The sequence below is a fragment of the Myxine glutinosa genome, chromosome 5, assembly GCF_964187855.1.
Source record: "Myxine glutinosa chromosome 5, kmMyxGlut1.1, whole genome shotgun sequence".
NCBI classification, from domain to species: Eukaryota; Metazoa; Chordata; class Myxini; order Myxiniformes; family Myxinidae; genus Myxine; species Myxine glutinosa.
In genome coordinates, this window is record NC_136265.1 from 70,407,389 (window position 1) to 70,479,477 (window position 72,089).

Consider the following 72,089-nt stretch of genomic DNA (forward strand, 5'->3'; position numbering starts at 1 on the left):
GGCTCTGCGCCCCACAGGGGTTTTCTTCTTTGATGTTCTTGTGTTCTTTCCCTGTGGGGCTTTGCCCAGAGGAGCTTTTCCTTTGTCCTGGCCCCTCCTCCGACGCTTCTTCTCGGTCCATTGTCCCGGGTCACTTTGCTCATAGCCGGAGGAGGAGCCATCACTTCCAGCCTCCGGCAGCGGGGTTTCTGGCACCGAGGATGTTTCTTCTGACCCCGCCACCGGAGCCACCATTCCTCGTGCATCCTCCCCTCCCACCGCAGTGGGCCCGACACCCGGCGAAGCCACATCCAGGTCCTGATCTAACCCATCCTCCTCCATGTTCTCCTTTCCCTCCACCTCCCTCCCTTTACTTTCTACGGGGCGGGGGGCTGACACACACACAAACACATTAGGCGCCCCCCCCCGACCCCATATGCAATACCCTCCCCTGTCCCTTGGGCAAACCCCTCCCCCACCCCTTGGGCAACCCCCTTCCCCACCCCTTGGGCAACCCCCTCTCCCACCCCCTGGGCAACCCCCTCCCCCACCCCTTGGGCAACCCCCTCCCCCACCCCTTGGGCAACCCCCTCCCCAACCCCTTGGACAACCCCCTCCCCAGCCCCCTGGGCAACCCCCTCCCCAGCCCCTTGGACAACCCCCTCCCCAGCCCCCTGGGCAACCCCCTCCCCCACCCCTTGGGCAACCCCTTCCCCTATCCCTTGGGCAACCCCCTCCCCAGCCCCTTGAGCAACCCCCTCCCCAGCCCCTGGGGCAAACCCCTCCCCCACCCCTTGGGCAACCCCCTCCCCCACCCCTTGAGCAACCCCCTCCCCCACCCCTTGGGCAACACCCCCCCTAGTCCCTGGAGGCACACCGTCCCCTTTTCCTGTCCCTGGGGGCACACCGTCCCCTGTCCCTTGGGCAACACCCCCACTCCCGCCCGCAGCAGCACGCATCTTGCTCGCGTAACTCTGCGGGCAGGAGCGGAAAGTGTGCCCCGGCGCACCACAGAGGTTGCACCGCACCGCTTGGGTGCAGCGCTCCCTCAAATGTCCCAACTCGCCACACTGGGTGCAGATACTCGCTGTACACCCAGTAATCAAGTGGCCAAGTTGACCGCATCGGCGGCACAATTTCGGCTGTCCCGCGTAAAAGACTTGGCCTCGGTCCATCCCAACCATTATTCCATTAGGGATATGGGTGGCCGTGCCGTCCTGCCTCGTCCGCAGCTTTACCCGGAACTGCCGAGAACCGGTCCAAATACCGAGGCTGTTCCGGACGAGCCGTACTGGGCCTCGGATGTCCGCGTATCGACTGAGCCAAACCTTGACATCATAGTCACTCACGCCTTCGTTGTACAGGTGGACGGTCACGACTCTCTCCTGTGTTTCTGAGAGAGCCTCGACCGCCCAGTCTGCCAGTTTCCCAGCAGACCGAGCGGTAGCCCACCGGCGCCAGAACTCGGCAAGTCCCTGCCCTGTTTGGAAGGACACGTCGAAGCCACGGGCGAGGGAGATCAGGCAGAAAAAGTCAACAGCCTTGAACCCCAGCACACCCAACAATACATCTCTACCAAATCTATCTCCGGCCGGCACACTGCAATCCACATTAACCAACCGAAACCGGACACAATTATGGCGCCTGCTCGCCATGCCGGGGTTCTAGGAGGGGCGGAGGACAACACTCGGGGTGGGGGGGGGGGGGGGAGGGAGGGACGGGGGATGAAGGGGGGCACAAGACTCCCCCCTGTCTGGTGGGCAACGCCCCCCAAACAGGAGGAAGATGGGGGAAAGCAGGGAGGGAAAAGACTAACGAAAATGCAGGACAAACAAGCAATAATCTAAGCAATAATCAAAGCAATAAATAAATAATAAGAAATAAATGCAAACACAGTAAAATACAGGAAACGAAAACACCGGCAGAGAAACAGAGCTCGTTCACTCGTGACGGCGCCTCGCATCCGAAACCAGGCACAGACAAGTGAATGACGAAACGAATAAATTTCTCACCTTTTTATACAATAAAAAGGAACACCTGCTCCTCTGACGTCACACCGGTGCACGACTCCAATTATAATTTTGTAATTACTAGGGCATGCCCGTACGTGGGTGCCCGTTCCTTGCCAAAAAAAACAAAAAACGCTACCCGTACGCTCTACCCCGCCCGTACGCCCGTACGCCCGTAAACAAAAAAAACAACGCTCTTCGCTTCCGCCCTTCGCTCTGACTGAATTGGGAGAAATAATGCGCATAAGAAATCGAGAAATTATTATTTTCTCCGGAAGAAATCGAATTACGAACCGTAATGGCGCACGCGCTCGGCTCGGCTCGCTCTCACATCGGCCACGCCTACGCAACAACGCGTTCTGTGATTGGCTGCCGGAAGTGCAGTCTTCACTGTCCGGAAGGTCGCAAATCGCAGTTACGATGAATCGCAAATTAGTTTTAATTAGTTTTAAAACATAGTTTAACGGCAACATAGTTTTCCAACGTGAAATAAATGAATACGCTCTCAAATGTGCCGTCCGAGGCAGAGTCTGTTCGCCACGTTCAGCACACGTGATAGCTCGCTGCTCTCTGATTGGTTGAATCGTTTTTTGGACATAGCTCGGTAACTACTTCTCCGATTAATATGAAACCTTGAAAGAAACAGCGGTCACAGACATACAGACATACAAACATACAAACATACAAACATACAAACATACAAACATACAAACATACACACAGAGATTACTGGAATTATAGATAGATAACGGACGAGCCCGAATGCATTAACCCCATTTTCGGACTAAGTCCAACGGGGGCAAATAAAATACTTCAAATGGAAATCGATCCGCCATCGACAAAAATGGCAGGGACAAGATTGTTAAAAAATGGACCCAGGTTGCTCCTGTTTAAAATCATTGGAGAGGTGGGGGATGGTGTGTCTGATCTTCCGGTCATTGTTGGTCATCGTAACCAGAAGCATCATAGACTTGCAAGGCGGGCCGAAACTTTTTAAAAGCGAGCGGGACATCCGTATAGTTTTATGGATCTCCCATAGGCTTCTTATTGTTATTTTTACGTTTTCTTTTCAACACAGGTATGTTCAGGTGCGTGGCGTGTGTAGAGTATCGCGGCTCTGAAAACACCATATAAAAATGTAATGGAAGAAGAAGAAGAACATTGAAAATTTAGCTATTACCTTTGATCGGGGAAAAATACAACTTCTTTTTTTCTGACATTTTTGTTCATGGCGGATTAGTTACCATTATTTGTCATGGAGACGTGACGTCATCGAGTGGAAAAAAATGACGACTTCATTCCGATATTCATATTGACCAAATACCGAAACATTCTTAGGTTCAGAATTTAGATGACATGACAGAATTTTTATAAATCATTGATAGTAATTGTCGTCAAAAATTAAATGTATATTAAAACTTTATCACAAAATTATATATAGATTAAAACTTGAACGCAAAATTATATAGAGATTAAAACTTTAATACAAAATTAGATATAGATGAAAACTTTAATACAAAATTATATGTAGATTAAAACTTTAATACAAAATTAGATATAGATTAAAACTTTAATACAAAATTAGATATAGATTAAAACTTTAATACAAAATTAGATATAGATGAAAACTTTAATACAAAATTATATATAGATTAAAACTTTAATACAAAATTAGATATAGATGAAAACTTTAATACAAAATTATATATAGATTAAAACTTGAACGCAAAATTATATAGAGATTAAAACTTTAATACAAAATTAGATATAGATGAAAACTTTAATACAAAATTATATGTAGATTAAAACTTTAATACAAAATTAGATATAGATTAAAACTTTAATACAAAATTAGATATAGATTAAAACTTTAATACAAAATTAGATATAGATGAAAACTTTAATACAAAATTATATATAGATTAAAACTTTAATACAAAATTATATATAGATTAAAACTTTAATACAAAATTAGATATAGATTAAAACTTTAATACAAAATTAGATATAGATGAAAACTTTAATACAAAATTATATATAGATTAAAACTTGAACGCAAAATTATATAGAGATTAAAACTTTAATACAAAATTAGATATAGATGAAAACTTTAATACAAAATTATATGTAGATTAAAACTTTAATACAAAATTAGATATAGATTAAAACTTTAATACAAAATTAGATATAGATTAAAACTTTAATACAAAATTAGATATAGATGAAAACTTTAATACAAAATTATATATAGATTAAAACTTTAATACAAAATTATATATAGATTAAAACTTTAATACAAAATTAGATATAGATTAAAACTTTAATACAAAATTATATATCGATGAAAACTTCAATACAAAATTATATATAGATTAAAACTTTAATACAAAATTAGATATAGATTAAAACTTTAATACAAAATTAGATATAGATTAAAACTTTAATACAAAATTATATGTAGATTAAAACTTCAATACAAAATTATATGTAGATTAAAACTTCAATACAAAATTTTATATATAGATCTTGGTCTTGCTGCCCCAGCTCTCTCTGTGCTCTGTCCCCCAAATATTCCTACAGGTCGCACAAGATCTGCCTGCAACCCTCTGATGGTTAAACTGCCGAAATCTCTGCTCTCTGCTCACCTTCACTCTTTCATTCCTCTTTTCTCCCGCCTCTGGAACAAACTCCCACACTCCCTTCAATCCCACTCCACCCTCCAGGTCTTTAAAACAGCTGTTCACCACCATCTCTTATCTTCCCCCATCCAAAACCTTGATCTTTTCTACCCCCGCTAATTCACCCCAGATCCACCTTGTTTGAAATTCCAACTTCTTTCCTGGAAGTCCTGGCAGTGTCCATATGTTTTATACCTCTCCCACCGCCCCCTTCCCATGCCTCTCCCCAGAAAGCCCTCTCCCTCCCACAGATCTCTCGATGTCTCCATGTCTCTCGGTCCCTGCTCTCAAATGTTGTGTTTGTGTCCTTCCCCCTCTCTCCCCATCTTGTCTACCGCTCCCGATGTTATATGTTTTATGTGTCGGTTTTTCTATCTGTGTGATTAATGTTCGCTCTTTCACGAGCCTCGATCTTGTATACAAAAAAAAACATAATAATAATAAAAAAATAATTATATATACATTAAAACTTCAATACAAAATTATATATAGATTAAAACTTTAATACAAAATTATATATAGTTTAAAACTTTAGTGCAAAATTATATATAGATTAAAACTTCAATACAAAATTATATATAGATTAAAACTTTTGTACAAAATTATATATAGATTAAAACTTTAATACAAAATTATATATAGATGAAAAATTTAATCCAAAATTATATGTAGATGAAAACTTTAATACAAAATTATATATAGTTTAAAACTTTAAGACAAAATTATATATCGATGAAAACTTCAATACAAAATTATATGTAGATGAAAACTTTCATACAAAATGATATATAGATGAAAAATTTAATACAAAATTATATGTAGATGAAAACTTCAATACAAAATTATTAGTTTAAAACTTTACCACAAAATTATATATCGATGAAAACTTTAATACAAAATTATATGTAGATTAAAACTTCACGACAAAATTATATGTAGATTAAAACTTTAATACAAAATTATATGTAGATGAAAACTTTAATACAAAATTATATATAGATTAAAATTTTACTACAAAATTATATATACTGGACATTAAAACTTTAATACAAAATTATATACAGATGAAAATTTTCATACAAAATTATATATAGATTAAAACTTTATGACAAAATTGTATATAGATTAAAACTTCAATGCAAAATTATGTCTGTGGAAGGGAGAGGGCTGGAGTGCAGTACACGGGATAAACAAGGACACTACAGGGGGTTTCGAGAAAGAAAACAATTTGAAAAAGGTGCATTTGTGATGTATTAACTGGGGTAGAAAAGATCAAGGTTTTGAATAGGGGAAAACATATGGTGGTGAACAGCTGTTTTGAAGACCTGGAGGGAAGAGTGGGGTTGAAGAGTTTATTCCAGAGGTAGAAAAAGAGGAATGAAGGTGAGCAGAGTCTTTGTTTTGGCAGTTTCACCAGAAGAGGGTTGCTGACAGATCTTGTGTGTCCTGAAGGAATATTTGGGGGACAGAGCTGGGGGAGCTAGGCTGGAGAGGAGTCTGTAGAAGACAAAAACCACCAACCTACCTGTGGTGAGTGAGTGTAAGGCCCTCAGAATCAGCTTCATCATGGGAGATACCAATGATCCTGAAAGCCTTGGTTTCTACAGTGTGAAGCCGAGCTAGGTGAGAGGCAGGAGCACCAGCCCGCGTGGATAGCAGTATTCCATTGAACTACGGATGAAAGCCTTGTACGTGGTGAGGAGCTCAGGTGTGCCAAGAAAGGACTTCATGATGGAGGATGCCGAGTCGGCGACTTGCTTTGGAGGCCATCTTGGAAATTTGGTTTTCCCAGGAAAGATCCTGGCAGATCGTGAGACCCAAAAGCTTGAGTGATAGAATTTCTTGGAGAGGATTGTTTAGAAAGTAGATGGGAGGGTTTTTCCAGATCGTCTTTTCAGAGAGACATTGTGAGAGTGTAGGATTTGTCAGGATTGAAAGACATGTTCCACTTGTTTGACCATTTTGTGATATTGACCAGGTCTGCAGAGTGAAGAGGCTGCTGCTTGCTGATCTGAGGGTTGAGAAATGTAGCGGCAGAGAAGGTTGTCATCAGCAAAGAGGTAAAGAGGATTTTCCAGAGAGTCGGAGAGATCATTAATAAAGCCCAAAAACTCACAGGGCCCAGACAGAACACTGTCTTGAGGAGCTCCAGCCTGGACAGGAAGGGGAGATGGGAGAATTCCATTTTGAGCCACATGTTGATTTCCACAGGAAAGGAAGTCCTCGAGCTATGCGTGGATTTCCATGGATACTTTAAGAAAAGTGAAACTCATGAGAAATCAATGGTGCGCCATCACAAATCCCCGTGCGTCCCACCAAAAGCAAAGTTAAATGATGGCAAAAGGTTCCACCAGGAACGACCCAATATCAAATTTTGAGTTGAAAGTTATTTTCCATTTTTACCCTCTGACCCCAAGTCCCCACCCTCTGAGGCATGAACCTGCGGTTAAATCCAAAAAATCGTTCCCTGTAACGGACTCATATAATATTTAATAATTGTGCTTTGGCAAAAGTTATGTTGGATGGTGTTACGGTCTGTGGCCTTTTTCTTCTTCCTTCCCACCCACCCCCCTGGGAGTTTGACCAAGTGGTTTGGTCCATGTGTATAAAGTCTAAGATTGGCTGTGATTCAGAGGAGTGAGTGGCCATTTTGGAGGAGGGCTTATGGCAGAGTGCTTTTTCGGCGGTTGTAGTGTCCGGCTGCAATCTCTCCACCTGAAGGGTGACGTTGATCGAACTCTTGCTGCCAACCACTGAGGCCTGCCTTGGGGCCTACTTGTGGACTTGCCTACTCCTACCCTCTACCACTGGGCTGGCCCTGGGGCCTACTGTTGGGCCTGCCTTGGGGCCTACTACTGGGCCTGCCCTGGGGCCTACTCTTGGACCGGCCTACTCTTGGACCGGCCTACTCTTGGACCGGCCTACTCTTGGACCGGCCTGCTCTTGGACCGGCCTGCTCTTGCACCGGCCTGCTCTTGGACCGGCCTGCTCTTGGACCGGCCTGCTCTTGGACTGACTTGCTCTTGGACCTGCCTACTCTTGGACTGGCCTACTCTTGGACCGGCCTACTCTTGGACCGGCCTACTCTTGGACCTGTCTACTCTTGGACCGGCCTACTCTTGGACCGGCCTTCTCTTGGACCGGCCTACTCTTGGACCGGCCTACTCTTGGACTGGCCTGCTCTTGGACCGGCCTGTTCTTGGACCGGCCTGCTCTTGGACCGACTTGCTCTTGGACCTGCCTACTCTTGGACCGGCCTACTATTGGACCGGCCGACTCTTGGACCGGCCTACTCTTGGACCTGCCTACTCTTGGACCGGCCTTCTCTTGGACCGGCCTTCTCTTGGACCGGCCTTCTCTTGGACCGGCCTACTCTTGGACCGGCCTACTCTTGGACCGGCCTACTCTTGCACCGGCCTACTCTTGCACCGGCCTACTCTTGGACCGGCCTACTCTTGGACCAGCCTACTCTTGGACCGGCCTACTCTTGGACCGGCCTACTCTTGGACCGGCCTACTCTTGGACTGGCCTACTCTTGGACCGGCCTACTCTTGGACCGGCCTATTCGGGTTTTTCCCTCTTTTCTCCCTTCTTGGTTTTATGTGTCGGAAGAGATTTTCGTGTGATAATCCATAAATAAAGACAGTGTGATTGAAGGCTTGGCTTGGTGTGCTTCAGGCCGTAACAAATTGGGGGCTCTTCCAGGAGCTGGATTACATGATACCTGTGTTGGATTTTTGTTTCTTTTTGCAGTAGTAAGTTTTCTCATTGGCAGATAATTTGACTTTTGTTTACAGTGCTGATACTTCTATATTTACTGCAGTCATACACCATGGCTGAGGAGATGGATTTTGAAGTGAAGGAATTTGTGGAGAAGAAGGGGGCTATCGGTGAAAGATGTAGAACTGTTACGTAAGGTAGAGTTACGAGCTGTAGCTGATCATCTTGGGGTTGGTGGGACATCTCGTATGAAAAAGGCGGAGATTGTATCGTCTATTGTCAGTCACATGGGTTTAGAACCTTGGGTAAGATTGAGGAATGACGCCTTGGAATTGGCCCGGATAGAATCAGAAGAAAGACAGCTAAGACTAAAGTTAGAAGACAAAGAATGGCAAAGAGAGTTTGAAAGAGAAAAGGAAGAAAAGCAAAGAGACTTTGAAAGAGAAAAGGAAGAACAGCAAAGAGAAAAGGAAGAAAAGCAAAGAGTTTGAAAGAGAAAAGGAAGAAAAGCAAAGAGACTTAAGGAAGAAAAGCAAAGAGAGTTTGAAAGAGAAAAAGAAGAATGGCAACGAGAGTTTGAGGTAAGAAAATTAGAAATTCAGGTGGGACAGGCCCAACCGGTTTCCATCGATTCAGGTGGGGGTCAAAATGATCTCCCCCGTTCCTTTGATGTGGCTCGGAACATTAGGCTTGTTCCCAAGTTTAACGAGGAGGAGGTGGAAACGTTTTTCTGTCTTTTGAAAAGATAGCAAAACGTCTTCAGTGGCCCGTACAATACTGGACCCTGCTACTACAAAGTGGGTTCATAGGGAGAGCCCAGGAAGTGTATTCAGCTCTGTCGGAGGATCAGTCAGATAATTATGAGGCCGTTAAAAAGGCTGTGTTGTCAGCCGATGAGCAAGTTCCGGAAGCATACCAGCAGAAGTTCCGAACCTTAAAAAGACAGGCTGGGCAGACATTTGTTGAATTTGCGAAAGAGAAGGAAATGAGTTTTGATCGGTGGCATCATTCTCGATAAGTGGATCGGACCTATGGTAATCTAAGGGAGGTTATCTTGATGGAAGAGTTTAGGAACAGTATCCCCTTGGACATTAGGACACACCTTACGGATCATACGGTTGGTGAGTTGAAAAAAGTTGCTGTTGGTGCAGATGATTATGAACTTACCCATAAGAGAGGCCTTGATTTTCCTCATTACGGTACTACCTGGGATAACAAGAATGGGGTTAGAGAGGACCGGTCAGAGGGGAAGTGGACAGACCATAGGGGTCCATTGGTGCGGCCGTCTCTGGGGAGACAGTTTGAGTGGTCGAGTCAGGCATCTCGCCGGGGACCGGCCCCCACGTGTTATTACTGTAAACAGAGGGGACATCTGAAGTCGAATTGTTGGAAATTGCAAAGGGAGGAGAAGCAGGGAGACTCCGTTAGTCCTATTGCATTGGTTTGAACCAAAGTTGACAGCCACAGGGGTCGTGCCCTTACAGTTAAGGCGGAGGAAATTGTGGACCTTATGAGCCCCGTACAGGACCATTACAAACCCTTTGTGTCAAAGGGCCAAGTGTCTTGTGTTACGTGCTCCTCCCCAAACCCAGGTCACGGTGTACCTCCGAGCCCTGAAAGGAGTCACTGCAGAAAGATGTGTTATTATGTGTGTCAATGACCAATGGTGAAACCACACCAACCGATTGTTACCAAAAGCAAGTATTGTATTAATGTCACACAAGAATAACAGCACAAGTACAATATACTTTCAATTGCACAACCAAAATACCATATAATTCCTATGATGGTACCATCAGTTTCTTACTCAATAACTTACTGTGCTCCAAGTGGGCGAAAAGAACATTCCCCAAAGTCTCTGTCCCGGCACCAAGCCAAAGTCGATCCACGCTCCGGTGATCGCAAGAAAAAGGTCGTATCGCGACCAGAATCCAGGTCGGCTGACAGTCAATGCTGCCAAAGAGGCACAAAGGCGCACCCAAAAGGCGACTGGGAAATCACACCTTCGGGTATGAACGTTCAGCGGCTCCCAAACGGAGAACCGCAAATTCCCACTCGAAATCCACGTTACACACGCAAACCAGGCTAACGGCTGGGTGCGGTGAAATGGCTCGAGCCCGGTGAAAAGGCTGGAGCAATGCGAAATGGCGGGAGCAAGGCGAAATGGCGGGTGGGCCCGTAATGGAGGCGTACCTGCTCTCCAATAACGATTCTCTTCGGAATCAACCGCCAAACCCGTCATGCAGGTTTATCTGTCACAGCGATAACCACTCTGTCACAGGAATCCCTTTCCCAGGAAAACCAAAGTTCGCTCGTGACCCACGTTCGCCAGCGTCTCCTCGAGACCTCAAAGCAGCTCGGCTTTTTCTTCCCGACCTCTCTTTGCTCCGCTTTTTTTGCTTCCTCTTCTTCTTCCGGTTTATCCCGATCCGGTTTCCGGTTTCTTTTAAAACACTAATTTTTCACCTTTTGAAAAGAGTTATCTCCATTTCACTCAAACTATACCAAGAATAGTACATGGAACCAAAAATGCTTACAGTGGATGAAAACCACAACGACGGAAGTGACGAATCTGTAACACTCTCCACCATCAAGAAAGAAAGTTTGAACATAGTGAAAACTTTATTTTCATGCAAAAACCCTTTTTAACAAACAAAAGTAAAACTCACCCCCAAATGATCAATTCGCATGAGCAACAATAATTAATATTCCCCAGAAGAAAGCAACAAAACTTCCAAACAACCTACAGGAATTTTCAAAGTTTGTTCACTCTGGAGAAAGCATCAGCAACGACATTGTCCCTGCCCTTTACATGCTCAATTTCCAAGTTGAACTCCTGCAAAGACAAACTCCATCTCATCAACCTCTGATGTTTATTTTTCATTTTTTGAATGAAGGTTAAGGGTTGTGATCAGTGAAGACTTTTATAGGAAAGGTAGTTGTTCCCAGATACACCTCATAATGCTGAAGTGCTAGCAGGAGAGCAAGGGTCTCTTTTTCCACAGTGGCATAATTTGCCTGATGTTTGTTAAACTTTTTCGAATAGTAGCACACCGGTGATCCATGCCATCCTCATCTTCCTGTAATAGAACTGCCCCAGTCCCCACATCACTTGCATCAATGGCCAACTTGAAAGGTGCTTGAAAATCCGGGGCTGCTAGGACAGGAGAGCTCATTAATATCGCTTTGACGTGGGCAAAGGCAGCTGGACATTTGTCATCCCAAATAAACTTGGTCTCTTTCCTCAGCAAATTCGTTAAGGGGGCTACCACATCAAAAAAATTCATGCAGAACTGCCGGTACCAACCAGCCATACACAAGAATCTCGTAAGCTCCTTTGTCCCTTTTGGAACTTGGAAGCGATCAATGGCTTCTATCTTGGCTGTCACCGGTTGCACCTGACCCTGACCTACTACATGGCCTAGGAACACCACCTGTGCTTTTACAAACTCACTCTTAGATAAGTTGATGGTCAACCCTGCCTCGGTCAGTTTCTTGAAAAATGCATGAATTTGTTTCAGATGATCTTTCATGGTCATGGTGTGGATGATGACATCATCCAGATAAGCCTCCACCCCCTCAAGGTCTGCAATGAGCTGATTAATCAGCCGTTGAAATGTAGCAGGCCCGTTTTTCAATCCAAAGGGAAGAACCTTGTACTGATACAACCCATTTGTTGTGACTAAAGCCAAGATATCCTTGGGTCTCTCAGTAAGAGGAATCTGCCAATACACTTTCAGCAAGTCAAATTTAGTTACAAATTTAGCTGGGCCTATTCTATCAATACATCAATCAATCCTCGGGATGGGATATGAGTCGGTCTTGGTCACTGCATTAACCCGTTTTAAATCCCTACAACAGCAAAAACTGCCATCGGATTTTGGAACCAACACACATGGTGAGCTCCATTCACTGCTGCTTGGATCGATGATGTCATTCTCCAACATATACTGAACCTCCTTCCGAAGATACTCCATCTTCACAGGGTTCATCCGATAGGGGTGTTGCTTCACAGGAGTGGCTTCCCCCACCTCAATATCATGATATACCAGGTCAGTATGACCAGGTACATCTGTGAACAAATGTGCAAACTCAAAAATTAGGCTGTATAGTTGTCCTTGTTGTTTCCTCGTCAAATGACCTAATTTCTCATCTAAATTACTCAACACTTCTGTGTTCGTCAATCTGGGACAAGCCTGGTCATCAAAGTTATCAAACTTCACACCGGCCTCAACCTCTGGATTCTCTTGCACCCCGACTACAGGTGAGACAGGTGAGACAGGAACCATTTCTTCCACAGGCTTCCTCTCATAATATTTCTTCAGTCGGTTGACATGACACAGCTGCCGCTTTTTCCGTCGGTCGGGAGTTGTCACCACGTAATCTGTTTCATTAACCCTCCTTTAGATTGCCTAGGGACCAAAATATCTAGCCTGTAGTGGCTGACCTGGAACAGGAAGCAACACTAACACTCGGTCCTCAGGACTGAAATTTCTTATCTGAGATTTCTTGTCATGTCTCACTTTCATTTTATCCTGTGTCACTTTCAAGTTTCTTCTCTCAACTTCACAAGCCTTTGCCAATCTGTGCCTAACCGTTGACACATACTCCACCACTGTTGCCTGCGACTCCTCCTGTAGCCACTGTTCTTTCACCAATTTCAATGGTCCTCGAACTGCGTGTCCAAACACAAGTTCAAAAGGACTGAATCCCAATGACTCCTGAACGGATTCCCTCGTAGCAAACAACAATAAGGGTATTCCTTCATCCCAATCCTTGTCACATTCAAAACAGTACGTTCTGATCATATTCTTCAATGTCTGGTGAAACCTTTCCAAGGCCCCTTGGCTCTCGGGATGGTAAGTGCTTGATCTTACTTGCTCCACTCCCAACAGGTGTATCACTTGCTGAAAAAACGTTGACATGAAATTGGAACTCTGATCAGACTAGATGACCATAGGTAGGCCAACCAAAGTGAAAAATTTAATCAAGGCCTTCGCAATGACTGCCGCAGTAATTTTTCTAAGAGGCACCGCTTCTGGGAATCTCGTGGAAGTGCACATAATGGTCAGCAAATACTGATGTCCAGCCTTAGTTTTAGGTAAAGGGCCGACACAGTCAATAATGACTCGGCTGAATGGCTCTTCAAAATCTGGAATTGGTTTTAAAGGTGCGGATGGGACTTTCTGATTAGGTTTTCCCACCAGCTGGCAAGAATGGCAAGATTTACAGAACTCCGCCACATCACGTCGCAATCCTGGCCAGAAAAAAATGTACCAATATTCTGTCACATGTCTTGTTCACTCCAAGGTGCCCGGCCAAAGGTATCTCATGTGCCAAACTCAATATCTCCTTCCGGTACGGCGGTGGCACCACAATTTGGTAATGAACTTTCCACTCGTCATTTGCTGGCACCTCCGGTGGTCTCCATTTTCTCATGAGTATTTTCCCTTTCATGAGGTAACCAACAGGTATCTTCATAGCCTCTTCCTCTGTAACGGCTTGATCAATCAAACTCCAGAGCTCCGAATCTCTGTGTTGTTCTTCAACAAGTCTCTTTTGGACCAGCACCATTTGTTCAGCCTCGTTCCCAGATGTCTCCGACGGACACTCCATTTCCTCTTTTGGTCCAGATGCCACCTTTTCCTTAGGTTCCTTGATGTCACTCCCTTTCCTATTACCTCTTCCAGACTTTTCCTCCAATACCTCTAAGGAACCCAAATCCACATCACCTTCCTTCTCCTTCTCTTCAGAGCACTTCCTACCCATAGCACAGGTCACTGCACAGGATGGAAAGCTACCCGGAATCTCCTGCTCTAACTGTGCTGTGTTATTTTCCATACTGGGCTTTTCAACCAACATCAGATTACCAGAAACTCGACCACCGGCCAAATCATTCCCGATAATGAAAGAGATTCCCTCTACAGGAAGAGTGGCTTGTAACCCCACAGTGACCGGTCCTGACACCAAATCAGACTTGAAATGGATGACATGAAGAGGAGCTTTAATATAGCCACCAACCGCCTGTAAAAGAACACTAACACCAGTTGCCGTCTTCTCTGTCAATGGCAAAATGCCCTCGAGCATCAAAGATTGATGTGCTCCTGTGTCCCTCAATACCCTAACAGGTCTCTGGTTTGTTAAGTCCCCATCCAATGACACAAACCCCTCGGAAATAAAAGGTTTGTAACCCTCTTGGGCAAGGTCGTTCTGTGATGCCGTAACTTTGGCACGGGAACCTTCACAAGGCACTGTCCTGCAAGGACTTTCTCGCATTGGCCAATGCATTCGGGGTTGCACTAGTCTGACTCCGCTCCTGATTTTTCCTTTTCAGGGCGTAACATTGGGACATCAAATGCCCAGGTTTCTTGCAAAAGGCGCAACTAGGCCCGGAGGAAAAACTCGTGGTCTGCCTCGGGCCCCCCGGAAGATAGGTATGTCTTGGAACTGCAGTCTTCTGATCCCTAAAAATCGCGGTATCAGATTTGTCTCCATAGTCCTCTCTAGGCCGCCTCCATGAAAATTTGTTCTCCGATGCTGATTTACCGTAACTCCCCTGGCTAACTCTAGGCAGGAAGTTAGGTTTGTGGAACCCCATCCTGTGTGTCAAGGCATAGTCATCTGCCACTGTTGCTGCCTCATACAACTCCGGTACCTTTTTTTCATGCAGATGCACTTTAATGTCCACGTGGACACACTGTTTGAATTACTCCACCAATATCAATTGTCGTAAAAGGTTGAAGTCTTTCCCAATCTCCTTTGAGTCACACCACCGATCAAACATCGTTTTCTTCATTCTGGCAAACTCCACATGGGTCTCACACTCCCTCTTCCTGGCATTCCTGAATTTTTGTCGGTAAGATTCAGGGATCAATTCATAGGCTTTGAGAATGGCTTTCTTCACTATCTCATAATCTGCACATTGGTCAATCGGTAAAGCCGAATAGATATCTTGAGCTTTACCCAACAGAACAGTTTGTACGAACATTTTTCCCTCTTTTCTCCCTTCTTGGTTTTATGTGCAGGAAGTGATTTTCGTGTAAAACCACCTTTAGAGGCCATTTTTCCCCGCAAGCGGGGGTTGGCCTTTTTCGGGAACCGTGGTTGTTGTTGTTTTTTGGTCCCCTTTTTGAAGCAATGTTTTACGGCCGGTTGCCCTTCCTGACGCCAACCCTTTTTGCCGCCTTTAACGACAAACAGGGAATTACCAGTGAACTGGTCCTCAATTAGCCGACCTCAGAAGGATGACAGGCTGAGTCAACCCCCCTGGCGTTAATTCAGCGATCGACCGATCGCTAACCTTAACCCTAATCATTAACCCTAATCCCTAATCTTGCCAAGATTAGGACATTAACCCTAATCGATCCATTCAGCGCTCGACCGGGATTCGAACCCAGGATCCTAGGATCCTAAGCTGGCACCCTAGCCGCTAGCCCAACACCAGGGTTGATATATCGTGTGATAATCCATAAATAAAGACAGTGTGATTGAAGGCTTGGCTTGGTGTGCTTCAGGCCGTAACAATGGAAAATATCCTGTTAAGTCACAACAACAGCAACACCAAAACAGCAACAACAACAGGAGGGAACATTGGCAGTTTGAGAATGGCAGAAGAAGAAGAAAGGGAGACAATGAGGAGGAGAAGGCAACGACACTTCTGAGCTGTCACGCTCAATTTCAAAAAGTGCAAATCATTTTTAAACTGACATAACCAGTAAAGGAGGAACCGTGGATCTTCTGCATGCGAACCTTGGACGGGTTTAGTGACTCGCCTATTCCCTGAAAACGATAGACCAACTTCGACCCACTGTGTGTTGGTCTATGGAGACAGCTTGGCTTCTTATATTATACCTGGTGAGATAGTCTTGTCTGAACGCCTTCTACTCATGGAATCTACCTGTCGGCCATTGCACTGTTGTTATCTAAGTGACCTTTTCAAATGTTGTATACCTTCATTGGCACCATTTTGGGTTTATTTACATGCCATTTCTGAGAAGGCACATGGCTGATTGACCTGTGCATAACTTCGGAACATATTCGTCCCTCCAATCTCTCCTCTTCCACAAGTAATGAAACGGAAAATCAAATTCTGCATTGGAGTCATTAGAAGGAACCAGAAGAAATAAAAAGCAAAGTTGGAGTCATCAGGAGGAACCCGGATAAGATTTGGGTTTCAGCCCATATTCCACAACCCTCAAACCCATCGTGGATCTTCTGTATGTCGTTCGTGGATCGTCTCCAGTGCCCTGAGGTCGACATGTAATTGCTATGTTGTATGTACTCCCGATCCGTGTTTCCTTCATTGTAAAAACTACCAAGTCAACAGTTAAAAGGATTTTGAGACGATAGGTGCTATGGCCTTGGCAAGATCGATGGAGACAGCGATCTGTTAGCTTATACACCGCCCAAATAGCTTTCTGGAATTCTCTCATGTCGAGATTAAACCCACGTCGTTTGAACTTTGGCAGAGGTCATTATTTACTTTTAATGATCCAAAATGGCCGATAAAAAAGTACTTTCCAGCAAGTCCTTGGTCTCTGACCGATTTTTCATCTGTTTATCTGTCTGTGAGCACGACATCCCAAAAGGTTATGACGGATACAGAAGAAATTTGGTGTATCACAATAAATCAACGAATGATTAGATTTTGGTGAATATCTGGATCCGAACCAATAATTTTTTTAAGTGATTGTTCACCATTGAGTGATGCGACTGTATGTAACATGATATTTCAAGACGTTGTGGACGGATTATGACAAAACTTGGTGGATAAGTTGGGTCGGTGACAAGAACAAGCCGATTAGATTTGGGTTCACGTCTGGATACAGATCCAGTGTATCAGTGGTATACAAACCCATAAACTGTTCAGCCTGGTGGAGGTATGCGCTCTACCAAGTGCTGTTCTAGTTTTTGTTGTTTTCTTCGTTAATAATTTGTGCACGTGAATTTTTTTGACCGCTCTTGGAGATGTAATCTAATCTAGGCAGTCGACCGCAATGATGACTCCTCCTTTGCCCGTTACAGATAACAACCAGCACAGGAGAGGCCATGACCAGGTACCTGCTCTGCATGGGAAATGTAGCACTCGACGTCGCAAGGCAAATACCCACACCTGAGGGCCTGTAATCCAAGCACGAGTAGCCTAATGGTGCTGTCAGGCTCCGCCACACGACACCCGGGCGTTCCTGGAGTTCCGGCAGGACTCCACGGTGTCGACGACTGCAGGTGCAGTGTGGCCTCGGTGAAGCGAACGGGGCATCCAACTTTCCTACCCAGGCCTGTGGCCGTATCTGTGCGGGCTGGGGCCTCGCTGCATTTGGTTTGCGGGGCTTTAGGCATGATAGTATGCGATGATCCAGATTGTTGGGTCTCATTTGAATTACCCAATTGAATTTCACTTTTTTTTTCTTTTTTTTTTCTTTTCTTTTTTTCCAGCCCTGAAGGAACGGCGCCTGGCTCGGTCAGTTCCGGTCAAGCCTCATTTTTTTGGTTTGTTTGCGTCGGACCGGAACCGGCGGCGCTTGTGGCTATCACCCACGGAGACCCATCATGGTCCCTTAAGCATGCTCATCGCTATCCCCTCCCATTTGATATGTTCTGGCCTGACTTTTTTTAGGAGCAGGTGAAATGTACTCGACGAAACATAACATTGTAGCAAAAATTGAAAAACCACACTTGAAGTGATTATTTTGCATGCGCTTGTAATGCGAATGATACCCATGCACTGATGTTTGTACCCCGGTTGAGGTTGGTGTTTGCATGTATTGTGTTGCACGTGAGGCCAAGGTTTTTTGTTTTTTTTCAATGGGGAAGGGGGATAAAGGTTTTAAAGTGATGTGTGATGAAAGATTTAAGATTACACTTGTTCCCTTATCAAAGCAAACCGGACTGAAGTAAAGGTTTTTTTTTTAGTTCTTCGTACAAACCTGTCATTTGGTTTTATGATGCTATTGTGACACTCCTTTTAAAAAAGGTGTTGGTTGTTTGCATTCAAACATTTTTTTTCTTCATTGTTTAAAGCTTTTCTTTTGTCGAGAATATTTCCAATTAGCTTCAGTAACCAGCTCAGAGAGCTGAGATTAAGCCTTGAGAAATTCAGTGAAATGTTGTAATAATTTTGAGTTGACAACAAATCACTACAACCTCCATATACAGTCTTCACAAAACATACGGCTCGATCGCTCCCAGGAAAATCCAGGTGGTGTATAAGCAACATACACACTCGCGGCCTGAACATGGAGGTGTTATCAGTGTGAAGCAATCTTTTTAGGAACAGGTGCACATGTAAACACGCCGATTGAATTTGTGTTGACAACAAATCACAACAACCTCAACATATGATCTTCACAATACATATTACTCGATCACTCCTGGGAAAACCCACGCAGTGTATAAGCACAAGACCTGATCGAGGCCTGAAAGCCAATTATCTGGTTTTATCTGGCATCAATTTTTCATCCAAACATATAGCCCTGTGGCCTTTCTCGAGATGAAAGATGGAGCAATGCAAAGTTTGGTCTCACTGGTTCTTGCAGGGTTTGAAGGCATAAACAAACAAACGCACTTTCTACTTTATACACGCAACGCCGGTTCCCTCCTCCCGCCACTTCCCCTTCCTCATCCTATGCTTACTCCCACACCACCCCTCCAAATTCTCACCCCTCCCCTATCTCCTATCCAACAGCCGCCTTCCCTCCCTCCTCAAACCATCTCCCTGCCCCCAAAACAGGTGGCTTGTGTGTTCACAAGTTATGCATTACGAGAAATTGACTGTTTAAAAGTATTAAAATATGATGATAATGTCTCATTTGCTTTTATGTAGAAGATAACATTGTTCCAAGCTCCTAATGAATGAAATAACATCGTAAATGAAAGCAGATTGCACAAAAAGGTGAAAACTAAGAAACATCAAACAACAGCACTCAAAAGATTAGGTATTCGATGAGCTCTTTATTGTACAGAAACCACTACGATCTCTTCAAAAGTAAGGCTTTTTTTTGTCGGTGGAAACAAAATGGCAGATTAAGACCACTGAGGTGAACACAGGCTGACCAAGGATAAAGCCTGTTTTTGTGTGAACACAGGCTGATTAAGGATAAAACATGATTTTGTTTTAATTAAATGAGCCCGTTAATTATCTTCAAAAGGGGTGTTTAAATCTACCCACACACCCAGTTTTCATTCGTGCACTCCCTTCGAGTACCCTTAGCATGCACACAAAGTTTCGGGCCGCTAGATATCATGGTTTTTTGAGTTATGGAGAAGACACGCTGACTGACAAACACACTTTATTCCACTAGCAAAGGTACTGGGCATTGCCGGGCAATGCATTGTCGCTTTGCTGGCAGCAATGTTGAGAGGAGAGGGGGAGGATTGGACCGGCAAGGCCTCAAAATACAAATTCTACAATATCAAGGTGTGTAATCCCTCAAAAGCTTGATTTCCCCAAAACTTGTTTTAGCGCAAGGGTAACACTAACAACCTCATTTGCATCTATTTGTAAAGTCACATGTAACATTGATAAAACCATGCAGGAAACATGTAATCATGCCTGCACGTGTGTCGCATTATTCCTTTTGCCTGCAGAGTGCACAGAACGATGGGATTTCATTTTATACCATGTTTTTCACCAGATTTGTTTTAATTTTGTGTGGAGCACCTTAATGAACCTTTAAAAATGTAAATACAAGTCGAATATACCCCATGGCGAAGCAGTCCCGAAAGGGGACAAAGCGCAAAACCGTGGTAAAATGTATAGCATGTAGTACCCCTTTAAAAGCTATTCACAGCCTCACTGCGGTTATTTTAAAATAAATTTGAATTGTTCTCAAATTTTACAGAATTAATAGACTTTAGTGACGAGCAGAAATCTAATTGAAGTTAATATGAGCATTCGCAAAAAAAGAAGAGGAAGAAATAAGCACCGTTTATTGTATCACCATGGCTTGCAAAAACAGTGCACTAAAGTGCACTCCTGTTAATCTTCAAAAAAGGTGTTTACATTTACCCAAACATCCAATTTTCATTCATGAACTCCCTCAGAGTTCCCTTCGTGTGCATGCAAAGTTTGGGGCTGCCAGGTTTAATGGTTTTTGAGTTATGGCAGAGACGCATACACTATGCCTTTTATTAATAGAGGTGTCAATCTGTAATCTGGTCCCATCTGATTACTTGCACTGGTGACAGGATCGCAGATTCAAATCCCACGTACAGTTTGCATTTGGATCCGCTGGCTCATGTAAACCTACAGCTATATCTCCTCATTCTCGATTTGAGAGCGCAACGTCCTCCAGGTGTTTTTTGACATGACGGAGAAAGAAATGCAAATTCAGAACTTGAGTAACAAGGTTAACATGAGGCTTTTGGTCTTTGCAACAGAGAAGCCAGGTAGGATCTGGAGAGGGCAGACAAGGTGGTATAAAAATGTTACCGCATGTGTATGGTTGGGAGAGCAAACGGTCTGGTTTTTCTCAGGTTTTACTAAAAACCAGATTATTTTGCTTACAACCTTGTGCTGTATGTACAGGCCGCAGCTCACTCCCTGTAAAAACATTCACACAAATGGTCACCTGGATGTCAAAAGAGTAACCATTATTTATCAATATTCAGGTAAAAGAAATCTGCAAAAGTCAAGTTAGTCTGGGATCCAGTCACCAAAATTTGAGAGAACCTGACATGGCATGTTATACTCTTTGTTTGTGTTTTTTCTATTAATTTGGACATTAAGGTCTGCTGAATGAGAGGTCTGCTCTGCCGGAAACCTTGCGAAAAAAAGTTGTGGCCATTTTTGTATATGCCTTAAAAAATGGTCTTAAAATGCATGTTGTTGTTGTTGTTGTTGTTGTTGTTTTGTATATGCGCCCTCTATTTTTTGACCGAAAAATGTGAAAAATGTTTTTTTTTCCTTAAAATCCCCAGTGGGTTGTGTAGGGTGTTTCCCACACATAGACTTTACTTGGGCGGGCCGCCCAGGTATATTAACGGCCACCCAAGTAAAAAAATAAAATAAAATAAAATGTTTTAATTAAAAAAATAAAAATTAAGCCATCCGTCCGAGAGAACGACGCGACCCGCGACACCTGCGATAGATTAACTAGTCCAGCGGACAATCTCCCCTCGCTCTACTCCTCCCCCCTCCCCTACTGACAATTGTGCGCTCTGCAGAGATCAAAAAACACAGAGAGAGAGGGCGAGAGGGTTCTCTGGACAGCTTTTCAAGACGCGGACACTGTGGATATTTTGGATGGATATAGCACGGACGAGGTAAAGCAACTCCTTTTCTCCTTATTGTGTAATTGTTTTCTTGACTTTTTTCATAGTAGCTTGAATTCTATGAAAGCAAGCGGCAACTATGCTGCGTTACCAAAAAAAAGCTTGGTATACCTGTATGCGAGCTAGGTAGGCAGGCACACGTGTTTGTCCAAGGCTAACGTTCGACTGTATTCAGAACACATGCGCAACAACATGCAGCAAAGTTGTACTGGCTAAATATGATCAGCTAATTTTTCACCAGAATGCAGGAAAATAAGTGTTTGACGCTCAAAATTTTCTGGGGGACGACCGCCAGACCCCCCGCTAAAATTCGCCCCCTCCCCCCCCCCCCCCCCAATAGGCTACCACCACAAGTATATTTCAGACCTGTGGGAAACACTGGCTGTCAATAAATGCATCCCAGATACACAGAACCCGTGTTGACAACATCAAGTTGAGAAATACACTTACAAAACCTTTCCAAATGATTTAGAATCATTTTCATGCAAAAGTGCCCCCGATATGTTTTCATTTTTTCATTATTTTCATCTTGCTAAAAAAAATTGTGGCCATTTTTGTATATGCACCCTTTATTTTTTGACCGAAACATGTGATTTTTTTTTCTTTTTCTGCTGCAGGACCTGAAGACCCTGCAGGACCTGCAGCCTGAATCATGGAGCCTGAATTCTCAACCAAGCAGCTGAAGAGAAATCGGCCCGATACCAACTATACTGCTTGCCTAATATGTCAGAAGACAGACAGTAACGCTGGTCCTCTTCAGAAACTGACAGGTCAAGGCTATCCTGCACTCGTACAGTCACGTGAAAAAGTAAGTACACCCCATGTAAAGTTTTGACTTTTTCAACATATTTCAACATACAGCTATTTGATCTTCATTTCAACAATATTGATAGATAAAGGTGATATAATATAACAAATATCATGGAACATTTACATTTTGTAGTCCATTGTATAATTTAAATAAACATAAATGCAAATTTCGCATGTGGAGAAAGTAAGTACACCCTTGGCTCTAATAGGTGGTATTGCCCCCTTTGGCAGAACCAACCTCAAGGAGGCGTTTCTTATAACTGTCTACCAGTCTCCGACATCGACTGGGAGAAATTTTTGCCCACTCCTCCATGCAGAATTCTTTCAGCTGTGCGATGTTTGAGGGGTTTCTTGCATGCACAGCTCGTTTCAAATCCCCCCCACAACATCTCGATGGGATTTAGATCCGGGCTTTGACTTGGCCATTCCAGAACCCTCCATTTCTTTCTTTTCAGCCATTCCTTGGTGGATTTACAGGTATATTTAGCGTCATTGTCATGTTGCAAGGTGCACCTTCGGTTGAGCTTCAACTTTCTGACAGATGGCCTCACATTATCCTCAAGCACCCTCTGGTACAATGAAGAAATCATAGTGGATTTCTGATGGTGAGCTGCCCAGGCCCTGATGCAGCAAAGCTGCCCCAAACCATAATATTTCCACCACCATGCTTTACAGTTGGTATCAGGTTCTTGTTGTCAAATGCTGTCTTTGGTTTTCGCCAAACATGTCTTCTGGTACTGTGGCCAAATAGCTCTACCTTTGACTCATCTGTCCAGAGCACATTGTTCCAGAAGTGCTGGTCTTTGCCTAGGTGTTCATTGGCAAACTTTAGTCTTGCCCTGATGTTCTTTCTGGACAGCGAAGGTTTGCTCCTGGCACACCTCCCATGCAGATCAAATTTGTGCAGCCTCTTTCTAATGGTAAACTCGTGCAATGTGACATCAACAGTGGCAAGAGCTACCTGTAGGCCCCGTGATGACATTCTGGGGTTCTTAGAGACTTCTTTCAGCATCTTGCGGTCTGCTCTCGGGCTGAACTTGCTGGGGTGGCCTAGCCTGAACAAGTTGGCAGTTGTTTGGAATCTTCTCCACTTGTAGATGATCTTCCGGACAGTCGAATGATTGATTTCAAATTGTTTGGAGATCTTTTTTAATCCCTTCCCAGACTCGTAGGCATCTATAACCTTCTTTCTGAAGGCCTCAGAGAGCTCTTTTGATCTAGACATGGTGATGCCGCACACTTCAACAACAAAGAGCAAACCAAACTAAATGTCTGAGGTTTAAATAAGACAGGTTCCTCCAAGATCCTCTCTAACGATGTTCTAATCATTTGCACCTGAGCTGGTGCACCTGATTCTAATTTTAGGTATTTGAAGTAGTGATAAATGTAGGGGTGTACTTACTTTTTCCACATGCGAAATTTGCATTTATGTTTATTTAAATTATACAATGGACTACAAAATGTAAATGTTTCATGATATTTGTTTTATTATATCACCTTTATCTATCAATATTGTTGAAATGAAGATCAAATAGCTGTATGCTGAAATATATTGAAAAGGTCAAAACTTTACATGTGTTGTACTTACTTTTTCACGTGACTGTATATGCTGTAAACATCAGAAAGGACGATGTCTCATTCAGACTTGAGAATGAGCTGGAACCTCAATGTGACTTTCTGGGAAGGAATCTTGTGTGGCACGCAGTGTCGCACCAAGTACACAAATCGCAAAACTGTTGACCAGAGAATTATTTTTTTTGCAAAGCAAGAAGGCAATTCATCTGAAGCAGGACTCTCCACTGAGCCAGACAGCAGTGCTCTAAAAACACGGTTTTCAATGCGACAGACCATCAAATACAAGGAAGAATGCTTAATTTGTGGAAGAGCTCGTACTACTAAGGGGGATAGATCCCTCCTTTTGATCACCACTTATGATAGAATTCAGTCTGGAAAAAAGCAAACAAACTTGAAGATGAGGATATGCTACGCAAGATTCGTTGTCCTGATGGAAACAAGTGCACTGATATGATTGCTGACGACTTCCGGTACCACAGGGACTGCATGAACTTCTACCTGACAAGACGTGTTCATAAACAGGAAAAGAAAAGTACTAACAATTCAATATGATGCTGCACTGACCCAACTGGTATCTCGCATAGATGAGCCCCTTTTCAGAGATGGTGCCATATTCTTCGTTACAGCTTTGAGGGATGAATTCCGTAAATGCCTGGAAAACCATGGAGTTGACAATGTTAACTCATACAGATCTCAGTCCTTGGTAGCCCGCCTTAAAAGGCACTATGAAGTAGATGGCAACTGAAAGATAATGATTGTGCCACAGAAAGGATGCTCTAGCCTGGTTTGCTCTGCAGAATTGAACATTGGCTGCATGCTCACCAAGTTGAAGGAACTATAGGAGACAGCTGAAGAGGCAGAGTTTGAAGAAGAAAGTGACGATGAGGTGACACCTGATGATACTATAGTCTCCTACAACACTGCAAAGAGAATACGGACGGAACTCCAGGACCAACGTAAGGCAGAGAAGCAGGCACTGAAAGCTGCAAGAGAAGCCAGATAATCTTCAACCATTGGAAGTCAGCAGATTCCTGGAAGTGACTGAAGACCCGTCGCTGCAGCTGGAGATATCATACTTGGAGGCATCGCGGACAGTGAGCTGCAACCTGTACAACCACCTGGCATGGTTAACAGATACATCCCCAGAAGTGGGTGAGGACTACCGGGTGAAAGTCAGTGCCAAGCAGCACGAACGAGGTCTCAACCTTGCCCAGGATGTCTGCCCAACAGTTGCAGGGATCAACACCAAAACACATTGGAACAGCATTGCACATCAAGGAAACCAGAAGCAAGGTGACTGACACTCCTAAACAGATTTTTTCGCGTAAGGGTAATAAAATCACCACAGATCCATTGATTTTGGTTTGATTTTCAGAATGTTTAATGTGGAATGACAAGAATGACACATTAGCTGGTCATAACTCAGGGCATAGTTGATAACTAATGAAGTAAAGATGAAAAAAAAAAAGCGGGGGCACTTTTGCCTAAAAACGATTCCAATTCATTTGGAAAGGTTTTGTGTGTATTTCTCAACTTATCAACACGTGTTGTGTATCTGGGATGCATTTATTGACAGCCTACACAACCCATTGAGGATTTTAAGAAAGCAAATCTCATTTTTCGGTCAAAAAATAAAGGCTGCATATACAAAACATGCATTTTAAGACCATTTTTTAAGGCATATACAAAAAAGGGCACAAATTTTTTTCGCAAGGTTTCCGGCAAAGCAGACCTCATTCAGCGGACGTTAATGTCCAAATCAATAGAAAAAACAAACAAAAAGTATAGCATGCCATGTCAGGTCCAACCCATTTTATTGAGCTTTTGAGCCTGTGGATCCCAGACCAAGCACTTTGGCCATGAACCTGCAATAGACATGTCCCAGGGATCGCTGTAGTAATTTAGACCCATCGCAGTACGATTGTTCTCAACTATTCGAACAGTCGTCCGCCATCACGTGTGCGACACATGGCTGATAAGATAGCCAAGAGGTACACTCACCTGGGTTCGAATCCACACCCAGCTATAAACCTTACACCAGCGCTGATGTGTCCCAGGAGTGATGCCGTGTGCAGTTTGGAACAGAAGTGCTTGTGGTAGATTGGCAGGTGACGTTACATTGAGAGAACTTCCGGCATAAACCTCTTACCCATCTAATTCAAACAAATGTATACTAGATGGCTGCAGCTAAGAATTTTAGCTCAGAGGCTCGAACTTTTATTTAGATTTAATTTATTTAATTTAAAAAAAAAACAAAAACAAAAAAACACGCAAAAGCAACCTGATGGGTTTGTGTGGAAGAGAAATTATATTGAAATATATATATATATATATATATTAGGCTTAAAATGACAGGTACTACATGACCAGTTGGAAGACCCCGTGGTCCACGAGATTACATCCTTGACAGGAATGAATCAACGAATCAAAACAAATTCATTGAGCAATAATTTTATTTCCACCACTGGACAAACCAGGAAATGCAATCAATTCAATGTGAAGCTGAAAAAACATTTACAAAATGTGAAATCACGTGCGGACATTCAACACTTATTTGCTTTGTTTACCCTGAGGCTTCGTACCGGTTGAGGATTTATAAGCATCACAGGAGCGATCGGAATCGGGGTCCTGGTGCTTCGCCTCGACCTCCTGGTTTAATGGAGTTTTCTGCATAATTGAGTCAAACCCCGTTTTTAAAGATTCGACAACACCGGTTAAACGGACACGACCACTCTCTGCAACAACCTGGATCACAGCAGAACTCTTCCTGAACACCTCTCGCCCGGTCTTGCTCGACACAGCAACGAGTCGCCGGTAAAGGTCAAGGGACGAGGAGCTTGGTACGACAACCTTCTCTTCATCAGGAGTTTCACCTTCTGCAAGACACAGGTATTAGTTTGTATACAAACACAAAAACTGAATCACGTCCACACGGCACCAACTGACCTTGCTTATCTTGTGGCAGGTATCGATCCACCTGAGAAATCAATGAATCTGCACCCGACAAAACCACCTGCCCAAACTTGGTTTTCAGTAGCGAGTCTGCACCGTCCAACACTACCTGCTTGGATCTCTCAAAACCCACTCCGACCTGGGACTTGGACCAATCCAGAAATATTTCCAAACGTTTTTGTGCAATTTGCAAATTCTTCGTTACATCATCAAGTACCTGGAAACAAGGAAATATAAACCAATCACCGGACAATATTTATTTTTAATTCCTGCATCTGGTCACAGCAGGTACGTTTGGAAAGGTAAAGTCAAAAACACAACTTGATGTTCTTATTTCTCCAGTTCCAAAGAGCCAGATGTCTCCACACTAAATTACATTCACAGGAAGATCCAGAATCACCTCCATTCTCCATACCTTGTTGGCAGGTTGATGCAAGATCGGGACCTTCTCCTCCACAAGATCCAGACCCCGGCATGCGAGCTCATCCACAAACTTAACTGAAGGAAATAAAAAGTGGAAAACATCAAAGATCATGGATATTGATGAATCACTCAGTGGAACAGAAAAAGGGAAATTTCAAAAACGACCCAGAACAACCTCCATCCTTCTCCAGAATCGATCACAATACAAAACTTTCCATTAAAACGAAGAAAGTTCCACAAGGTTCGAGTTGAAATAAACAGAAGTTCAGACATCACATCCGATCTGCATGGAATCACTCACTCTGCGGATGAAGAATGCTGGTGATTGGTTCGATCCCACTGGAGGTGATCACAGCTACCCCCGTAACGCCCCGTTCCACCATGTTACCAAAAGAGAGAAGAACAGGCCTCGACTCCTTCCCACACTTGTAGGCCTGAACCAAGTCATCCGCAACAGAACTGAACAGCGGTAGTGAATACAATCTCTGAAATACATTCTGTGGGCAAGAACAGAAAGTTACAATGAGAGGACGTCTCACATTCCGAAACTTCATGGGATTGGCTGGTTGAGGTTTTCATGACAACAGATGGATGGGGTTAGAGTGGGGGGGGGGGGGGGCGGTTAAGGTTAAATCCACCAACATCAAATCACTGCTTAAATTGACATGCGTCGAACAGTTTCTTTTCCACAGCAAAGGTGACGAGGTTACCAGTTAAACAAGAACAGTTAACCATGGACCAAACTTGTTACATCAAATTCATTCAGAGATAATCCGACTCATTCTTTATAAACGAACAATGTCAATCACAAGTCTGACATCAAAACTTGGCATGACAGATTTTACATTAGAAAATAGTTCCACACTTTATATGTACCAGCAACGGTACCCACCCTATGGCGGGGCTTCAATTGGGAGGCCCAAATGGAAAGGCAAAATATCAGAAATTGAAGGCTTTGTTTATTTTAAACGATTCATATAAACATCCGTTGAATCATATCGCACGCAAATCAAAATCTAAACAGTACATGGCGCCCATTTTGAAAAAAGATTAGAATTCTGCAAAACGGAAGCGGCCGCTACACGTCTTTCTCAGTCGTTCTGCACACGCTGCCGTGTTCCTTCGGAGCTGCACGTTTATATCGGAACAGTTCAAATCGATCTACCCTCTCCTGGTACGTAGAATAAACAGTATTTGTGGAATTTCAACAAAAGCCACATCACTGTTCCATCGTGTTTGGAAAACCTGGAAAAACAATAGCCGATAGCCTATTTTACTCCCAGGGGTCCCAGGAATACCCACCCAAAATATCGTTGCGATCGGTTCAGCCGTTTTTGCGGTACCTTCGAACGGACGGACACGGTGAATTATAGTAAGATTAAGTGAGAAATGAGAAAACAAACTTCAAACTCACCCCCGTCCGTCCGTTTCCCTCCAGACAAACACTCGCACCATCCCACCCCACTCCAAACTTCCACATTCCCACCCATACGTCCATCCCCACTAATAACTCATTCACCTGGAACTCGGCCCGACATGTTCACCTGAAGAACCAAAGAACTCACCTTGGTACCGACGCTCTGAATCTGGACGGCCATTTCGTTCAAAACAAGAAACGATTCACGGGGAGAGAACCGAGCGAGATCAAGACAAGAGCACTGAATCAATCTAAGCACTACCAGGTAATTTTATGGCCGAGGCCTTTTTTATTATAAAAAAAGGTAAAAAAAACACGCTCAAAATACAATCAATAAATCCATCACCATCACCACCACACAAGAACCCAGAAAAATCAAACCATTAATAAACCCATCACCATCACCACCACACAAGAACCCAGAAAAATCAAAAACCAAGAAATCAAAAGCCAGGAAACCAGATATCAAACAATAAATAAAGAGAGAAAGCAAACCAAAAGATCAAGAAAACGCAAGAAAGCAAGGTTCAAAAACCAAAATGAAAATCAAATCAAATTCAATAAACCATAAATCATAAAAACCAAAGTCCGTCATCCCTATCCCAAACCCCCAAAAACCCCTCTCCCACCCCAGGCAGCAGACACCTAACTCTAACTAACCAAAGGGGAGGGAGAAAGGAAAGAAGACCCTATCCCCCCTCCCACCCCCCCGAATACAACCAAAGAAGGGACACCTTAAAACAATAAGGGTCAAGGGGCCTTTTTTCCTTTGCATACCGAAATCAACAACCGGCTGCTAACCGCAGCCGGGAACATGCAGCCACAAACACGTTGAGGGCTCGACCCACCGCTGGAAATAATAATGAAAGAAAATAAAAATCAAACCAAGGCAAAATCAAGATAAAACAAAAGGAAACCCAACTGCCCCCACCCTCCCCAGGCCACGCCCGGGAGGGCCCACCCGGAAGATGCCCCACAAGGAAGGCCCCGGCTCCCTGAGCTGCCCACGAGGCGTGAGTGTCCCAATGAGAATCACCGCCCGACAGGGCCCGCAAGCACACCTGCCGGAGCACCCCCAACCTTTCCAAGCCCGGGCGGCAAGCTCGGTCAGGGACTACGGCTGCACATGACTGTCGCCCGCACATTTGGAAGTAACCTCCCGCGGGACCCCCCCCTTCACCACGGAAAAGCCCGGCCGTATTCTCCGCTCCAGGGAGGGCTTTACGACACACCTGACGCATCGTTGCGGCCAGCACCCCGCCCCGTCGCCCGCAGGCTGTCGCCAAGCCTGTACCTTTGGAGGCAGGATTGGGCCATGCCCCATATCTGCCCAGGATCCAACCATACCCTGGTATAGAAACCTCTGGTTCTCGCTCGCCACAAGACGGTCTTGATTATACAGACCGTTCTCCAGGCCTGCCTCCATTTGCGGACAGGCACTGGTTGTGGTAGGAGCCCGCTAAACGCAAAGACGTCCCGTCTGACCATCACCAGCCAAGGCACATAGCATTCGAGGAGGCCAGCCGCAAGCGACCAGACCCCCTCGGCGACAGGGCAGTCCCAAAGGACATGCCTGACGGTTTCGTCCCCTGTGCATCGGGGTCGGGGACACTGGACCGACACGTTCAGGCCCCTCTGGAACTGAAACACCCGGACCGGAAGACACTCATGGGCGGCTTGCCACGCGACGTCCTTCTGGTCGTTGGCGAGACAGCAAGCCGAAACGTTCTCCCAAACCTTTCTCGCCGTACGTTCTGCGAGAGGCCTTCCGCGAAGGATACGCACCTCCCGCAGCACCTCCCTTGGGCGCAAGTGATCCAGGACCCGCGACAACTGCCAACCGATGGGCCGACAGGTCAACAGGCCCTGCTCCCGGGCGAACCCCTCAAACATCCGGAAATGCCCCGGACACGACCCGGAAAAAGGCCGAGACAGCGGGAGGGACCGCCCTTCCAACCGCGCGACGGACGGCCCCAGAAAGAAAAACAGAAAGTCCCGCGCCAGCCGGCGACCCGGGTCCTCAGACACGAATAACTCCATGAGAGTACACGCAAACGCAGACATACATACAAACACCGGGCAGGGGACACCCTTCCCACCCAAGGACGGGCTCATCTTCACGACCCTCCTACTCCTGCGCTCTGCTCGGGTACCCCAGAAGAAAGTGAAAATTATTCCTTCTAGAGCCCGTCCCACCGCAGGAGGAGGTGGGGAGATTCTCGCCAAATACAACAACAACAACTTACCGATCAAAACATTCTTGATAACTAAATTTCGCCCCTCCATGGTTAGGCGACGAGACCGCCAAGAAGCGACCTCCAATTCCAATCCCCCAATGACCGTTCGCCAGTTCTCAGCGGCCACGCCGCCTGGGTCAAAGCAGACCCCGAGGATCTTTAATCGATCTCTCCGCTCCGTGTACGGGCAAGGGGGGCCGGAGCCCGTCCTGTGCCGACCAAAGTGCATGACCTCACTCTTCTGAGGATTGATTTTAGAAGAGGAGGCCAACCCAAAACGCTCGCAGAGACCCACCAGTCTGCACATGGCGACTGCATCGGTGACGAACACCGACACGTCGTCCATGTAAAGACTCACCTTTAGGCGCTCCCCATGGGTTCCGGGAATCCACAACCCAGGGAAGGATGGGTCCGCTCGCAGTGCACAAGCAAACGGTTCAATACAAAGGACAAAAAGGACTGGTGACATTGGGCAGCCCTGCCTGACCCCAGAAGCGACTGGGAAGGCTCCCGAGAGGTGTCCGTTGACCAGAACACGGGCTTCAACGTCCCTATACATCAGGTCCACCCAATGCATCAAATTTGGCCCAAAGCCAAAACGGTCCAAAACGGCCATCATGTATTCATGTGACACTCTGTCGAAAGCCTTCTCCTGGTCCAAACTGACTATGCTCAGTGGGAGGCCTCTCTCCTCCGCTAGCTGGATCGCCTCTCGAACCAGGCCCAGGCTGTCGGACACTCTGCGTCCCGGAACAGCACAAGTCTGGTCCGGGTGCACGAGGTCCACCATGACACCGTGCACCCTCTTAGACAGCACCTTTGTTAGTATTTTGTAGTCGACATTCAACAAAGTGATCGGGCGCCAGTTGGACAGATCCTCCCGATCACCCTTCTTGTGCACGAGGTTTACGACGCCCCGGCGCATCGAATCTGGAAGCCTCGCAGAGGTGGCTAGCTCCCTCACTACCTGCAGATAGTCCTCGCCAAGGACGTGCCAAAGGCGGCGATAAAACTCCACGGGCAGGCCGTCGTCACCCGGGGTTTTATTCGCGGCCAAATCCCTAACAGCGGAGGTCAATTCCTCCAGGCTCACCGGCTCCTCCAATCGCTCCCGCTGTTCGGGGCTCAAAAGATTCCTCAGATGGCCGAGAACGTCGGCCATCTGGATTTGGTCAACCGGTCGTTTTTCAAAAAGCCTGGAGTAATAGTCCTCCACTGCTTCGGTAATTTGGTCCGGATCCGAAACACGGCCTCCCCCCACATTAACCTGGGCCAAACCGCCCCTCCGCCTGGCACATCGTTGAAAGAAGAATCTGGTACACCTTTCGTTCCACTCCAATGCCTGCACCCTGCTCCGGAAGATGACGGCCCTCGCCCTGGTTTCGAGGAGGCTAAAAATCCTCCCCTTCACCCGGCGGATTTTCTCTGACACGTCCCTCCCTTCGCAAAGTTTCTTATGCAGGCGCTGGAGGTACGCCTGCATGCGCTTCAAACGCTCTCGTTTCCCCGCGGCCCTCATTCGCCCGGCCGTTCGGAAAAACCCTATGGTCCTACGTTTCACCTCCTCCCACCAGGCTGCCGAGGTAGGGAAGAGGCACCTGACCGTTTCCCACTCCCTATACTTCCGAACGTAGGCACGCACTAAACTGTCATCCTGCAAAAGGTGACAGTTAAGCTTCCAGAGTCCAAAACACCGGGGACGCACCCCATTTAATTCAATACCCAGAGACAAACGACAGTGATCTGAAAATGCCACCGCGTGAAGTACCAGGTCCGGGTCGCCAAAATTTGGTGTCAAAAGAATGTAATCAATCCTAGCCCGACTGGTACCAGCCGCATCGGTCCGGGTGACCTCATTCCTTTCCGCACCCGTGTCCCTCAACCTAAAATCCTGAACAAGCCCTTTAAGGGCCCGCGCCGATGACTCCAGGGGCAACCTGTCCAAACTTATATTAAAATCTCCCCCGACGATCACGGGGCCAGAGGTGGAGAGGAGGGGCCCCAACTGGCGCAGGAGCTCCACTCTTTCTCCCACCGTCGTTGGAGCGTACACATTGACCAAGGTCAGTGGGGTCGAGGAAACCACCACCCTGAGCACGGCCAATCGCCCCGGGATAATTTCTTCTAAACTAAGGACCTCGACATTCGGGCTCTTAATAAGGAACCCTAATCCTGCCGCCCTGTTAGTGTAGCTGCCGGACCAATACGACTCTCCGTACCGCCAATTTGCACGGAGGTATCCATACTCACCGTGCGGAATATGGCATTCCTGCAACAGGCAGACATCCCATTCAAAATTGCGCAGTTCTTCAAAAATAGCGATCCTCCGGACCGTGGTACGGACTCCCCGTACATTTAAACTCGTTAGTTTAAAGCTCATAGGTGTTAGCGTATTAATCACCAACACTAGTGCAAACCACGAAAGGGGAGTCATAGGACTTATGAAGCTCCTCCCTCCTTGCCAAGACGCGACGAGCTACCATTCTTCCTCCCCCTGCGGTTCTTCCCGCAGCCGGGAGCCACGAGGGTGCCCGGGAGCCAGTCCCCATCTATGCAGACATTCTCCCCGGGTAGCAGGGAGAGGTCCTCCTGCTCGGGGGTCAAATAAATTACCCCCCCTCGCCCGCCACCCGGGGAAGAAAGCCACCAGTCCTCCGCGAGCAAACCCTCCTTGAGGCCCATGGCCACAGCTGCCCCCGGAGGAGGGGTGAGGTCAACGGGTGGGGAACGACTCACGGGGGAACGGGAACGTGAGCGTTCAGGGGAAGACGGCATTTGGGGCCTCCCCCGGAGACCTGCTGCGGCCCCGACTGCGCCCCACCCCTACCACGAGCAGGCGATCCCCCAGGCCTGGATGGGTCGCTTGATGCACGGGGGGCTCTGCGCCCCACAGGGGTTTTCTTCTTTGAAGTTCTTGTGTTCTTCCCCTGTGGGGCTTTGCCCAGAGGAGCTTTTCCTTTGTCCTGGCCCCTCCTCCGACGCTTCTTCTCAGTCCATTCTCCCGGGTCACTTTGCTCATAGCCGGAGGAGGAGCCATCACTTCCAGCCTCCGGCAGCGGGGTTTCTGGCACCGAGGATGTTTCTTCTGGCACCGAGGATGTTTCTTCTGACCCCGCCACCGGAGCCACCATTCCTCGTGCATCCTCCCCTCCCACCGCAGTGGGCCCGACACCCGGCGAAGCCACATCCAGGTCCTGATCTAACCCTCCCTCTTCCATGTTCTCCTTTCCCTCCACCTCCCTCCCTTTACTTTCTACGGGGCGGGGGGCTGACACACACACAAACACATTAGTCCCCCCCCCCCCCCCGACCCCAGATGCAATACCCTCCCCTGTCCCTTTGGCAAACCCCTCCCCCACCCCTTGGGCAACCCCCTCCCCAGCCCCTTGGACAACCCCCTCCCCAGCCCCTTGGACAACCCCCTCCCCAGCCCCTTGGACAACCCCCTCCCCAGCCCCTTGGACAACCCCCTCCCCAGCCCCTTGGACAACCCCCTCCCCAGCCCCTTGGACAACCCCTTCCCCAGCCCCAGCCCCTTGGACAACCCCCTCCCCAGCCCTTTGGACAACCCCTTCCCCAGCCCCTTGGACAACCCCCTCCCCAGCCCCTTGGACAACCCCCTCCCCAGCCCCTGGGGCAAACCCCTCCCCAGCCCCTGGGGCAAACCCCTCCCCCACCCCTTGGGCAACCCCCTCCCCCACCCCTTGGGCAACACCCCCCCCAGTCCCTGGAGGCACACCGTCCCCTTTTCCTGTCCCTGGAGGCACACCGTCCCCTTTTCCTGTCCCTGGGGGCACACCGTCCCCTGTCCCTTGGGCAACACCCCCACTCCCGCCCGCAGCAGCACGCATCTTGCTCGCGTAACTCTGCGGGCAGGAGCGGAAAGTGTGCCCCGGCGCACCACAGAGGTTGCACCGCACCGCTTGGGTGCAGCGCTCCCTCAAATGTCCCAACTCGCCACACTGGGTGCAGATACTTGCTGTACACCCAGTAATCAAGTGGCCAAGTTGACCGCATCGGCGGCACAATTTCGGCTGTCCCGCGTAAAAGACTTGGCCTCGGTCCATCCCAACCATTATTCCATTAGGGATATGGGTGGCCGTGCCGTCCTGCCTCGTCCGCAGCTTTACCCGGAACTGCCGAGAACCGGTCCAAATGCCGAGGCCGTTCCGGACGAGCCGTACTGGGCCTCGGATGTCCGCGTATCGACTGAGCCAAACCTTGACATCATAGTCACTCACGCCTTCGTTGTACAGGTGGACGGTCACGACTCTCTCCTGTGTTTCTGAGAGAGCCTCGACCGCCCAGTCTGCCAGTTTCCCAGCAGACCGAGCGGTAGCCCACCGGCGCCAGAACTCGGCAAGTCCCTGCCCTGTTTGGAAGGACACGTCGAAGCCACGGGCGAGGGAGATCAGGCAGAAAAAGTCAACAGCCTTGAACCCCAGCACACCCAACAATACATCTCTACCAAATCTATCTCCGGCCGGCACACTGCAAGCCACATCAATCAACCGAAACCGGACACAATTATGGCGCCTGCTCGCCATGCCGGGGTTCTAGGAGGGGCGGAGGACAACACTCGGGGTGGGGGGGGGGGGGGAGGGGAGGGAGGGACGGGAGACGAAGGGGGGCACAAGACTCCCCCCTGTCTGGTGGGCAACGCCCCCCAAACAGGAGGAAGATGGGGGAAAGCAGGGAGGGAAAAGACGAACGAAAATGCAGGACAAACAAGCAATAAATCAAAGCAATAAGTAAATAATAAGAAATGCAAACACAGCAAAACACAGGAAACGAAAACACCGGCAGAAGAGAACAGAACTGGTTCACTCGTGACGACGCATCCGGGTCCACAGCACCAAACGAACACGCCAGGTAACTTTTATGGCCGAAGCCTTTTTTATAATAAAAAAAGGTAAAAAAACACGCTCAAAAATCAAACCATCAATAAACCCATCACCATCACCACCACACAAGAACCCAGGAAATCAAAAACCAAGAAATCAAAGGCCAAGAAACAAGATATCAAACAAAATAGGAAATCAAAGAGAGAAAGCAAACCAAAGATCAGGAAACGAAAGAAAACAAGGTTCAAAGACCAAAATGAAAATCAAATCACACTCAATAAACCATAAATCATAAAAACCAAAGTCCATCATCCCTAGCCCAAACCCCCCAAAAAACCCCTCCCACCCCAGGCAGCAGACACCGAACTCTAACTAACCAAAGGGGAGGGAGAAAGGAAAGAAGACCCTATCCCCCCTCCCACCCCCCCGAATACAACCAAAGAAGGGACACCTTAAAACAATAAGGGTCAAGGAGCCTTTTTTCCTTTGCATACCGAAATCAACAACCGGCTGCTAACCGCAGCCGGGAACATGCAGCCACAAACACGTTGAGGGCTCGACCCACCGCTGGAAATAATAATGAAAAAATAAAAATCAAACCAAGGCATAATCAAGATCAAACAAAAGGAAACCCAACTGCCCCCACCCTCCCCAGGCCGAGCCCGGGAGGGCCCACCAGGAAGATGCCCCACAAGGAAGGCCCCGGCTCCCTGAGCTGCCCACGAGGCGTGAGTGTCCCAATGAGAATCACCGCCCGATAGGGCCCGCAAGCACACCTGCCGGAGCACCCCCAACCTTTCCAAGCCCGGGCGGCAAGCTCGGTCAGGGACTACGGCTGCACATGACTGTCGCCCGCACATTTGGAAGTAACCTCCCGCGGGACCCCCCCCCCCCCTTCACCACGGAAAAGCCCGGCCGTATTCTCCGCTCCAGGGAGGGCTTTACGACACACCTGACGCATCGTTGCGGCCAGCACCCCGCCCCGTCGCCCGCAGGCTGTCGCCAAGCCTGTACCTTTGGAGGCAGGATTGGGCTCTGCCCCATATCTGCCCAGGATCCAACCATACCCTGGTATAGAAACCTCTGGTTCTCGCTCGCCACAAGACGGTCGTGATTATACAGACCGTTCTCCAGGCCTGCCTCCATTTGCGGACAGGCACTGGTTGTGGTAGGAGCCCGCTAAACGCAAAGACGTCCCGTCTGACCATCACCAGCCAAGGCACATAGCATTCGAGGAGGCCAGCCGCAAGCGACCAGACCCCCTCGGCGACAGGGCAGTCCCAAAGGACATGCCTGACGGTTTCGTCCCCTGTGCATCGGGGTCGGGGACACTGGACCGACACGTTCAGGCCCCTCTGGAACTGAAACACCCGGACCGGAAGACACTCATGGGCGGCTTGCCACGCGACGTCCTTCTGGTCGTTGGCGAGACAGCGAGCCGAAACGTTCTCCCAAACCTTTCTCGCCGTACGTTCTGCGAGAGGCCTTCCGCGAAGGATACGCACCTCCCGCAGCACCTCCCTTGGGCGCAAGTGATCCAGGACCTGCGACAACTTCCAACCGATGGGCCGACAGGTCAACAGGCCCTGCTCCCGGGCAAACCCCTCAAACATCCGGAAATGCCCCGGACACGACCCGGAAAAAGGCCGAGACAGCGGGAGGGACCGCCCTTCCAACCGTGCGACGGACGGCCCCAGAAAGAAAAACAGAAAGTCCCGCGCCAGCCGGCGACCCGGGTCCTCAGACACGAATAACTCCATGAGAGTACACGCAAACGCAGACATACATACAAACACCGGGCAGGGGACACCCTTCCCACCCAAGGACGGGCTCATCTTCACGACCCTCCTACTCCTGCGCTCTGCTCGGGTACCCCAGAAGAAAGTGAAAATTATTCCTTCTAGAGCCCGTCCCAACGCAGGAGGAGGAGGGGAGATTCTCGCCAAATACAACAACTTACCGATCAAAACATTCTTGATAACTAAATTTCGCCCCTCCATGGTTAGGCGACGAGACCGCCAAGAAGCGACCTCCAATTCCAATCCCCCAATGACCGTTCGCCAGTTCTCAGCGGCCACGCCGCCTGGGTCAAAGCAGACCCCGAGGATCTTTAATCGATCTCTCCGCTCCGTGTACGGGCAAGGGGGGCCGGAGCCCGTCCTGTGCTGACCAAAGTGCATGACCTCACTCTTCTGAGGATTGATTTTAGAAGAGGAGGCCAACCCAAAACGCTTGCAGAGACCCACCAGTCTGCACATGGCGACTGCATCGGTGACGAACACCGACACGTCGTCCATGTACAGACTCACCTTTAGGCGCTCCCCATGGGTTCCGGGAATCCACAACCCAGGGAAGGATGGGTCCGCTCGCAGTGCACAAGCAATCGGTTCAATACAAAGGACAAAAAGGACTGGTGACATTGGGCAGCCCTGCCTGACCCCAGAAGCGACTGGGAAGGCTCCCGAGAGGTGTCCGTTGACCAAAACACGGGCTTCAACGTCCCTATACATCAGGTCCACCCAATGCATCAAATTTGGCCCAAAGCCAAAACGGTCCAAAACGGCCATCATGTATTCATGTGACACTCTGTCGAAAGCCTTCTCCTGGTCCAAACTGACTATGCTCAGTGGGAGGCCTCTCTCCTCCGCTAGCTGGATCGCCTCTCGAACCAGGCCCAGGCTGTCGGACACTCTGCGTCCCGGAACAGCACAAGTCTGGTCCGGGTGCACGAGGTCCACCATGACACCGTGCACCCTCTTAGACAGCACCTTTGTTAGTATCTTGTAGTCGACATTCAACAAAGTGATCGGGCGCCAGTTGGACAGATCCTCCCGATCACCCTTCTTGTGCACGAGGTTTACGACGCCCCGGCGCATCGAATCTGGAAGCCTCGCAGAGGTGGCTAGCTCCCTCACTACCTGCAGATAGTCCTCGCCAAGGACGTGCCAAAGGCGGCGATAAAACTCCACGGGCAGGCCGTCGTCACCCGGGGTTTTATTCGCGGCCAAATCCCTAACAGCGGAGGTCAATTCCTCCAGGCTCACCGGCTCCTCCAACCGCTCCCGCTGTTCGGGGCTCAAAAGATTCCTCAGATGGCCGAGAACGTCGGCCATCTGGATTTGGTCAACCGGTCGTTTTTCAAAAAGCCTGGAGTAATAGTCCTCCACTGCTTCGGTAATTTGGTCCGGATCCGAAACACGGCCTCCCCCCACATTAACCTGGGCCAAACCGCCCCTCCGCCTGGCACATCGTTGAAAGAAGAATCTGGTACACCTTTCGTTCCACTCCAATGCCTGCACCTTGCTCCGGAAGATGACGGCCCTCGCCCTGGCTTCGAGGAGGCTAAAAATCCTCCCCTTCACCCGGCGGATTTTCTCCGACACGTCCCTCCCTTCGCAAAGTTTCTTATGCAGGCGCTGGAGGTATGCCTGCATGCGCTTCAAACGCTCTCGTTTCCCCGCGGCCCTCATTCGCCCGGCCGTTCGGAAAAACCCTATGGTCCTACGTTTCACCTCCTCCCACCAGGCTGCCGAAGTAAGGAAGAGGCACCTGACCGTTTCCCACTCCCTATACTTCCGAACGTAGGCACGCACTAAACTGTCATCCTGCAAAAGGTGACAGTTAAGCTTCCAGAGTCCAAAACACCGGGGACGCACCCCATTTAATTCAATACCCAGAGACAAACGACAGTGATCTGAAAATGCCACCGCATGAAGTACCAGGTCCGGGTCGCCAAAATTTGGTGTCAAAAGAATGTAATCAATCCTAGCCCGACTGGTACCAGCCGCATCGGTCCGGGTGACCTCATTCCTTTCCGCACCCGTGTCCCTCAACCTAAAATCCTGAACAAGCCCTTTAAGGGCCCGCGCCGATGACTCCAGGGGCAACCTGTCCAAACTTATATTAAAATCTCCCCCGACGATCACGGGGCCAGAGGTGGAGAGGAGGGGCCCCAACTGGCGCAGGAGCTCCACTCTTTCTCCCACCGTCGTTGGAGCGTACACATTGACCAAGGTCAGTGGGGTCGAGGAAACCACCACCCTGAGCACGGCCAATCGCCCCGGGATAATTTCTTCTAAACTAAGGACCTCGACATTCGGGCTCTTAATAAGGAACCCTAATCCTGCCGCCCTGTTAGTGTAGCTGCCGGACCGCCAATTTGCACGGAGGTATCCATACTCACCGTGCGGAATATGGCATTCCTGCAACAGGCAGACATCCCATTCAAAATTGCGCAGTTCTTCAAAAATAGCGATCCTCCGGACCGTGGTACGGACTCCCCGTACATTTAAACTCGTTAGTTTAAAGCTCATAGGTGTTAGTGTATTAATCACCAACACTAGTGCAAACCACGAAAGGGGAGTCATAGGACTTATGAAGCTCCTCCCTCCTTGCCAAGACGCGACGAGCTACCATTCTTCCTCCCCCTGCGGTTCTTCCCGCAGCCGGGAGCCACGAGGGTGCCCGGGAGCCAGTCCCCATCTATGCAGACATTCTCCCCGGGTAGCAGGGAGAGGTCCTCCTGCTCGGGGGTCAAATAAATTACCCCCCCTCGCCCGCCACCCGGGGAAGAAAGCCACCAGTCCTCCGCGAGCAAACCCTCCTTGAGGCCCATGGCCACAGCTGCCCCCGGAGGAGGGGTGAGGTCAACGGGTGGGGAACGACTCACGGGGGAACGGGAACGTGAGCGTTCAGGGGAAGACGGCATTTGGGGCCTCCCCCGGAGACCTGCTGCGGCCAACCCCGACTGCGCCCCACCCCTACCACGAGCAGGCGATCCCCCAGGCCTGGATGGGTCGCTTGATGCACGGGGGGCTCTGCGCCCCACAGGGGTTTTCTTCTTTGATGTTCTTGTGTTCTTTCCCTGTGGGGCTTTGCCCAGAGGAGCTTTTCCTTTGTCCTGGCCCCTCCTCCGACGCTTCTTCTCGGTCCATTGTCCCGGGTCACTTTGCTCATAGCCGGAGGAGGAGCCATCACTTCCAGCCTCCGGCAGCGGGGTTTCTGGCACCGAGGATGTTTCTTCTGACCCCGCCACCGGAGCCACCATTCCTCGTGCATCCTCCCCTCCCACCGCAGTGGGCCCGACACCCGGCGAAGCCACATCCAGGTCCTGATCTAACCCATCCTCCTCCATGTTCTCCTTTCCCTCCACCTCCCTCCCTTTACTTTCTACGGGGCGGGGGGCTGACACACACACAAACACATTAGGCGCCCCCCCCCGACCCCATATGCAATACCCTCCCCTGTCCCTTGGGCAAACCCCTCCCCCACCCCTTGGGCAACCCCCTTCCCCACCCCTTGGGCAACCCCCTCTCCCACCCCCTGGGCAACCCCCTCCCCCACCCCTTGGGCAACCCCCTCCCCCACCCCTTGGGCAACCCCCTCCCCCACCCCTTGGGCAACCCCCTCCCCAACCCCTTGGACAACCCCCTCCCCAGCCCCCTGGGCAACCCCCTCCCCAGCCCCTTGGACAACCCCCTCCCCAGCCCCCTGGGCAACCCCCTCCCCCACCCCTTGGGCAACCCCTTCCCCTATCCCTTGGGCAACCCCCTCCCCAGCCCCTTGAGCAACCCCCTCCCCAGCCCCTGGGGCAAACCCCTCCCCCACCCCTTGGGCAACCCCCTCCCCCACCCCTTGAGCAACCCCCTCCCCCACCCCTTGGGCAACACCCCCCCTAGTCCCTGGAGGCACACCGTCCTTTTCCTGTCCCTGGGGGCACACCGTCCCCTGTCCCTTGGGCAACACCCCCACTCCCGCCCGCAGCAGCACGCATCTTGCTCGCGTAACTCTGCGGGCAGGAGCGGAAAGTGTGCCCCGGCGCACCACAGAGGTTGCACCGCACCGCTTGGGTGCAGCGCTCCCTCAAATGTCCCAACTCGCCACACTGGGTGCAGATACTCGCTGTACACCCAGTAATCAAGTGGCCAAGTTGACCGCATCGGCGGCACAATTTCGGCTGTCCCGCGTAAAAGACTTGGCCTCGGTCCATCCCAACCATTATTCCATTAGGGATATGGGTGGCCGTGCCGTCCTGCCTCGTCCGCAGCTTTACCCGGAACTGCCGAGAACCGGTCCAAATACCGAGGCTGTTCCGGACGAGCCGTACTGGGCCTCGGATGTCCGCGTATCGACTGAGCCAAACCTTGACATCATAGTCACTCACGCCTTCGTTGTACAGGTGGACGGTCACGACTCTCTCCTGTGTTTCTGAGAGAGCCTCGACCGCCCAGTCTGCCAGTTTCCCAGCAGACCGAGCGGTAGCCCACCGGCGCCAGAACTCGGCAAGTCCCTGCCCTGTTTGGAAGGACACGTCGAAGCCACGGGCGAGGGAGATCAGGCAGAAAAAGTCAACAGCCTTGAACCCCAGCACACCCAACAATACATCTCTACCAAATCTATCTCCGGCCGGCACACTGCAATCCACATTAACCAACCGAAACCGGACACAATTATGGCGCCTGCTCGCCATGCCGGGGTTCTAGGAGGGGCGGAGGACAACACTCGGGGTGGGGGGGGGGGGGAGGGAGGGACGGGGGATGAAGGGGGGCACAAGACTCCCCCCTGTCTGGTGGGCAACGCCCCCCAAACAGGAGGAAGATGGGGGAAAGCAGGGAGGGAAAAGACTAACGAAAATGCAGGACAAACAAGCAATAATCTAAGCAATAATCAAAGCAATAAATAAATAATAAGAAATAAATGCAAACACAGTAAAATACAGGAAACGAAAACACCGGCAGAGAAACAGAGCTCGTTCACTCGTGACGGCGCCTCGCATCCGAAACCAGGCACAGACAAGTGAATGACGAAACGAATAAATTTCTCACCTTTTTATACAATAAAAAGGAACACCTGCTCCTCTGACGTCACACCGGTGCACGACTCCAATTATAATTTTGTAATTACTAGGGCATGCCCGTACGTGGGTGCCCGTTCCTTGCCAAAAAAAACAAAAAACGCTACCCGTACGCTCTACCCCGCCCGTACGCCCGTACGCCCGTAAACAAAAAAAACAACGCTCTTCGCTTCCGCCCTTCGCTCTGACTGAATTGGGAGAAATAATGCGCATAAGAAATCGAGAAATTATTATTTTCTCCGGAAGAAATCGAATTACGAACCGTAATGGCGCACGCGCTCGGCTCGGCTCGCTCTCACATCGGCCACGCCTACGCAACAACGCGTTCTGTGATTGGCTGCCGGAAGTGCAGTCTTCACTGTCCGGAAGGTCGCAAATCGCAGTTACGATGAATCGCAAATTAGTTTTAATTAGTTTTAAAACATAGTTTAACGGCAACATAGTTTTCCAACGTGAAATAAATGAATACGCTCTCAAATGTGCCGTCCGAGGCAGAGTCTGTTCGCCACGTTCGGCACACGTGATAGCTCGCTGCTCTCTGATTGGTTGAATCGTTTTTTGGACATAGCTCGGTAACTACTTCTCCGATTAATATGAAACCTTGAAAAGGCACATCCTCGGGTCCCCAGCAATATACCTGGCAAGTTTCAAGTATATCGGACCCGTGGTTGTCGAGAAACAGCGGTCACAGACATACAGACATACAAACATACAAACATACAAACATACAAACATACAAACATACAAACATACACACAGAGATTACTGGAATTATAGATAGATAACGGACGAGCCCGAATGCATTAACCCCATTTTCGGACTAAGTCCAACGGGGGCAAATAAAATACTTCAAATGGAAATCGATCCGCCATCGACAAAAATGGCAGGGACAAGATTGTTAAAAAATGGACCCAGGTTGCTCCTGTTTAAAATCATTGGAGAGGTGGGGGATGGTGTGTCTGATCTTCCGGTCATTGTTGGTCATCGTAACCAGAAGCATCATAGACTTGCAAGGCGGGCCGAAACTTTTTAAAAGCGAGCGGGACATCCGTATAGTTTTATGGATCTCCCATAGGCTTCTTATTGTTATTTTTACGTTTTCTTTTCAACACAGGTATGTTCAGGTGCGTGGCGTGTGTAGAGTATCGCGGCTCTGAAAACACCATATAAAAATGTAATGGAAGAAGAAGAAGAACATTGAAAATTTAGCTATTACCTTTGATCGGGGAAAAATACAACTTCTTTTTTTCTGACATTTTTGTTCATGGCGGATTAGTTACCATTATTTGTCATGGAGACGTGACGTCATCGAGTGGAAAAAAATGACGACTTCATTCCGATATTCATATTGACCAAATACCGAAACATTCTTAGGTTCAGAATTTAGATGACATGACAGAATTTTTATAAATCATTGATAGTAATTGTCGTCAAAAATTAAATGTATATTAAAACTTTATCACAAAATTATATATAGATTAAAACTTGAACGCAAAATTATATAGAGATTAAAACTTTAATACAAAATTAGATATAGATGAAAACTTTAATACAAAATTATATGTAGATTAAAACTTTAATACAAAATTAGATATAGATTAAAACTTTAATACAAAATTAGATATAGATTAAAACTTTAATACAAAATTAGATATAGATGAAAACTTTAATACAAAATTATATATAGATTAAAACTTTAATACAAAATTAGATATAGATGAAAACTTTAATACAAAATTATATATAGATTAAAACTTGAACGCAAAATTATATAGAGATTAAAACTTTAATACAAAATTAGATATAGATTAAAACTTTAATACAAAATTATATGTAGATTAAAACTTCAATACAAAATTATATGTAGATTAAAACTTCAATACAAAATTTTATATATAGATCTTGGTCTTGCTGCCCCAGCTCTCTCTGTGCTCTGTCCCCCAAATATTCCTACAGGTCGCACAAGATCTGCCTGCAACCCTCTGATGGTTAAACTGCCGAAATCTCTGCTCTCTGCTCACCTTCACTCTTTCATTCCTCTTTTCTCCCGCCTCTGGAACAAACTCCCACACTCCCTTCAATCCCACTCCACCCTCCAGGTCTTTAAAACAGCTGTTCACCACCATCTCTTATCTTCCCCCATCCAAAACCTTGATCTTTTCTACCCCCGCTAATTCACCCCAGATCCACCTTGTTTGAAATTCCAACTTCTTTCCTGGAAGTCCTGGCAGTGTCCATATGTTTTATACCTCTCCCACCGCCCCCTTCCCATGCCTCTCCCCAGAAAGCCCTCTCCCTCCCACAGATCTCTCGATGTCTCCATGTCTCTCGGTCCCTGCTCTCAAATGTTGTGTTTGTGTCCTTCCCCCTCTCTCCCCATCTTGTCTACCGCTCCCGATGTTATATGTTTTATGTGTCGGTTTTTCTATCTGTGTGATTAATGTTCGCTCTTTCACGAGCCTCGATCTTGTATACAAAAAAAAACATAATAATAATAAAAAAATAATTATATATACATTAAAACTTCAATACAAAATTATATATAGATTAAAACTTTAATACAAAATTATATATAGTTTAAAACTTTAGTGCAAAATTATATATAGATTAAAACTTCAATACAAAATTATATATAGATTAAAACTTTTGTACAAAATTATATATAGATTAAAACTTTAATACAAAATTATATATAGATGAAAAATTTAATCCAAAATTATATGTAGATGAAAACTTTAATACAAAATTATATATAGTTTAAAACTTTAAGACAAAATTATATATCGATGAAAACTTCAATACAAAATTATATGTAGATGAAAACTTTCATACAAAATGATATATAGATGAAAAATTTAATACAAAATTATATGTAGATGAAAACTTCAATACAAAATTATTAGTTTAAAACTTTACCACAAAATTATATATCGATGAAAACTTTAATACAAAATTATATGTAGATTAAAACTTCACGACAAAATTATATGTAGATTAAAACTTTAATACAAAATTATATGTAGATGAAAACTTTAATACAAAATTATATATAGATTAAAATTTTACTACAAAATTATATATACTGGACATTAAAACTTTAATACAAAATTATATACAGATGAAAATTTTCATACAAAATTATATATAGATTAAAACTTTATGACAAAATTGTATATAGATTAAAACTTCAATGCAAAATTATGTCTGTGGAAGGGAGAGGGCTGGAGTGCAGTACACGGGATAAACAAGGACACTACAGGGGGTTTCGAGAAAGAAAACAATTTGAAAAAGGTGCATTTGTGATGTATTAACTGGGGTAGAAAAGATCAAGGTTTTGAATAGGGGAAAACATATGGTGGTGAACAGCTGTTTTGAAGACCTGGAGGGAAGAGTGGGGTTGAAGAGTTTATTCCAGAGGTAGAAAAAGAGGAATGAAGGTGAGCAGAGTCTTTGTTTTGGCAGTTTCACCAGAAGAGGGTTGCTGACAGATCTTGTGTGTCCTGAAGGAATATTTGGGGGACAGAGCTGGGGGAGCTAGGCTGGAGAGGAGTCTGTAGAAGACAAAAACCACCAACCTACCTGTGGTGAGTGAGTGTAAGGCCCTCAGAATCAGCTTCATCATGGGAGATACCAATGATCCTGAAAGCCTTGGTTTCTACAGTGTGAAGCCGAGCTAGGTGAGAGGCAGGAGCACCAGCCCGCGTGGATAGCAGTATTCCATTGAACTACGGATGAAAGCCTTGTACGTGGTGAGGAGCTCAGGTGTGCCAAGAAAGGACTTCATGATGGAGGATGCCGAGTCGGCGACTTGCTTTGGAGGCCATCTTGGAAATTTGGTTTTCCCAGGAAAGATCCTGGCAGATCGTGAGACCCAAAAGCTTGAGTGATAGAATTTCTTGGAGAGGATTGTTTAGAAAGTAGATGGGAGGGTTTTTCCAGATCGTCTTTTCAGAGAGACATTGTGAGAGTGTAGGATTTGTCAGGATTGAAAGACATGTTCCACTTGTTTGACCATTTTGTGATATTGACCAGGTCTGCAGAGTGAAGAGGCTGCTGCTTGCTGATCTGAGGGTTGAGAAATGTAGCGGCAGAGAAGGTTGTCATCAGCAAAGAGGTAAAGAGGATTTTCCAGAGAGTCGGAGAGATCATTAATAAAGCCCAAAAACTCACAGGGCCCAGACAGAACACTGTCTTGAGGAGCTCCAGCCTGGACAGGAAGGGGAGATGGGAGAATTCCATTTTGAGCCACATGTTGATTTCCACAGGAAAGGAAGTCCTCGAGCTATGCGTGGATTTCCATGGATACTTTAAGAAAAGTGAAACTCATGAGAAATCAATGGTGCGCCATCACAAATCCCCGTGCGTCCCACCAAAAGCAAAGTTAAATGATGGCAAAAGGTTCCACCAGGAACGACCCAATATCAAATTTTGAGTTGAAAGTTATTTTCCATTTTTACCCTCTGACCCCAAGTCCCCACCCTCTGAGGCATGAACCTGCGGTTAAATCCAAAAAATCGTTCCCTGTAACGGACTCATATAATATTTAATAATTGTGCTTTGGCAAAAGTTATGTTGGATGGTGTTACGGTCTGTGGCCTTTTTCTTCTTCCTTCCCACCCACCCCCCTGGGAGTTTGACCAAGTGGTTTGGTCCATGTGTATAAAGTCTAAGATTGGCTGTGATTCAGAGGAGTGAGTGGCCATTTTGGAGGAGGGCTTATGGCAGAGTGCTTTTTCGGCGGTTGTAGTGTCCGGCTGCAATCTCTCCACCTGAAGGGTGACGTTGATCGAACTCTTGCTGCCAACCACTGAGGCCTGCCTTGGGGCCTACTTGTGGACTTGCCTACTCCTACCCTCTACCACTGGGCTGGCCCTGGGGCCTACTGTTGGGCCTGCCTTGGGGCCTACTACTGGGCCTGCCCTGGGGCCTACTCTTGGACCGGCCTACTCTTGGACCGGCCTACTCTTGGACCGGCCTACTCTTGGACCGGCCTGCTCTTGGACCGGCCTGCTCTTGCACCGGCCTGCTCTTGGACCGGCCTGCTCTTGGACCGGCCTGCTCTTGGACTGACTTGCTCTTGGACCTGCCTACTCTTGGACTGGCCTACTCTTGGACCGGCCTACTCTTGGACCGGCCTACTCTTGGACCTGTCTACTCTTGGACCGGCCTACTCTTGGACCGGCCTTCTCTTGGACCGGCCTACTCTTGGACCGGCCTACTCTTGGACTGGCCTGCTCTTGGACCGGCCTGTTCTTGGACCGGCCTGCTCTTGGACCGACTTGCTCTTGGACCTGCCTACTCTTGGACCGGCCTACTATTGGACCGGCCGACTCTTGGACCGGCCTACTCTTGGACCTGCCTACTCTTGGACCGGCCTTCTCTTGGACCGGCCTTCTCTTGGACCGGCCTTCTCTTGGACCGGCCTACTCTTGGACCGGCCTACTCTTGGACCGGCCTACTCTTGCACCGGCCTACTCTTGCACCGGCCTACTCTTGGACCGGCCTACTCTTGGACCAGCCTACTCTTGGACCGGCCTACTCTTGGACCGGCCTACTCTTGGACCGGCCTACTCTTGGACTGGCCTACTCTTGGACCGGCCTACTCTTGGACCGGCCTATTCGGGTTTTTCCCTCTTTTCTCCCTTCTTGGTTTTATGTGTCGGAAGAGATTTTCGTGTGATAATCCATAAATAAAGACAGTGTGATTGAAGGCTTGGCTTGGTGTGCTTCAGGCCGTAACAAATTGGGGGCTCTTCCAGGAGCTGGATTACATGATACCTGTGTTGGATTTTTGTTTCTTTTTGCAGTAGTAAGTTTTCTCATTGGCAGATAATTTGACTTTTGTTTACAGTGCTGATACTTCTATATTTACTGCAGTCATACACCATGGCTGAGGAGATGGATTTTGAAGTGAAGGAATTTGTGGAGAAGAAGGGGGCTATCGGTGAAAGATGTAGAACTGTTACGTAAGGTAGAGTTACGAGCTGTAGCTGATCATCTTGGGGTTGGTGGGACATCTCGTATGAAAAAGGCGGAGATTGTATCGTCTATTGTCAGTCACATGGGTTTAGAACCTTGGGTAAGATTGAGGAATGACGCCTTGGAATTGGCCCGGATAGAATCAGAAGAAAGACAGCTAAGACTAAAGTTAGAAGACAAAGAATGGCAAAGAGAGTTTGAAAGAGAAAAGGAAGAAAAGCAAAGAGACTTTGAAAGAGAAAAGGAAGAACAGCAAAGAGAAAAGGAAGAAAAGCAAAGAGTTTGAAAGAGAAAAGGAAGAAAAGCAAAGAGACTTAAGGAAGAAAAGCAAAGAGAGTTTGAAAGAGAAAAAGAAGAATGGCAACGAGAGTTTGAGGTAAGAAAATTAGAAATTCAGGTGGGACAGGCCCAACCGGTTTCCATCGATTCAGGTGGGGGTCAAAATGATCTCCCCCGTTCCTTTGATGTGGCTCGGAACATTAGGCTTGTTCCCAAGTTTAACGAGGAGGAGGTGGAAACGTTTTTCTGTCTTTTGAAAAGATAGCAAAACGTCTTCAGTGGCCCGTACAATACTGGACCCTGCTACTACAAAGTGGGTTCATAGGGAGAGCCCAGGAAGTGTATTCAGCTCTGTCGGAGGATCAGTCAGATAATTATGAGGCCGTTAAAAAGGCTGTGTTGTCAGCCGATGAGCAAGTTCCGGAAGCATACCAGCAGAAGTTCCGAACCTTAAAAAGACAGGCTGGGCAGACATTTGTTGAATTTGCGAAAGAGAAGGAAATGAGTTTTGATCGGTGGCATCATTCTCGATAAGTGGATCGGACCTATGGTAATCTAAGGGAGGTTATCTTGATGGAAGAGTTTAGGAACAGTATCCCCTTGGACATTAGGACACACCTTACGGATCATACGGTTGGTGAGTTGAAAAAAGTTGCTGTTGGTGCAGATGATTATGAACTTACCCATAAGAGAGGCCTTGATTTTCCTCATTACGGTACTACCTGGGATAACAAGAATGGGGTTAGAGAGGACCGGTCAGAGGGGAAGTGGACAGACCATAGGGGTCCATTGGTGCGGCCGTCTCTGGGGAGACAGTTTGAGTGGTCGAGTCAGGCATCTCGCCGGGGACCGGCCCCCACGTGTTATTACTGTAAACAGAGGGGACATCTGAAGTCGAATTGTTGGAAATTGCAAAGGGAGGAGAAGCAGGGAGACTCCGTTAGTCCTATTGCATTGGTTTGAACCAAAGTTGACAGCCACAGGGGTCGTGCCCTTACAGTTAAGGCGGAGGAAATTGTGGACCTTATGAGCCCCGTACAGGACCATTACAAACCCTTTGTGTCAAAGGGCCAAGTGTCTTGTGTTACGTGCTCCTCCCCAAACCCAGGTCACGGTGTACCTCCGAGCCCTGAAAGGAGTCACTGCAGAAAGATGTGTTATTATGTGTGTCAATGACCAATGGTGAAACCACACCAACCGATTGTTACCAAAAGCAAGTATTGTATTAATGTCACACAAGAATAACAGCACAAGTACAATATACTTTCAATTGCACAACCAAAATACCATATAATTCCTATGATGGTACCATCAGTTTCTTACTCAATAACTTACTGTGCTCCAAGTGGGCGAAAAGAACATTCCCCAAAGTCTCTGTCCCGGCACCAAGCCAAAGTCGATCCACGCTCCGGTGATCGCAAGAAAAAGGTCGTATCGCGACCAGAATCCAGGTCGGCTGACAGTCAATGCTGCCAAAGAGGCACAAAGGCGCACCCAAAAGGCGACTGGGAAATCACACCTTCGGGTATGAACGTTCAGCGGCTCCCAAACGGAGAACCGCAAATTCCCACTCGAAATCCACGTTACACACGCAAACCAGGCTAACGGCTGGGTGCGGTGAAATGGCTCGAGCCCGGTGAAAAGGCTGGAGCAATGCGAAATGGCGGGAGCAAGGCGAAATGGCGGGTGGGCCCGTAATGGAGGCGTACCTGCTCTCCAATAACGATTCTCTTCGGAATCAACCGCCAAACCCGTCATGCAGGTTTATCTGTCACAGCGATAACCACTCTGTCACAGGAATCCCTTTCCCAGGAAAACCAAAGTTCGCTCGTGACCCACGTTCGCCAGCGTCTCCTCGAGACCTCAAAGCAGCTCGGCTTTTTCTTCCCGACCTCTCTTTGCTCCGCTTTTTTTGCTTCCTCTTCTTCTTCCGGTTTATCCCGATCCGGTTTCCGGTTTCTTTTAAAACACTAATTTTTCACCTTTTGAAAAGAGTTATCTCCATTTCACTCAAACTATACCAAGAATAGTACATGGAACCAAAAATGCTTACAGTGGATGAAAACCACAACGACGGAAGTGACGAATCTGTAACACTCTCCACCATCAAGAAAGAAAGTTTGAACATAGTGAAAACTTTATTTTCATGCAAAAACCCTTTTTAACAAACAAAAGTAAAACTCACCCCCAAATGATCAATTCGCATGAGCAACAATAATTAATATTCCCCAGAAGAAAGCAACAAAACTTCCAAACAACCTACAGGAATTTTCAAAGTTTGTTCACTCTGGAGAAAGCATCAGCAACGACATTGTCCCTGCCCTTTACATGCTCAATTTCCAAGTTGAACTCCTGCAAAGACAAACTCCATCTCATCAACCTCTGATGTTTATTTTTCATTTTTTGAATGAAGGTTAAGGGTTGTGATCAGTGAAGACTTTTATAGGAAAGGTAGTTGTTCCCAGATACACCTCATAATGCTGAAGTGCTAGCAGGAGAGCAAGGGTCTCTTTTTCCACAGTGGCATAATTTGCCTGATGTTTGTTAAACTTTTTCGAATAGTAGCACACCGGTGATCCATGCCATCCTCATCTTCCTGTAATAGAACTGCCCCAGTCCCCACATCACTTGCATCAATGGCCAACTTGAAAGGTGCTTGAAAATCCGGGGCTGCTAGGACAGGAGAGCTCATTAATATCGCTTTGACGTGGGCAAAGGCAGCTGGACATTTGTCATCCCAAATAAACTTGGTCTCTTTCCTCAGCAAATTCGTTAAGGGGGCTACCACATCAAAAAAATTCATGCAGAACTGCCGGTACCAACCAGCCATACACAAGAATCTCGTAAGCTCCTTTGTCCCTTTTGGAACTTGGAAGCGATCAATGGCTTCTATCTTGGCTGTCACCGGTTGCACCTGACCCTGACCTACTACATGGCCTAGGAACACCACCTGTGCTTTTACAAACTCACTCTTAGATAAGTTGATGGTCAACCCTGCCTCGGTCAGTTTCTTGAAAAATGCATGAATTTGTTTCAGATGATCTTTCATGGTCATGGTGTGGATGATGACATCATCCAGATAAGCCTCCACCCCCTCAAGGTCTGCAATGAGCTGATTAATCAGCCGTTGAAATGTAGCAGGCCCGTTTTTCAATCCAAAGGGAAGAACCTTGTACTGATACAACCCATTTGTTGTGACTAAAGCCAAGATATCCTTGGGTCTCTCAGTAAGAGGAATCTGCCAATACACTTTCAGCAAGTCAAATTTAGTTACAAATTTAGCTGGGCCTATTCTATCAATACATCAATCAATCCTCGGGATGGGATATGAGTCGGTCTTGGTCACTGCATTAACCCGTTTTAAATCCCTACAACAGCAAAAACTGCCATCGGATTTTGGAACCAACACACATGGTGAGCTCCATTCACTGCTGCTTGGATCGATGATGTCATTCTCCAACATATACTGAACCTCCTTCCGAAGATACTCCATCTTCACAGGGTTCATCCGATAGGGGTGTTGCTTCACAGGAGTGGCTTCCCCCACCTCAATATCATGATATACCAGGTCAGTATGACCAGGTACATCTGTGAACAAATGTGCAAACTCAAAAATTAGGCTGTATAGTTGTCCTTGTTGTTTCCTCGTCAAATGACCTAATTTCTCATCTAAATTACTCAACACTTCTGTGTTCGTCAATCTGGGACAAGCCTGGTCATCAAAGTTATCAAACTTCACACCGGCCTCAACCTCTGGATTCTCTTGCACCCCGACTACAGGTGAGACAGGTGAGACAGGAACCATTTCTTCCACAGGCTTCCTCTCATAATATTTCTTCAGTCGGTTGACATGACACAGCTGCCGCTTTTTCCGTCGGTCGGGAGTTGTCACCACGTAATCTGTTTCATTAACCCTCCTTTAGATTGCCTAGGGACCAAAATATCTAGCCTGTAGTGGCTGACCTGGAACAGGAAGCAACACTAACACTCGGTCCTCAGGACTGAAATTTCTTATCTGAGATTTCTTGTCATGTCTCACTTTCATTTTATCCTGTGTCACTTTCAAGTTTCTTCTCTCAACTTCACAAGCCTTTGCCAATCTGTGCCTAACCGTTGACACATACTCCACCACTGTTGCCTGCGACTCCTCCTGTAGCCACTGTTCTTTCACCAATTTCAATGGTCCTCGAACTGCGTGTCCAAACACAAGTTCAAAAGGACTGAATCCCAATGACTCCTGAACAGATTCCCTCGTAGCAAACAACAATAAGGGTATTCCTTCATCCCAATCCTTGTCACATTCAAAACAGTACGTTCTGATCATATTCTTCAATGTCTGGTGAAACCTTTCCAAGGCCCCTTGGCTCTCGGGATGGTAAGTGCTTGATCTTACTTGCTCCACTCCCAACAGGTGTATCACTTGCTGAAAAAACGTTGACATGAAATTGGAACTCTGATCAGACTAGATGACCATAGGTAGGCCAACCAAAGTGAAAAATTTAATCAAGGCCTTCGCAATGACTGCCGCAGTAATTTTTCTAAGAGGCACCGCTTCTGGGAATCTCGTGGAAGTGCACATAATGGTCAGCAAATACTGATGTCCAGCCTTAGTTTTAGGTAAAGGGCCGACACAGTCAATAATGACTCGGCTGAATGGCTCTTCAAAATCTGGAATTGGTTTTAAAGGTGCGGATGGGACTTTCTGATTAGGTTTTCCCACCAGCTGGCAAGAATGGCAAGATTTACAGAACTCCGCCACATCACGTCGCAATCCTGGCCAGAAAAAAATGTACCAATATTCTGTCACATGTCTTGTTCACTCCAAGGTGCCCGGCCAAAGGTATCTCATGTGCCAAACTCAATATCTCCTTCCGGTACGGCGGTGGCACCACAATTTGGTAATGAACTTTCCACTCGTCATTTGCTGGCACCTCCGGTGGTCTCCATTTTCTCATGAGTATTTTCCCTTTCATGAGGTAACCAACAGGTATCTTCATAGCCTCTTCCTCTGTAACGGCTTGATCAATCAAACTCCAGAGCTCCGAATCTCTGTGTTGTTCTTCAACAAGTCTCTTTTGGACCAGCACCATTTGTTCAGCCTCGTTCCCAGATGTCTCCGACGGACACTCCATTTCCTCTTTTGGTCCAGATGCCACCTTTTCCTTAGGTTCCTTGATGTCACTCCCTTTCCTATTACCTCTTCCAGACTTTTCCTCCAATACCTCTAAGGAACCCAAATCCACATCACCTTCCTTCTCCTTCTCTTCAGAGCACTTCCTACCCATAGCACAGGTCACTGCACAGGATGGAAAGCTACCCGGAATCTCCTGCTCTAACTGTGCTGTGTTATTTTCCATACTGGGCTTTTCAACCAACATCAGATTACCAGAAACTCGACCACCGGCCAAATCATTCCCGATAATGAAAGAGATTCCCTCTACAGGAAGAGTGGCTTGTAACCCCACAGTGACCGGTCCTGACACCAAATCAGACTTGAAATGGATGACATGAAGAGGAGCTTTAATATAGCCACCAACCGCCTGTAAAAGAACACTAACACCAGTTGCCGTCTTCTCTGTCAATGGCAAAATGCCCTCGAGCATCAAAGATTGATGTGCTCCTGTGTCCCTCAATACCCTAACAGGTCTCTGGTTTGTTAAGTCCCCATCCAATGACACAAACCCCTCGGAAATAAAAGGTTTGTAACCCTCTTGGGCAAGGTCGTTCTGTGATGCCGTAACTTTGGCACGGGAACCTTCACAAGGCACTGTCCTGCAAGGACTTTCTCGCATTGGCCAATGCATTCGGGGTTGCACTAGTCTGACTCCGCTCCTGATTTTTCCTTTTCAGGGCGTAACATTGGGACATCAAATGCCCAGGTTTCTTGCAAAAGGCGCAACTAGGCCCGGAGGAAAAACTCGTGGTCTGCCTCGGGCCCCCCGGAAGATAGGTATGTCTTGGAACTGCAGTCTTCTGATCCCTAAAAATCGCGGTATCAGATTTGTCTCCATAGTCCTCTCTAGGCCGCCTCCATGAAAATTTGTTCTCCGATGCTGATTTACCGTAACTCCCCTGGCTAACTCTAGGCAGGAAGTTAGGTTTGTGGAACCCCATCCTGTGTGTCAAGGCATAGTCATCTGCCACTGTTGCTGCCTCATACAACTCCGGTACCTTTTTTTCATGCAGATGCACTTTAATGTCCACGTGGACACACTGTTTGAATTACTCCACCAATATCAATTGTCGTAAAAGGTTGAAGTCTTTCCCAATCTCCTTTGAGTCACACCACCGATCAAACATCGTTTTCTTCATTCTGGCAAACTCCACATGGGTCTCACACTCCCTCTTCCTGGCATTCCTGAATTTTTGTCGGTAAGATTCAGGGATCAATTCATAGGCTTTGAGAATGGCTTTCTTCACTATCTCATAATCTGCACATTGGTCAATCGGTAAAGCCGAATAGATATCTTGAGCTTTACCCAACAGAACAGTTTGTACGAACATTTTTCCCTCTTTTCTCCCTTCTTGGTTTTATGTGCAGGAAGTGATTTTCGTGTAAAACCACCTTTAGAGGCCATTTTTCCCCGCAAGCGGGGGTTGGCCTTTTTCGGGAACCGTGGTTGTTGTTGTTTTTTGGTCCCCTTTTTGAAGCAATGTTTTACGGCCGGTTGCCCTTCCTGACGCCAACCCTTTTTGCCGCCTTTAACGACAAACAGGGAATTACCAGTGAACTGGTCCTCAATTAGCCGACCTCAGAAGGATGACAGGCTGAGTCAACCCCCCTGGCGTTAATTCAGCGATCGACCGATCGCTAACCTTAACCCTAATCATTAACCCTAATCCCTAATCTTGCCAAGATTAGGACATTAACCCTAATCGATCCATTCAGCGCTCGACCGGGATTCGAACCCAGGATCCTAGGATCCTAAGCTGGCACCCTAGCCGCTAGCCCAACACCAGGGTTGATATATCGTGTGATAATCCATAAATAAAGACAGTGTGATTGAAGGCTTGGCTTGGTGTGCTTCAGGCCGTAACAATGGAAAATATCCTGTTAAGTCACAACAACAGCAACACCAAAACAGCAACAACAACAGGAGGGAACATTGGCAGTTTGAGAATGGCAGAAGAAGAAGAAAGGGAGACAATGAGGAGGAGAAGGCAACGACACTTCTGAGCTGTCACGCTCAATTTCAAAAAGTGCAAATCATTTTTAAACTGACATAACCAGTAAAGGAGGAACCGTGGATCTTCTGCATGCGAACCTTGGACGGGTTTAGTGACTCGCCTATTCCCTGAAAACGATAGACCAACTTCGACCCACTGTGTGTTGGTCTATGGAGACAGCTTGGCTTCTTATATTATACCTGGTGAGATAGTCTTGTCTGAACGCCTTCTACTCATGGAATCTACCTGTCGGCCATTGCACTGTTGTTATCTAAGTGACCTTTTCAAATGTTGTATACCTTCATTGGCACCATTTTGGGTTTATTTACATGCCATTTCTGAGAAGGCACATGGCTGATTGACCTGTGCATAACTTCGGAACATATTCGTCCCTCCAATCTCTCCTCTTCCACAAGTAATGAAACGGAAAATCAAATTCTGCATTGGAGTCATTAGAAGGAACCAGAAGAAATAAAAAGCAAAGTTGGAGTCATCAGGAGGAACCCGGATAAGATTTGGGTTTCAGCCCATATTCCACAACCCTCAAACCCATCGTGGATCTTCTGTATGTCGTTCGTGGATCGTCTCCAGTGCCCTGAGGTCGACATGTAATTGCTATGTTGTATGTACTCCCGATCCGTGTTTCCTTCATTGTAAAAACTACCAAGTCAACAGTTAAAAGGATTTTGAGACGATAGGTGCTATGGCCTTGGCAAGATCGATGGAGACAGCGATCTGTTAGCTTATACACCGCCCAAATAGCTTTCTGGAATTCTCTCATGTCGAGATTAAACCCACGTCGTTTGAACTTTGGCAGAGGTCATTATTTACTTTTAATGATCCAAAATGGCCGATAAAAAAGTACTTTCCAGCAAGTCCTTGGTCTCTGACCGATTTTTCATCTGTTTATCTGTCTGTGAGCACGACATCCCAAAAGGTTATGACGGATACAGAAGAAATTTGGTGTATCACAATAAATCAACGAATGATTAGATTTTGGTGAATATCTGGATCCGAACCAATAATTTTTTTAAGTGATTGTTCACCATTGAGTGATGCGACTGTATGTAACATGATATTTCAAGACGTTGTGGACGGATTATGACAAAACTTGGTGGATAAGTTGGGTCGGTGACAAGAACAAGCCGATTAGATTTGGGTTCACGTCTGGATACAGATCCAGTGTATCAGTGGTATACAAACCCATAAACTGTTCAGCCTGGTGGAGGTATGCGCTCTACCAAGTGCTGTTCTAGTTTTTGTTGTTTTCTTCGTTAATAATTTGTGCACGTGAATTTTTTTGACCGCTCTTGGAGATGTAATCTAATCTAGGCAGTCGACCGCAATGATGACTCCTCCTTTGCCCGTTACAGATAACAACCAGCACAGGAGAGGCCATGACCAGGTACCTGCTCTGCATGGGAAATGTAGCACTCGACGTCGCAAGGCAAATACCCACACCTGAGGGCCTGTAATCCAAGCACGAGTAGCCTAATGGTGCTGTCAGGCTCCGCCACACGACACCCGGGCGTTCCTGGAGTTCCGGCAGGACTCCACGGTGTCGACGACTGCAGGTGCAGTGTGGCCTCGGTGAAGCGAACGGGGCATCCAACTTTCCTACCCAGGCCTGTGGCCGTATCTGTGCGGGCTGGGGCCTCGCTGCATTTGGTTTGCGGGGCTTTAGGCATGATAGTATGCGATGATCCAGATTGTTGGGTCTCATTTGAATTACCCAATTGAATTTCACTTTTTTTTTCTTTTTTTTTTCTTTTCTTTTTTTCCAGCCCTGAAGGAACGGCGCCTGGCTCGGTCAGTTCCGGTCAAGCCTCATTTTTTTGGTTTGTTTGCGTCGGACCGGAACCGGCGGCGCTTGTGGCTATCACCCACGGAGACCCATCATGGTCCCTTAAGCATGCTCATCGCTATCCCCTCCCATTTGATATGTTCTGGCCTGACTTTTTTTAGGAGCAGGTGAAATGTACTCGACGAAACATAACATTGTAGCAAAAATTGAAAAACCACACTTGAAGTGATTATTTTGCATGCGCTTGTAATGCGAATGATACCCATGCACTGATGTTTGTACCCCGGTTGAGGTTGGTGTTTGCATGTATTGTGTTGCACGTGAGGCCAAGGTTTTTTGTTTTTTTTCAATGGGGAAGGGGGATAAAGGTTTTAAAGTGATGTGTGATGAAAGATTTAAGATTACACTTGTTCCCTTATCAAAGCAAACCGGACTGAAGTAAAGGTTTTTTTTTTAGTTCTTCGTACAAACCTGTCATTTGGTTTTATGATGCTATTGTGACACTCCTTTTAAAAAAGGTGTTGGTTGTTTGCATTCAAACATTTTTTTTCTTCATTGTTTAAAGCTTTTCTTTTGTCGAGAATATTTCCAATTAGCTTCAGTAACCAGCTCAGAGAGCTGAGATTAAGCCTTGAGAAATTCAGTGAAATGTTGTAATAATTTTGAGTTGACAACAAATCACTACAACCTCCATATACAGTCTTCACAAAACATACGGCTCGATCGCTCCCAGGAAAATCCAGGTGGTGTATAAGCAACATACACACTCGCGGCCTGAACATGGAGGTGTTATCAGTGTGAAGCAATCTTTTTAGGAACAGGTGCACATGTAAACACGCCGATTGAATTTGTGTTGACAACAAATCACAACAACCTCAACATATGATCTTCACAATACATATTACTCGATCACTCCTGGGAAAACCCACGCAGTGTATAAGCACAAGACCTGATCGAGGCCTGAAAGCCAATTATCTGGTTTTATCTGGCATCAATTTTTCATCCAAACATATAGCCCTGTGGCCTTTCTCGAGATGAAAGATGGAGCAATGCAAAGTTTGGTCTCACTGGTTCTTGCAGGGTTTGAAGGCATAAACAAACAAACGCACTTTCTACTTTATACACGCAACGCCGGTTCCCTCCTCCCGCCACTTCCCCTTCCTCATCCTATGCTTACTCCCACACCACCCCTCCAAATTCTCACCCCTCCCCTATCTCCTATCCAACAGCCGCCTTCCCTCCCTCCTCAAACCATCTCCCTGCCCCCAAAACAGGTGGCTTGTGTGTTCACAAGTTATGCATTACGAGAAATTGACTGTTTAAAAGTATTAAAATATGATGATAATGTCTCATTTGCTTTTATGTAGAAGATAACATTGTTCCAAGCTCCTAATGAATGAAATAACATCGTAAATGAAAGCAGATTGCACAAAAAGGTGAAAACTAAGAAACATCAAACAACAGCACTCAAAAGATTAGGTATTCGATGAGCTCTTTATTGTACAGAAACCACTACGATCTCTTCAAAAGTAAGGCTTTTTTTTGTCGGTGGAAACAAAATGGCAGATTAAGACCACTGAGGTGAACACAGGCTGACCAAGGATAAAGCCTGTTTTTGTGTGAACACAGGCTGATTAAGGATAAAACATGATTTTGTTTTAATTAAATGAGCCCGTTAATTATCTTCAAAAGGGGTGTTTAAATCTACCCACACACCCAGTTTTCATTCGTGCACTCCCTTCGAGTACCCTTAGCATGCACACAAAGTTTCGGGCCGCTAGATATCATGGTTTTTTGAGTTATGGAGAAGACACGCTGACTGACAAACACACTTTATTCCACTAGCAAAGGTACTGGGCATTGCCGGGCAATGCATTGTCGCTTTGCTGGCAGCAATGTTGAGAGGAGAGGGGGAGGATTGGACCGGCAAGGCCTCAAAATACAAATTCTACAATATCAAGGTGTGTAATCCCTCAAAAGCTTGATTTCCCCAAAACTTGTTTTAGCGCAAGGGTAACACTAACAACCTCATTTGCATCTATTTGTAAAGTCACATGTAACATTGATAAAACCATGCAGGAAACATGTAATCATGCCTGCACGTGTGTCGCATTATTCCTTTTGCCTGCAGAGTGCACAGAACGATGGGATTTCATTTTATACCATGTTTTTCACCAGATTTGTTTTAATTTTGTGTGGAGCACCTTAATGAACCTTTAAAAATGTAAATACAAGTCGAATATACCCCATGGCGAAGCAGTCCCGAAAGGGGACAAAGCGCAAAACCGTGGTAAAATGTATAGCATGTAGTACCCCTTTAAAAGCTATTCACAGCCTCACTGCGGTTATTTTAAAATAAATTTGAATTGTTCTCAAATTTTACAGAATTAATAGACTTTAGTGACGAGCAGAAATCTAATTGAAGTTAATATGAGCATTCGCAAAAAAAGAAGAGGAAGAAATAAGCACCGTTTATTGTATCACCATGGCTTGCAAAAACAGTGCACTAAAGTGCACTCCTGTTAATCTTCAAAAAAGGTGTTTACATTTACCCAAACATCCAATTTTCATTCATGAACTCCCTCAGAGTTCCCTTCGTGTGCATGCAAAGTTTGGGGCTGCCAGGTTTAATGGTTTTTGAGTTATGGCAGAGACGCATACACTATGCCTTTTATTAATAGAGGTGTCAATCTGTAATCTGGTCCCATCTGATTACTTGCACTGGTGACAGGATCGCAGATTCAAATCCCACGTACAGTTTGCATTTGGATCCGCTGGCTCATGTAAACCTACAGCTATATCTCCTCATTCTCGATTTGAGAGCGCAACGTCCTCCAGGTGTTTTTTGACATGACGGAGAAAGAAATGCAAATTCAGAACTTGAGTAACAAGGTTAACATGAGGCTTTTGGTCTTTGCAACAGAGAAGCCAGGTAGGATCTGGAGAGGGCAGACAAGGTGGTATAAAAATGTTACCGCATGTGTATGGTTGGGAGAGCAAACGGTCTGGTTTTTCTCAGGTTTTACTAAAAACCAGATTATTTTGCTTACAACCTTGTGCTGTATGTACAGGCCGCAGCTCACTCCCTGTAAAAACATTCACACAAATGGTCACCTGGATGTCAAAAGAGTAACCATTATTTATCAATATTCAGGTAAAAGAAATCTGCAAAAGTCAAGTTAGTCTGGGATCCAGTCACCAAAATTTGAGAGAACCTGACATGGCATGTTATACTCTTTGTTTGTGTTTTTTCTATTAATTTGGACATTAAGGTCTGCTGAATGAGAGGTCTGCTCTGCCGGAAACCTTGCGAAAAAAAGTTGTGGCCATTTTTGTATATGCCTTAAAAAATGGTCTTAAAATGCATGTTGTTGTTGTTGTTGTTGTTGTTGTTTTGTATATGCGCCCTCTATTTTTTGACCGAAAAATGTGAAAAATGTTTTTTTTTCCTTAAAATCCCCAGTGGGTTGTGTAGGGTGTTTCCCACACATAGACTTTACTTGGGCGGGCCGCCCAGGTATATTAACGGCCACCCAAGTAAAAAAATAAAATAAAATAAAATGTTTTAATTAAAAAAATAAAAATTAAGCCATCCGTCCGAGAGAACGACGCGACCCGCGACACCTGCGATAGATTAACTAGTCCAGCGGACAATCTCCCCTCGCTCTACTCCTCCCCCCTCCCCTACTGACAATTGTGCGCTCTGCAGAGATCAAAAAACACAGAGAGAGAGGGCGAGAGGGTTCTCTGGACAGCTTTTCAAGACGCGGACACTGTGGATATTTTGGATGGATATAGCACGGACGAGGTAAAGCAACTCCTTTTCTCCTTATTGTGTAATTGTTTTCTTGACTTTTTTCATAGTAGCTTGAATTCTATGAAAGCAAGCGGCAACTATGCTGCGTTACCAAAAAAAAGCTTGGTATACCTGTATGCGAGCTAGGTAGGCAGGCACACGTGTTTGTCCAAGGCTAACGTTCGACTGTATTCAGAACACATGCGCAACAACATGCAGCAAAGTTGTACTGGCTAAATATGATCAGCTAATTTTTCACCAGAATGCAGGAAAATAAGTGTTTGACGCTCAAAATTTTCTGGGGGACGACCGCCAGACCCCCCGCTAAAATTCGCCCCCTCCCCCCCCCCCCCCCCAATAGGCTACCACCACAAGTATATTTCAGACCTGTGGGAAACACTGGCTGTCAATAAATGCATCCCAGATACACAGAACCCGTGTTGACAACATCAAGTTGAGAAATACACTTACAAAACCTTTCCAAATGATTTAGAATCATTTTCATGCAAAAGTGCCCCCGATATGTTTTCATTTTTTCATTATTTTCATCTTGCTAAAAAAAATTGTGGCCATTTTTGTATATGCACCCTTTATTTTTTGACCGAAACATGTGATTTTTTTTTCTTTTTCTGCTGCAGGACCTGAAGACCCTGCAGGACCTGCAGCCTGAATCATGGAGCCTGAATTCTCAACCAAGCAGCTGAAGAGAAATCGGCCCGATACCAACTATACTGCTTGCCTAATATGTCAGAAGACAGACAGTAACGCTGGTCCTCTTCAGAAACTGACAGGTCAAGGCTATCCTGCACTCGTACAGTCACGTGAAAAAGTAAGTACACCCCATGTAAAGTTTTGACTTTTTCAACATATTTCAACATACAGCTATTTGATCTTCATTTCAACAATATTGATAGATAAAGGTGATATAATATAACAAATATCATGGAACATTTACATTTTGTAGTCCATTGTATAATTTAAATAAACATAAATGCAAATTTCGCATGTGGAGAAAGTAAGTACACCCTTGGCTCTAATAGGTGGTATTGCCCCCTTTGGCAGAACCAACCTCAAGGAGGCGTTTCTTATAACTGTCTACCAGTCTCCGACATCGACTGGGAGAAATTTTTGCCCACTCCTCCATGCAGAATTCTTTCAGCTGTGCGATGTTTGAGGGGTTTCTTGCATGCACAGCTCGTTTCAAATCCCCCCCACAACATCTCGATGGGATTTAGATCCGGGCTTTGACTTGGCCATTCCAGAACCCTCCATTTCTTTCTTTTCAGCCATTCCTTGGTGGATTTACAGGTATATTTAGCGTCATTGTCATGTTGCAAGGTGCACCTTCGGTTGAGCTTCAACTTTCTGACAGATGGCCTCACATTATCCTCAAGCACCCTCTGGTACAATGAAGAAATCATAGTGGATTTCTGATGGTGAGCTGCCCAGGCCCTGATGCAGCAAAGCTGCCCCAAACCATAATATTTCCACCACCATGCTTTACAGTTGGTATCAGGTTCTTGTTGTCAAATGCTGTCTTTGGTTTTCGCCAAACATGTCTTCTGGTACTGTGGCCAAATAGCTCTACCTTTGACTCATCTGTCCAGAGCACATTGTTCCAGAAGTGCTGGTCTTTGCCTAGGTGTTCATTGGCAAACTTTAGTCTTGCCCTGATGTTCTTTCTGGACAGCGAAGGTTTGCTCCTGGCACACCTCCCATGCAGATCAAATTTGTGCAGCCTCTTTCTAATGGTAAACTCGTGCAATGTGACATCAACAGTGGCAAGAGCTACCTGTAGGCCCCGTGATGACATTCTGGGGTTCTTAGAGACTTCTTTCAGCATCTTGCGGTCTGCTCTCGGGCTGAACTTGCTGGGGTGGCCTAGCCTGAACAAGTTGGCAGTTGTTTGGAATCTTCTCCACTTGTAGATGATCTTCCGGACAGTCGAATGATTGATTTCAAATTGTTTGGAGATCTTTTTTAATCCCTTCCCAGACTCGTAGGCATCTATAACCTTCTTTCTGAAGGCCTCAGAGAGCTCTTTTGATCTAGACATGGTGATGCCGCACACTTCAACAACAAAGAGCAAACCAAACTAAATGTCTGAGGTTTAAATAAGACAGGTTCCTCCAAGATCCTCTCTAACGATGTTCTAATCATTTGCACCTGAGCTGGTGCACCTGATTCTAATTTTAGGTATTTGAAGTAGTGATAAATGTAGGGGTGTACTTACTTTTTCCACATGCGAAATTTGCATTTATGTTTATTTAAATTATACAATGGACTACAAAATGTAAATGTTTCATGATATTTGTTTTATTATATCACCTTTATCTATCAATATTGTTGAAATGAAGATCAAATAGCTGTATGCTGAAATATATTGAAAAGGTCAAAACTTTACATGTGTTGTACTTACTTTTTCACGTGACTGTATATGCTGTAAACATCAGAAAGGACGATGTCTCATTCAGACTTGAGAATGAGCTGGAACCTCAATGTGACTTTCTGGGAAGGAATCTTGTGTGGCACGCAGTGTCGCACCAAGTACACAAATCGCAAAACTGTTGACCAGAGAATTATTTTTTTTGCAAAGCAAGAAGGCAATTCATCTGAAGCAGGACTCTCCACTGAGCCAGACAGCAGTGCTCTAAAAACACGGTTTTCAATGCGACAGACCATCAAATACAAGGAAGAATGCTTAATTTGTGGAAGAGCTCGTACTACTAAGGGGGATAGATCCCTCCTTTTGATCACCACTTATGATAGAATTCAGTCTGGAAAAAAGCAAACAAACTTGAAGATGAGGATATGCTACGCAAGATTCGTTGTCCTGATGGAAACAAGTGCACTGATATGATTGCTGACGACTTCCGGTACCACAGGGACTGCATGAACTTCTACCTGACAAGACGTGTTCATAAACAGGAAAAGAAAAGTACTAACAATTCAATATGATGCTGCACTGACCCAACTGGTATCTCGCATAGATGAGCCCCTTTTCAGAGATGGTGCCATATTCTTCGTTACAGCTTTGAGGGATGAATTCCGTAAATGCCTGGAAAACCATGGAGTTGACAATGTTAACTCATACAGATCTCAGTCCTTGGTAGCCCGCCTTAAAAGGCACTATGAAGTAGATGGCAACTGAAAGATAATGATTGTGCCACAGAAAGGATGCTCTAGCCTGGTTTGCTCTGCAGAATTGAACATTGGCTGCATGCTCACCAAGTTGAAGGAACTATAGGAGACAGCTGAAGAGGCAGAGTTTGAAGAAGAAAGTGACGATGAGGTGACACCTGATGATACTATAGTCTCCTACAACACTGCAAAGAGAATACGGACGGAACTCCAGGACCAACGTAAGGCAGAGAAGCAGGCACTGAAAGCTGCAAGAGAAGCCAGATAATCTTCAACCATTGGAAGTCAGCAGATTCCTGGAAGTGACTGAAGACCCGTCGCTGCAGCTGGAGATATCATACTTGGAGGCATCGCGGACAGTGAGCTGCAACCTGTACAACCACCTGGCATGGTTAACAGATACATCCCCAGAAGTGGGTGAGGACTACCGGGTGAAAGTCAGTGCCAAGCAGCACGAACGAGGTCTCAACCTTGCCCAGGATGTCTGCCCAACAGTTGCAGGGATCAACACCAAAACACATTGGAACAGCATTGCACATCAAGGAAACCAGAAGCAAGGTGACTGACACTCCTAAACAGATTTTTTCGCGTAAGGGTAATAAAATCACCACAGATCCATTGATTTTGGTTTGATTTTCAGAATGTTTAATGTGGAATGACAAGAATGACACATTAGCTGGTCATAACTCAGGGCATAGTTGATAACTAATGAAGTAAAGATGAAAAAAAAAAAGCGGGGGCACTTTTGCCTAAAAACGATTCCAATTCATTTGGAAAGGTTTTGTGTGTATTTCTCAACTTATCAACACGTGTTGTGTATCTGGGATGCATTTATTGACAGCCTACACAACCCATTGAGGATTTTAAGAAAGCAAATCTCATTTTTCGGTCAAAAAATAAAGGCTGCATATACAAAACATGCATTTTAAGACCATTTTTTAAGGCATATACAAAAAAGGGCACAAATTTTTTTCGCAAGGTTTCCGGCAAAGCAGACCTCATTCAGCGGACGTTAATGTCCAAATCAATAGAAAAAACAAACAAAAAGTATAGCATGCCATGTCAGGTCCAACCCATTTTATTGAGCTTTTGAGCCTGTGGATCCCAGACCAAGCACTTTGGCCATGAACCTGCAATAGACATGTCCCAGGGATCGCTGTAGTAATTTAGACCCATCGCAGTACGATTGTTCTCAACTATTCGAACAGTCGTCCGCCATCACGTGTGCGACACATGGCTGATAAGATAGCCAAGAGGTACACTCACCTGGGTTCGAATCCACACCCAGCTATAAACCTTACACCAGCGCTGATGTGTCCCAGGAGTGATGCCGTGTGCAGTTTGGAACAGAAGTGCTTGTGGTAGATTGGCAGGTGACGTTACATTGAGAGAACTTCCGGCATAAACCTCTTACCCATCTAATTCAAACAAATGTATACTAGATGGCTGCAGCTAAGAATTTTAGCTCAGAGGCTCGAACTTTTATTTAGATTTAATTTATTTAATTTAAAAAAAAAACAAAAACAAAAAAACACGCAAAAGCAACCTGATGGGTTTGTGTGGAAGAGAAATTATATTGAAATATATATATATATATATATATTAGGCTTAAAATCACAGGTACTACATGACCAGTTGGAAGACCCCGTGGTCCACGAGATTACATCCTTGACAGGAATGAATCAACGAATCAAAACAAATTCATTGAGCAATAATTTTATTTCCACCACTGGACAAACCAGGAAATGCAATCAATTCAATGTGAAGCTGAAAAAACATTTACAAAATGTGAAATCACGTGCGGACATTCAACACTTATTTGCTTTGTTTACCCTGAGGCTTCGTACCGGTTGAGGATTTATAAGCATCACAGGAGCGATCGGAATCGGGGTCCTGGTGCTTCGCCTCGACCTCCTGGTTTAATGGAGTTTTCTGCATAATTGAGTCAAACCCCGTTTTTAAAGATTCGACAACACCGGTTAAACGGACACGACCACTCTCTGCAACAACCTGGATCACAGCAGAACTCTTCCTGAACACCTCTCGCCCGGTCTTGCTCGACACAGCAACGAGTCGCCGGTAAAGGTCAAGGGACGAGGAGCTTGGTACGACAACCTTCTCTTCATCAGGAGTTTCACCTTCTGCAAGACACAGGTATTAGTTTGTATACAAACACAAAAACTGAATCACGTCCACACGGCACCAACTGACCTTGCTTATCTTGTGGCAGGTATCGATCCACCTGAGAAATCAATGAATCTGCACCCGACAAAACCACCTGCCCAAACTTGGTTTTCAGTAGCGAGTCTGCACCGTCCAACACTACCTGCTTGGATCTCTCAAAACCCACTCCGACCTGGGACTTGGACCAATCCAGAAATATTTCCAAACGTTTTTGTGCAATTTGCAAATTCTTCGTTACATCATCAAGTACCTGGAAACAAGGAAATATAAACCAATCACCGGACAATATTTATTTTTAATTCCTGCATCTGGTCACAGCAGGTACGTTTGGAAAGGTAAAGTCAAAAACACAACTTGATGTTCTTATTTCTCCAGTTCCAAAGAGCCAGATGTCTCCACACTAAATTACATTCACAGGAAGATCCAGAATCACCTCCATTCTCCATACCTTGTTGGCAGGTTGATGCAAGATCGGGACCTTCTCCTCCACAAGATCCAGACCCCGGCATGCGAGCTCATCCACAAACTTAACTGAAGGAAATAAAAAGTGGAAAACATCAAAGATCATGGATATTGATGAATCACTCAGTGGAACAGAAAAAGGGAAATTTCAAAAACGACCCAGAACAACCTCCATCCTTCTCCAGAATCGATCACAATACAAAACTTTCCATTAAAACGAAGAAAGTTCCACAAGGTTCGAGTTGAAATAAACAGAAGTTCAGACATCACATCCGATCTGCATGGAATCACTCACTCTGCGGATGAAGAATGCTGGTGATTGGTTCGATCCCACTGGAGGTGATCACAGCTACCCCCGTAACGCCCCGTTCCACCATGTTACCAAAAGAGAGAAGAACAGGCCTCGACTCCTTCCCACACTTGTAGGCCTGAACCAAGTCATCCGCAACAGAACTGAACAGCGGTAGTGAATACAATCTCTGAAATACATTCTGTGGGCAAGAACAGAAAGTTACAATGAGAGGACGTCTCACATTCCGAAACTTCATGGGATTGGCTGGTTGAGGTTTTCATGACAACAGATGGATGGGGTTAGAGTGGGGGGGGGGGGGGGCGGTTAAGGTTAAATCCACCAACATCAAATCACTGCTTAAATTGACATGCGTCGAACAGTTTCTTTTCCACAGCAAAGGTGACGAGGTTACCAGTTAAACAAGAACAGTTAACCATGGACCAAACTTGTTACATCAAATTCATTCAGAGATAATCCGACTCATTCTTTATAAACGAACAATGTCAATCACAAGTCTGACATCAAAACTTGGCATGACAGATTTTACATTAGAAAATAGTTCCACACTTTATATGTACCAGCAACGGTACCCACCCTATGGCGGGGCTTCAATTGGGAGGCCCAAATGGAAAGGCAAAATATCAGAAATTGAAGGCTTTGTTTATTTTAAACGATTCATATAAACATCCGTTGAATCATATCGCACGCAAATCAAAATCTAAACAGTACATGGCGCCCATTTTGAAAAAAGATTAGAATTCTGCAAAACGGAAGCGGCCGCTACACGTCTTTCTCAGTCGTTCTGCACACGCTGCCGTGTTCCTTCGGAGCTGCACGTTTATATCGGAACAGTTCAAATCGATCTACCCTCTCCTGGTACGTAGAATAAACAGTATTTGTGGAATTTCAACAAAAGCCACATCACTGTTCCATCGTGTTTGGAAAACCTGGAAAAACAATAGCCGATAGCCTATTTTACTCCCAGGGGTCCCAGGAATACCCACCCAAAATATCGTTGCGATCGGTTCAGCCGTTTTTGCGGTACCTTCGAACGGACGGACACGGTGAATTATAGTAAGATTAAGTGAGAAATGAGAAAACAAACTTCAAACTCACCCCCGTCCGTCCGTTTCCCTCCAGACAAACACTCGCACCATCCCACCCCACTCCAAACTTCCACATTCCCACCCATACGTCCATCCCCACTAATAACTCATTCACCTGGAACTCGGCCCGACATGTTCACCTGAAGAACCAAAGAACTCACCTTGGTACCGACGCTCTGAATCTGGACGGCCATTTCGTTCAAAACAAGAAACGATTCACGGGGAGAGAACCGAGCGAGATCAAGACAAGAGCACTGAATCAATCTAAGCACTACCAGGTAATTAAGGTAAACCAGGCACAGACAAGGGAATGACGAAACGAATAAATTTCTCACCTTTTTATACAATAAACAGGAACACCTGCTCCTCTGACGTCACACCGGTACACGACTCCAATTATAATTTTGTAATTATAACGGACGAGACCGAATGCATTAACCCCATTTTCGGACGAAGTCCAACGGGGGCAAATAAAATACTTTAAATGGAAATCGATCCGCCATCGCCAAAAATGGCAGGGACAAGATTGTTAAAAAATGGACCCAGGTTGCTCCTGTTTAAAATCATTGGAGAGGTGGGGGATGGTGTGTCTGATCTTCCGGTCATTGTTGGTCATCGGAACCAGAAGCATCATAGAGTTGCAAGGCGGGCCGAAACTTTTTAAAAGCGAGCGGGACATCCGTATAGTTTTATGGATCTCCCATAGGCTTCTTATTGTTATTTTTAGGTTTTCTTTTCAACACAGGTATGTTCAGGTGCGTGGCGTGTATAGAGTATCGCGGCTCTGAAAACACCATATAAAAAAGTAATGGAAGAAGAAGAAGAACATTGAAAATTTAGCTATTACCTTTGGTCGGGGAAAAATACAACTTCTTTTTTTCTGACATTTTTGTTCATGGCGGATTAGTTACCATTATTTGTCATGGAGACGTGACGTCATCGAGTGGAAAAAAATGACGTGACCATTCAGATATTCATATTGACCAAATACCGAAACATTCTTAGATTCAGAATTTAGATGACACATGACAGAATTTTTATAAATCATTGATAGTAATTGTCGTCAAAAATTAAATGTCTATTAAAACTTTATCACAAAATTATATATAGATTAAAACTTCAATACAAAATTATATATAGATTAAAACTTTAACACAAAATTATATATAGATTAAAACCTTAAAACAAAATTATATATAGATTTAAACTTTAAATACAAAATTATATACAGAATAAAACTTGAACACAAAATTATATATAGATTTAAACTTTAATACAAAATTATATAGAGATTAAAACTTGAACACAAAATTATATATAGATGAAAAATTTAATACAAAATTATATATGGATTAAAACTTTAATACAAAATTATATATAGATTAAAACCTTAATACAAAATTATATATAGATTAAAACTTTAATACAAAATTATATATAGATTAAAACGTGAATACAAAATTATATATAGATTAAAAATTTAATACAAAATTATATATAGATTAAAAATTTAATACAAAATTATATATAGATTAAAACCTTGATACAAAATTATATATAGATTAAAACTTTAATACAAAATTATATATAGATTAAAACCTTAATACAAAATTATATATAGATTAAAACTTTAATACAAAATTATATATAGATTAAAACTTGAACACAAAATTATATATAGATTTAAACTTTAATACAAAATTATATAGAGATTAAAACTTGAACACAAAATTATATATAGATGAAAAATTTAATACAAAATTATATATGGATTAAAACTTTAATACAAAATTATATATAGATTAAAACCTTAATACAAAATTATATATAGATTAAAACTTTAATACAAAATTATATATAGATTAAAACGTGAATACAAAATTATATATAGATTAAAAATTTAATACAAAATTATATATAGATTAAAAATTTAATACAAAATTATATATAGATTAAAACCTTGATACAAAATTATATATAGATTAAAACTTTAATACAAAATTATATATAGATTAAAACCTTAATACAAAATTATATATAGATTAAAACTTTAATACAAAATTATATATAGATTAAAACTTGAACACAAAATTATATATAGATTAAAACCTTAATACAAAAGTATATATAGATTAAAACTTGAATACAAAATTATATATAGATGAAAAATTTAATACAAAAATATATATAGATTAAAACCTTGATACAAAATTATATATAGATTAAAACTTTAATACAAAATTATATATAGATTAAAACTTTAAAACAAAATTATATATAGATTAAAACTTTAATACAAAATCATATATAGATTAAAACCTTAATACAAAATTATATATAGATTAAAACTTTAATACAAAATTATATATAGATTATTAAAACTTTAATACAAAATCATATATAGATTAAAACCTTAATACAAAATATATATAGATTAAAACTTTAATACAAAATTATATATAGATTAAAACTTTAATACAAAATCATATATAGATTAAAACCTTAATACAAAATTATATATAGATTAAAACCTTAATACAAAATTATATATAGATTAAAACTTTAATATAAAATTATATATAGATTAAAACTTTAATACAAAATTATATATAGATTAAAACTTCAATACAAAAATTATATATAGATGAAAATTTTAATACAAAAATATATATAGATTAAAACCTTAATACAAAATTATATATAGATTAAAACCTTAATTCAAAATTATATATACATTAAAACTTGAATACAAAATTATATAAAGATTCAAACTTTAATACAAAATTATATATAGATTAAAAATGTAATACAAAATTATATATACATGAGAACTTCAATACAAAATTATATATAGTTTAAAACTTTAATAGCAGCCTCCTCACCCCTCACAGCCTCCTCACTCTCTGAAGACCTGAACGAAATCAAAGACTGGTCAAACAAGTGGAACATGTCTTTCAATCCTGACAAATCTCACACTCTTACTATGTCTCTCCGAAAAGATTGACTGGACAACCCTCCCATCTACTTTCTCAACAATCCTCTCCACGAAGTTCTGTCGCTCAAGCTTTTGGGTCTCACTATCTGCCATGATCTTTCTTCGGAAAACCACA

The 72,089-nt window shown here is 45.4% G+C and overlaps 2 protein-coding genes across 2 annotated transcripts; both read right to left on the reverse strand.

Moving 5' to 3' along the window:
• Positions 1-20,714: 20,714 nt before the first annotated feature.
• On the reverse strand, positions 20,715-29,085 carry LOC144892125 (perilipin-1-like). Its single transcript, XM_078777342.1, has 10 exons — positions 28,984-29,085; positions 27,720-27,915; positions 27,411-27,493; positions 26,990-27,212; positions 26,626-26,919; positions 25,207-25,262; positions 25,000-25,104; positions 24,608-24,695; positions 20,875-20,927; positions 20,715-20,780 (listed from the first exon to the last, which is right to left on the reverse strand). Exons 1-10 carry the CDS (start codon positions 29,014-29,016, stop codon positions 20,715-20,717), a joined length of 1,197 nt encoding a protein of 398 aa, XP_078633468.1. The 5' UTR covers positions 29,017-29,085.
• Positions 29,086-66,635: 37,550 nt separating this feature from the next.
• LOC137428448 (perilipin-1) lies at positions 66,636-69,271 on the reverse strand. The gene is made up of 5 exons (XM_068118365.2): positions 69,141-69,271; positions 67,877-68,072; positions 67,568-67,650; positions 67,147-67,369; positions 66,636-67,076 (listed from the first exon to the last, which is right to left on the reverse strand). Exons 1-5 carry the CDS (start codon positions 69,171-69,173, stop codon positions 66,751-66,753), a joined length of 861 nt encoding a protein of 286 aa, XP_067974466.2. The 5' UTR covers positions 69,174-69,271; the 3' UTR covers positions 66,636-66,750.
• Positions 69,272-72,089: the final 2,818 nt, after the last annotated feature.

What these genes read in the sequence shown, in the direction of transcription:
- LOC144892125 (XM_078777342.1), bottom strand. Translation starts at nt 29,016, where the DNA reads ATGGCCGTCCAGATTCAGAGCGTCGGTACCAAG. An exon ending in TTCAGAGCGTCGGTACCAAG is followed by an intron (nt 27,916 to 28,983) that starts GTGAGTTCTTTG and finishes TCTTGCCCACAG; the next exon opens with AATGTATTTCAGAGATTGTA. An exon ending in CCTGCCACAAGATAAGCAAG is followed by an intron (nt 26,920 to 26,989) that starts GTCAGTTGGTGC and finishes TGTGTCTTGCAG; the next exon opens with AAGGTGAAACTCCTGATGAA.
- LOC137428448 (XM_068118365.2), bottom strand. Translation starts at nt 69,173, where the DNA reads ATGGCCGTCCAGATTCAGAGCGTCGGTACCAAG. An exon ending in TTCAGAGCGTCGGTACCAAG is followed by an intron (nt 68,073 to 69,140) that starts GTGAGTTCTTTG and finishes TCTTGCCCACAG; the next exon opens with AATGTATTTCAGAGATTGTA. An exon ending in TGCATCAACCTGCCAACAAG is followed by an intron (nt 67,370 to 67,567) that starts GTATGGAGAATG and finishes CCTTGTTTCCAG; the next exon opens with GTACTTGATGATGTAACGAA.